The 70,793-nt window shown below is 45.5% G+C and overlaps 4 protein-coding genes and 1 pseudogene across 9 annotated transcripts in view; 3 read left to right on the top strand and 2 right to left on the bottom strand.

The window, feature by feature from the left end:
* Positions 1-5,273, top strand: part of boc (BOC cell adhesion associated, oncogene regulated) — a 38,373-nt gene extending 33,100 nt beyond the window's left edge. Inside the window, exons 12-18 of one of the 2 annotated variants that reach the window (XM_084474987.1) lie at positions 1,470-1,645; positions 2,002-2,224; positions 2,433-2,618; positions 2,911-3,146; positions 3,372-3,457; positions 3,909-4,057; positions 4,227-5,273. In XM_084474987.1, coding sequence (XP_084331113.1) covers positions 1,470-1,645; positions 2,002-2,224; positions 2,433-2,618; positions 2,911-3,146; positions 3,372-3,457; positions 3,909-4,057; positions 4,227-4,429 — 1,259 coding nt within the window. In that variant the 3' untranslated portion in view covers positions 4,430-5,273. Of the gene's footprint in view, positions 1-1,469; positions 1,646-2,001; positions 2,225-2,432; positions 2,619-2,910; positions 3,147-3,368; positions 3,458-3,908; positions 4,058-4,226 lie in introns of both variants that reach the window. The other variant, XM_084474986.1, reaches the window with a different exon arrangement.
* Positions 5,274-26,309: 21,036 nt separating this feature from the next.
* Positions 26,310-35,045, bottom strand: usf3 (upstream transcription factor family member 3). Of its 3 annotated transcripts, none has more exons than XM_084475454.1 (6): positions 34,221-35,045; positions 34,074-34,105; positions 33,884-33,966; positions 33,673-33,769; positions 28,619-33,546; positions 26,310-28,337 (listed from the first exon to the last, which is right to left on the bottom strand). In XM_084475454.1, the coding sequence occupies exons 1-6, from the start codon at positions 34,265-34,267 to the stop codon at positions 26,397-26,399; spliced, it is 7,128 nt and encodes a 2,375-aa protein (XP_084331580.1). In that variant the 5' UTR covers positions 34,268-35,045; the 3' UTR covers positions 26,310-26,396. The 3 variants fall into 3 exon arrangements, with proteins under 3 accessions (XP_084331580.1, XP_084331579.1, XP_084331578.1); XM_084475453.1 differs by having other exon boundaries at positions 28,619-33,769; positions 34,221-34,336; positions 34,883-35,045; XM_084475452.1 differs by having other exon boundaries at positions 28,619-33,769.
* A 141-nt stretch (positions 35,046-35,186) lies between these two features.
* naa50 (N-alpha-acetyltransferase 50, NatE catalytic subunit) lies at positions 35,187-38,744 on the bottom strand. Of its 2 annotated transcripts, none has more exons than XM_084475455.1 (5): positions 38,579-38,744; positions 37,338-37,474; positions 36,885-37,004; positions 36,730-36,796; positions 35,187-36,638 (listed from the first exon to the last, which is right to left on the bottom strand). In XM_084475455.1, exons 1-5 carry the CDS (start codon positions 38,584-38,586, stop codon positions 36,461-36,463), a joined length of 510 nt encoding a protein of 169 aa, XP_084331581.1. In that variant the 5' UTR covers positions 38,587-38,744; the 3' UTR covers positions 35,187-36,460. The 2 variants fall into 2 exon arrangements, with proteins under 2 accessions (XP_084331581.1, XP_084331582.1); XM_084475456.1 differs by having other exon boundaries at positions 37,338-37,471.
* Positions 38,745-39,336: 592 nt separating this feature from the next.
* atp6v1ab (ATPase H+ transporting V1 subunit Ab) lies at positions 39,337-63,385 on the top strand. The gene is made up of 15 exons (XM_084475593.1): positions 39,337-39,466; positions 41,500-41,605; positions 41,851-41,979; positions 42,426-42,640; positions 44,298-44,435; positions 45,777-45,928; positions 46,179-46,341; positions 46,426-46,534; positions 53,426-53,548; positions 53,959-54,073; positions 54,165-54,228; positions 54,345-54,548; positions 56,652-56,746; positions 59,178-59,349; positions 62,637-63,385. The coding sequence occupies exons 2-15, from the start codon at positions 41,524-41,526 to the stop codon at positions 62,727-62,729; spliced, it is 1,854 nt and encodes a 617-aa protein (XP_084331719.1). The 5' UTR covers positions 39,337-39,466; positions 41,500-41,523; the 3' UTR covers positions 62,730-63,385.
* LOC311355296 (E3 SUMO-protein ligase ZBED1-like) lies at positions 49,979-50,809 on the top strand (annotated as a pseudogene). The gene has a single exon. The product of its transcript is annotated as an E3 SUMO-protein ligase ZBED1-like (transcript).
* Positions 63,386-70,793: the final 7,408 nt, after the last annotated feature.

Raw genomic sequence — 70,793 nt, 5'->3', positions numbered from 1 at the left:
AAAGTCGGAAAAGCATTTTTTTTTAACAAATACAAAAAAGTAGTCCCTCCTGGCTGCCTGCAAAGTGTACGGCGGTTGCTATGCAACACACTGTAGTGTCCTTCAGAGAGAAGGCTAGGCTGGAGACGGTGGCTTGGTTCACCGGCAATTTAGCCTACTATCGAGTTCACTCACCGTGTGCCTATTGCTTTACAACATTTCCACCCTCTCCAGCAATCAACATGTTTTTTAGGCTTCAGTGAACTACGCTATCGCTTTTATATATACATAAACAACAGTTAGAGTTAGGCGCGGAGTGATACTGAACTCTGTAAACTGAACGGGCGTCATAGCTGTGTGTATACGCTCAATATACAACAGTTGGGAACCAATCAGATCGCTTGATTTAAGCCACCCGTTTTATAATGGGCATATACATGACTGCTATGACGTCCAATCAGTTTGGAGAGTTCCGTATCACGCCGTGCCTAACTTTAACTGTTTATTTATTTATAAAAGCAATAGCATAGTTCACTGAAGCCTAAAAATATGTTGATTGATGGAGAGGGTGGAAATGTTGTAAAGCAATAGGCACACGGTGAGTGAACTCGATAGTAACCTTTAGAAATCCCTGTTGTGCATGTTCATTCCAAGTTCACATCCGTATACCAATTGAGGCCAAATTAAACAGCATGTTTTAATTAAGGATATTGTCTCGGCTGTTCTTTATTTTGGGCCGTGGGTACAGCAGGCAAGGTCAGCTCGACTCGCTTCCAATAATTTCAAAAACCTGCAACTTCAAAAAATTATTTTATTTATTTTACAATTCAAAAATTAACAAAACAGTCTTCTAAATTAAGGAAATGATACTGGGAAATGAATAAACCATTATAAGCAACGAGTGAACTTAATAAGCGATCAAAATACTTTTTGCAACCACCGCCTCTTTCCGTTGACATTTAGTTTTCACCTTAAATATGCGACAGATGTAATTAAGGCAACCTGGTCTCACAGGAATCCGTGAAATGAGTCGGTCTACGTCCCGTTTACAAAAAATAATGCCCATAAAAGGTTTGAATATTAAGGGCTGCCTAATATTCTTTTGAATATTATAATTTTTTATATAATTTTTATATTTTTTTATATTCAAATAACGATATACGATATACGGTATACGTTGATATATATATATATACACATATATATTTTTTTGTTATTAAAAGGAAAGCGTTTCTGCCTAATTGCATTCCCATGCCCCCCCTCCCCGCTCTGATTGGTCAATCACAGTTGTTTTGGTTGTTTCCCTAACGACCACAGTTCATCATTATCGCAATCACAACATGTGGACTTTTACCGTGAGGCAGAAAGAAAACATGTGCGGTTCTCTATCATTAGTCATAAAGAACCTCATTCTGTTTGGTCGGGGGTCTGCCCCTATAAGCAGTACGCAGAGCACTTAACCCCCCCCCCCCCCCCCCCCCCTCCTGCAGGTACGTCCTATAAGTTCCGCGTGGTGGCGGTGAACGTGATTGGCTGCAGCCCCCCCAGCGCTCCGTCCAAGGCCTACACGGTGGTGGGGGGGCGGACCAATGAGAGGCCCGTGGACGGACCCTACATCACCTACAACGAGGCCATCAACGAGACCGCCATCATCCTCAAGTGGACGGTAAGAGAGACGATAAACACGAGAGAGAGCGAGAGAGACAGAGAGAGGGAGACCCCAAAAACTAGAAAGAAAAGGAGAGGAGAGAGACCCCAAAAAATAGATGGAGGGAGAGAGAGAGAGTGAGAGAGAGAGAGAGACAGACAGACAGACAGACAGAGACAGACAGGATCAGCCTTTGGGTGTAAGAGTTGAGTATCACTAACTCTCTTCTTCCACTTTTACACATGTATTCTACTAAGTAAAGTGACCATGACAAACAGACCAAACAGACCCACTTATGATCCTAATCCTGCTGCTGGTGTACCTGAAGCAGCCACCTTCCCATTATAACCTCTGTTCCCCGTCCCACGGTGCAGTACGCCCCGGTGAACAACACGCCCATCTACGGCTTCTACATCTTCTACCGGCCCACGGACAGCGACAACGACAGTGACTACAAGAAGGATGTGGTGGAGGGGGACCGCTACTGGCACTCCATCACCGACCTGCAGCCCGAGACTGCCTACGACATCAAAATGCAGTGCTTCAACGAGGGCGGGGAGAGCGAGTTTGGCAACGTGGTCATCCTGGAGACCAAAGGTATGGGCCTCGAGGAGCCTTCCTCAGCCTCACACTGATGGGCTGTCTGCTTGTGTTGCTGAAATTAATCTCAGGTTTATGCCAAATTTATATTATACCAACGGACTGCCACCAATAGACTGCTATGTCACATGGTCCATCAATTAATGTTTCTCTCTCTCTCTCTCTCTCTCTCTGTCTCTCTCTCTCTCTCTCTCTCTCCCCCCAGCTCGCCCTCACCACCAGCGCCCCCTCCCATCAGAGACTCCTCACCACGGGCCGGAGCATTCAGGTGGGGCAGTGCCGCGCCCAAGCGACCTGCCCTACCTCATAGTGGGCGTGGTCCTGGGCGCCTTTGTCTTCATCATCGTGGCCTTCATCCCCTTCTGCCTGTGGAGAACCTGGGCCAAGCAGAGTGAGGAGACACCAGCACATGAACCTATAGATAGATAGACTTATTAAATACATACGCTACCTCTAGCTCTGCTCTATGTAACGCTGGGCGTCTCTCAGCCTCCGGCCCTCTAGCTCTGCTCTATGTAACGCTGGGCGTCTCTCAGCCTCCGGCCCTCTAGCTCTGCTCTATGTAACGCTGGGCGTCTCTCAGCCTCCGGCCCTCTAGCTCTGCTCTATGTAACGCTGGGCGTCTCTCAGCCTCCGGCCCTCTAGCTCTGCTCTATGTAACGCTGGGCGTCTCTCGTTCTCAGAGCAAACGTCGGACCTGGGCTTCCTGGCGGTAGCGCCAGCGGTGTCCTCCTGCCAGTACACCATGGTCCCGCTGCAGGGGAGGCCCCTGGGCCTGGGGCACTGCCCCCTGGACCCCCACAGTGGGCCCCCCCACCATCACAGCCCCTCCAATGAAGAGTACACCCCCAACAGAGTGTACAACCCCAACGGCAAACCCCACCTCCCCCCTCCACACTGTATCCCGGGGTTCCACCAGGTGAGGAAACAACAAGCTGTCTTCAATTATCTGCTTCATTGGCAGGAGAAATATTTATAACATCACACACATAACACAAGAGGGAACATTTCCTTTGAACTAACACACTGGCAACAATAGTTCATGTCGAAAATAAATATGGTTATTCATACACGACCATGAGATGATATGATTGCTGTGAGAAGGACATGGTGGCTCATCCTGCGTGTGTTGTGGTCTCAGGAGGAGAGGGACAGGGATATGGAGTGTAACACGCTGCTGCCACACCACATGTCCAACGGACACCTGCCGACATACCACTGCTCCACCAGGTACACACACCACCACACTGCCGCTCCACCAGGTACAGACACCACCACACTGCTGCTCCACCAGGTACACACACTGCTGTGTGCTGCGGACCACCGCCTCGCTCTGGGGGTCAGGGGGAGGGGGCTTAGTGGGGAGAATCAAGACAAATGAGGAAGAGGGAGGAAGAAATGACCACTGCAGAAGAAGAAGTGGTTCACCAACTGATTTATACTGGAGCGACTCTTTCACCAAAAGCATATCTTGGTTCTCTGGTTGTTTGAGATTCAAATACAAATCAATAGCATTACCTTCATCGATGACAAACCCATATCTACCAGCTGGGATTAATTAAGGACATCTTATCTTAAACCAGGACTCTGATGAAATATGCATATTTATATATAAGAAATTACCAAATATATAAATGACTAAAATGAAGTTACTAAATATTGTTTCCTTTTCCTGCCTTAGTGCCCCTGAGCACCACAGACAGGATTTCTGCCCCTCCGACGACTCCACCCTTCAGCTTCTCCACCCTTCCCATCAGCCAATTAGCGTACAGGATATAGAGGATGACGCCCACTTTTATGGGGATAACGAACCAGAGGGTTTCACTAAAGGTATTGTTTCAACCCCACATATTGTATATACATACAATGAGCATCAGTTGCTTATTTAATAAATGCTATTTCGTTAGGATACATTACCATTTATACATTACCATGTAAAATAACATTTTGCAATGTCCTCAGGGTTAACATCTAAAATTGCTGATTTATTATCTTCTAGACACGTCCTTCCCTCACTTGGCCCTCGAAGACGAAGGAAACTTCACCGCCTCCTCCTCAGCGGCCACCACGCCGCAGTCCCAGAATGTTTCGCTGGAGGAGGTAGACATGGTCCCCAGCAAGGGGGGGGCCTTCGGCGAGGGAGGGGCCCTTAGCGAGGGGGCCCTGGACGACGAAGGGACGAGCGACTCAGCAGATTCATAAGAAGAGAGAGAACGACCAGATATTTATTTTTGTATCACAGATATTTATATATTTATGCATTTTGTACATAAATATGTTAATATTACCTGTACATATGTTTTATTTTCATATTGAAAAGGATTCTTTATACAAGCTTCCTCAAATGATTGAGATATTATTCTCTTTTCCTCTTGGTTCAGTGGGCCGTAGGTATATATATATATATATATATATATATATATATATGGTGTAGGTAATCTATATATATATGGCGTAGGTATATATATGTATGGTCCTCAGTATTAAGCACTCACAGGATTCTGGCTCCACATCATTCCTAAACATTTCACTGCAGACAGTATGAGTCAGAGGACGTGAACACTGAGCTCTCCTCATGCTGTAGTCCTGCAGATTCAGAGGACGTGAACACTGAGTTCTCCTCACGTCTTCCTACCCCGGCTCCAGAGGTTTGTCTCTCTGTGTAGAAATAACACAAATGTATTGAGTGTCGTGCGGCATTAACAAAACTTGTAACATGTGTATGCAAAATGAACAAGCGTCATGTTCCAGTAGTCTAGTGTTCAAAGAGATTCTATATATTGTATAGTTATTTATTCTTTGCATCATGAGTATTTTTTTTGTTTTTAGCATCACTTAATGGGAGAGATTCTGGAAATTGACATTTTTACAGTCGTTCATAAGCTGAAGTGGGGGCTGTCCTGAAGCATTGTTACCTGCTGGTCACCAAACGCCTGCCGAATGGGGAGGTCTGGCACCAAGCCTCCCTGGAAATGGCGGGAAAAATAAGTATTAGCCTCTGCCTGAGGTCAGCAGCCCGCCCAATGAAGGAGACACCGAGTCTACATCTCTCACGAGTCTAGCCATTGCCATGGTTCGCATGCTGGAGCACTATTGCATGTAAATAAAGCTTATCAAAATGTACAGACTACTTTTTTATTTTATTTCCATTGTGTCACAGTTGATTCATTCGTTTTTGTTTGTCCAGAGTTGCTTTTCGTTCATTATGTCAACTCACTTTGGGACGAGAGACAATTTACTATCCTGAAGCATGGGTCATATATAAAAGTATTAAGACGTAGGCCTATAGGGTTAGGGGTCGACAACATGTTACCAATGTGTTCAATGTATCGCAAGACGGTTTGGATGACAGCACAAAAATGGTATATGATTATATATGATAATGTCAATTCAACAAACTTATTTTTGGGATGTCCTAAATGACATAATGTGAAAAGGGTCATTTAAATTCTAGATACATTTTCCTTTCACCATTGACAAGTACTATAATGCTCTGGATATTCTCAAAACGTTTCACATTTAGCCTGCATTGAGTGGCTGTAGAACCTTGCATTTTAAGGATGCTTCTATCGCCACCTAGGTTGGTCAAAAATCACCGAAACAAACACGTACACAACCACCTCATTGATACATGGAAAAGGATGCTTATAAACTTTATTAATCAACTTTGTATTTACAAATACATACATATATACTCTTGTATGAAACATTGGTATTTACAAAATAGCTCTTGGGAAAATGGATTCTAAACCCTGATATAAGTTAGTAAATTACATTTCTGGGTATTATTTAACAAAACTGATTAACCTCAGTTGAAGTTTGAAATCTTATAAACCTCAATGTGGATATTTACTACAAGATAGTTGAACCAAAGTATTACACAAGTTCCTTATTTGTGTCTCCACCTGAAGATGTAAAAAAACGAAAAAAAAAATATGGACCATAAGACAGCGTATTTAAACCTCAAAGAACATAATCTTTGATTGGGACTTCCCCCCCCCCTGTCTTCAACTGGTATCCTGACTACTAGGAACCCCTGCTCGCCATGGCGACCAGCAGGCCAATCAGACGGCGCCTCTTTTCCTCGGCTCAGTACTTGTAGGAGTTGTGTCCGGGGCCATGGAGAACATCAGAACCGTTGAGGAGGGAGGGGCGGTGGCTCGGAGCATGCCTGGGAGAGCGTGGTCTGGGAGCCCTGAATCCTAACTGGTGCCATGCTGTCCAAGACAAGGGGGGGTGCAGACTGGAGCTGAGACAGTAGACACCGTAGTGACACTGGAGGAGATGCTACGACTGTCTGTGGCACACACGCCAGAGACTGCACATCTGCTGGAACTGCTAGAGCAGTGTTTCTCAACCTTTTTTGAGCAAACGCCCCCCTTACCTTACCCTGATCCTCTGGCGCCCCCCCCCCCCCATTATTATTGTTAATTTTGTTTAAATTGCGATACCCGTGGGTAGGCTATATCCATTACCAACTCCACTCCAACTCGTGCTACATTGCTTGAATAAAAAACTTCTGTGCCGTTTTGGTTTCTTCTGGACAAGAAGATGTGTATTCAGAGTTTTATTAAAAGGTTTTATTATTGAGCTATTGAAGTTTAATACGTAACAGTGCTTGTGTACATTTTTATTGGTTATTGAACTGTTAACCCGCGAACTTGGGTTCAATTTGTGCACGAAAGACTCCCTTTGTTTACGTGACGTTGCCTAGCAACGCTGCGCATGTGCAGCCTTTATCCGCTTCGTTCGCGGCCAAATAGTAATTAAAGTAGTTTGTTACTATACAAGTTAAGCGCCTGTAACATCAGTGTTAAATGCGTATGTGCCGGTTGGTGTGCGTACCTTATGAAAGTAAGTGTTTATCGGTTCGCAGACGTAATGAGCGACGTTGCAGTGGTCTACATGTAATGCGCACGTTCTATTGTTTACAATTAGCATGCTAAGCGGAGTTAGCTTTATTCACGTCTTGTGTTGCCTTACTATGTAATATGGATGAGATTCATGTTGCTTAGCGTAATGCCCCATCCACCGCTTGCTTTGCATGTCCTGCAAACCAACCAGTGGAAGTCAGGGGAGGGCGAAACAGTTTTGGAAAGCACCACGCTACTAAGATGAGGTGGATTTGTTTATCGGCGTTACTATGGCGATCATGACGGCACTGAGCATAAAGTAAAAAGTAGATGTGACGATAGAGGGGTTAGAAACCCATATGAAGATAGGCTTTTTATTTCAGTTATCCTATTTTTGCACCGAAAATATTTGAAAACCATGAAAGGTCCCCCGTGTTCGTTCCCAGCGCCCCCCTAGGTTCTACGAACGCCCCCCAGGGGGCGCTGCCGCCCCCGTTGAGAAACCCTGTGCTAGAGCTTCCATTGGAGCTGAGCGGCCTCGAAAGCTTCCCGATAGGTTCAGTAGTGGTGACCTGTGAATTGGTCCGGGGCCCTGGGACTTTAGAGGCAGCGGTGCTACTGCTGACCACTGACACTGGATTGCTCTTAATGGCCATGGCTGCTGGCACCGCTGTTGACTTTGACTTTGTGACTTTGACTGAGTGGATGTTAATGCACCACTAGCTGCACCAGTGATAGTAATCCGGGCCTGTCTGCTTTCTCTCCTCTTGGGGGGCTTGGTTATTTTGTTTTCCCCTTTTTGGCAACAACTTTGCTCCTTTTTTTTATCTAACCCTAAGTGGCATCAGCCAGGGGAACAGGCGGGAGGGGATGTGTAGCCGAAGCCTCTAAGTGTCTGGAGGGGGCAGTGAGTGCTACTTCTTTGATGGCAGGGGTGACAGAAGTGAGCTGTTGCTGCTGCTGTTTGACAACCGAGGGAGGAACCACAGGTTTCTGAAGGTTAGTCTGACTGGAGATCATCAGCGGCAGGCCTTGGGAGATGTTCTTGTTGAGACTGCTTAGAGCCCCTAGACTATTGAGGGCAACATTGGTGGTAGGTTCCTCTGCGGGTGTGGGCTGAACCAGCTGCAGGGTGCTCTTGCCGCCCTGCATGCCTGCTTTATCGGCTGTATTCATGGGCTGCAAAGCAAACACCTGGCCATTCACAGTGATGGTCTGTGGGGCGGCAGACTGAGCAGTCTTGGCAGGTGAAGCCTGGATTCCCTGCTGGGAGGGCTTCATTTTGGGTGGAACAGGGCGTGGTAAAATGTGCACCAGCTGTTTCCCGCCAACCGTGTGTAAGTTAGCCGTAGTTGTTGTGCAGTTAGTTGTTGTGATTTGAGTGGGGAGAGCAGACACTGCAGTGGGAAGAGCAGCAGGAACGATGCCAACCTGAGGATTCTGTTGGGCAGGGGCCGTCTGATTGGGGGTTTGGATGATGACGATATGCTGGCATGACATCTGATTGGGCAGTTCCTCTCTAACTGTGGCCTGAGACGAACAGGCATTTCCCTGCTGTAGGATGACCACACTCTGGTTATTGGTGTTCTGTGGAGCGGACACCCCAGACACGGTGGCCCCTGATTGGTTGACCTGCAGCACCTGCATGGCCTGGAGAAGGGGAAGTACTGTCGCCTGAGGCTGGGGTACAAGGGCTGGCTGAGGGAGGGGCTGGGGCTTGGGTTGAGGGATCAGGGCTGTCTGGGGAACCACAGACGCTGTTTGCAGCACAGAGGGCTGGGGTTGTGACATGACAGCGGAATGTGCCAACACAGCCGGCTGGGGAGGAACAGCACATTGGTGCTGGGGATTGGTCTGTGTGAGTGGCTGAATGCAGCTGTGGAAGTCTATGAACAGGCTGTGCTTGGTTGTGTGTTGCAATGCTCGCCTGCTGTAAGGGTACCTGAGGTCGTATTTGGAATTTAATGGGCTGGGCAGTGGATTTCTCCGCCATTGGTCAGCTGCTGAAGCCTCTGACTGGTGGTAGCACCCTCCAACGTAGCCACACTCTGACAGACAGGCTGCATGGTGTTCGGTGCATTTGACAACAGTGTTGTCAAATGGAGCGTTGTCCATGTTGTCTGTGTGCTGCTGGCAGCCCCAGCCCTGAGGAGAGCTGTGCTGCTGGGGATGGACGTGTAGCTGACTCTAATTCATACAATCATCAGTAATCATTCATGAAATATTGTCATACACAAAACTCTGAAGGTCCGTGGGTGTGTGTGTGTGTCACCTGAGTTAACTTCAGTGCCTATGTGGCTCAGTACACTAACTAGTGTGTACGTCTCCTGTGAAGGAAACACATATAATACTGAACAGTTGGCACGACAAGACAAAAACATGTAAACACACAGAGTACATCTCCTGCACATTTTCTTGTTTGATCTTCCAAAGATAACCTTGAGTAAGGCGGCTATTATATTATATTTAGTATTAAGATGTATATCTTGCTTCATGTTACTCAATTCACTCATTCTTATAACTTATTGGCTTATTATCTGTCTCTCTCTCACTCTCTTTTCTTTTCACCATGGTGTTGCTGTCCTCATTCCCTGCCTCTATAGTAATAAATAAATTTGAAGTTAGTAAAGGCGATACATTTTCCTCCATGCAGTCATTCAAATCAACATATGCACTTTGCCTATGTCTGTCCTAGATAGTCACTTCATGTGCAGATAATACTGAAAGACGAGGTCAAACTAGATAAGATATTCGATAATCTGAACAGTGAAAAAGCTACAGCACCTGTCGCAGTGCTGAGTCCCAGGTCTCTTGACAGGAGGACTTCTTCCTCCACCTTCTCCATCCTCCAAGTGAGGGTGAAGTGGAAGCACTTGAGGTGGAGGACCAGAACGCTGCAGGAGACGAGGCAAGAGCAAGTAGAGCGACAGGAGTTATTACAATAAGATAACAATTAGCAATCTATTCAGTGAGCAGATGCTTTCAGTCCAGAACCATAGTGAATTCACAGTGATTCACATTCACAGTGAAAACAGATTGAGGCTCTACTACACTATGCCCCCTTCCTGTTAAAACAAACGCTGGAATAAAACATTGTGTAGATCATTTTCCTTAGCTTGTAGTATCACTCACTTAGGTAGGGTCAGAAAGGAGGGCTGGATGCCAGATGTTTTGGCTCCGCACTGGCAGGTGTACTCCAGAGAGCTCTCCTATAACATAACAACACACAAGACACACCTGGGTTTTAACCTCACACAGAACACAATCGACGGCAGAGGACCAGGGGGGTGTGGGACGTAGAGAGGGTCACTGACTGTGAGGTATCTGTCCAGGGCCTGACCCACAGAGCCTCCAGGGTCCAGGTCCAGGCACTGACTGTGAAGTATCTGTCCAGGGCCTGGCCCACAGAGCCTCCAGGGTCCAGGTCCAGGGACAGGTTGGTGAAGACCTCCATGGCGTGGACTGGCCCTCACATCTAGCACAGGAGAACATACGTGATGCACTTATGAAGACTGCTGGCCAAGAGCAGGTTACACTGCTGCTGGGGCCGAGAACCAAGACCTACAGGGAGGACCAAGGCCTACAGGGAGGAACTTTAGGTAGCACCAAGACTTACAGGGAGGACCAAGACCTACAGGGAGGATCAAGACCTACAGGGAGGACCAAGACCTACAGGGAGGCAGTCTTTAATGTCTCTGCTCCTCTCCTCTGGAACAACAGCCCAGACGAGCCGCATCGCAAAGCGGTCAATATTATTGACAGAAAACCCTTTTGATGAACTTCCTTCTAATCCACTACTCTGTAGTCCTTCTGTGTTCACATCTACCCCTAAAAAAAGAGCAGGTGAGCCCCCACAGGGAAGGTGTGTTTGTATTTGTTGAAACAATTAGTTGTCACATTATAGGGCACTAATTTGGGAACAAATATCAAATGTACTTCAAAAAAGTTAGCAGATTTTTATTTATGCAAACAAAACGAAAAAAACACTTGCAGATAAGAGGATCAAGTTGTGCATCTTTAATTCAATATTATAATTAATTTCCTACACATCATGATAATTCCATCCTAATTCCTCCCATAATTCCTTGCTGTGTACAATAAACAAGTAATTTTATGCAAATCCGTGGCCAGATCCAATGCTGCCTGGAGGCAGAGTAGATCACTGTGACTTGTTTTCTTCCACCTAATTACAATGGTCACAAAGGTCATGGTGAGGTGGTGAACCCTGAGGTTAACCGACCTCTTGGTCCATCAGTGGCTTCAGACAACGCTCAGTGAGGCAGGAGGCCAAACCTGAGTTATGTCCTGAGTGTCTGCTCAGTGGTGGATTTAGCAAATTGGGGGCCCAAGGTGAAGATATGTATGGGGCCCACCTCATCCGATCTTTAAAAGAGAACAGAAAAAAAAAATGTACAGACTGAATGGTGGATAGGCAGGTAAAGCTAATCCACGTGGAAGTAAAGGTTGGCGATGAGGAAAAAAATCTTCCACTTTAAAACCTGCATGCACTTTTTTACTCCAAAATGAAGATGGAAAGCAGAGAACACACTAAGTGTAGCACTACACAAACTAATAGTCACGATGGAACCCAACAGATAAGGTAAGATAAGGTTTCAGATAACACCTGTCTTTGACAAAATGTCAGCACTGTTTATTCTTTTTTTTTAAGATCAAATCAATATCAGTATAACAGCAAGACAAGTAGTTAGGGTAAACCCCCACAAACAGTCATATAGGCCTACTTAGCAAAACATCACAAACAGCCATATATTTAGCAAATATTGCCAAGAGGAATAATTGACTTTGTATATGTGAGGTTGCAATTGGCATTGCACTTGAGATTGAACATTTCAAACAAACCTATATATATATATAAAAGAAAAAGAGAGAAAGAGAGAGAGAGAAAAGATAGATTGTTCTCCACATCACACGCTTCTGACACTTCAGTCCTACTTATTGACGTCTTCTCACAGGTCTTCACCTAGCGCCACTTCACAGCTAGCTTGCTGGCATGTTTAACGCTTTGAACATTGTTGTTCCTGTCTGAATCCCAACAATAGCTGTTTAAAAGTGTGTCATCTTTGGCAGCGTTGCCAAAAACTTGCGTCTTCGCTTTTTTCTTTTATTTGAGCCGCTTGAGTAACTTTATTTCCTAACCCTTTCCCTAACCTTTTATTTAATTTTTTTGTGTTTAGAATCGTCTTGCTTCGTCACTATGGAAGCCCATTCCTGCCGGTAAAATAAAAAAAAAAAGATGAAAAGTTGAAAAAAATCCCCATTGCAAGTCGAAATTATGAGGTAAAAAGTCATAATAAATAATGTGATAAAAAGTCAAAATTATGAGATAAAAAGTCATAAGCTGGGGGTAAAGTCAGAACGGGCTGGGGGTACCCAGTCTAACGGCAAGCATCAATTTCCTCTCTAATCAATTTAATCTTGTTTTCAAAGAAATCCATGAACTGACCAGCTAAGAGGGAGGAGCCTACATTCCGAGTCTGTTTTTGTTTTCTTCAACGTGTCGAAAATAAACTTGGATTGGAATTGTTTCTATTCAAGTTGATGATACTGGAGAAGTAGGCGTTCCTGGCGGTAGTCAGCACACCTTTATAGTTGAGCAGACTATCAAGTTTAGTCTTAAGTCTTTTACATTTTGAGTAGTTACTTACTGATAATATAATAAAAACACAATACATTATGTTGATAAAATAATATATTTATTTCCAGACTAGATTTGTTTAGCTTCAAGATGACAACCAACACCCCGTCGTTCGTTGCTAAGGTTGGTCTGAAGCACTCGTAGAACCTTCTTAGCTCTACCATAGTGATGGTTCAGCTCCTGACGCTCGTCTCCGCCACTGTACAGTAACCTTTATAAATCCCCATTGCGCATGGAACTGCCACATTGGCAGTGTTGTGTTTCACCAATATACAGTAGGCCTACATATTACGGTACAGCAGGCGAGGTCAGATCGACTCGCTTCCAATAATTTCAAAAACTCACAACTTCAAAAAATGATTGTATTTATTTTACAATAAAAAAATGAACAAAACTGTCATCTAAATTAATGAAATGATACTGGGAAACGAATAAACCATTAGTGAACGAGTGAACTTAATAAGAAATATGGTCGAAATACTTTTTTCAACCACCGCCTCTTTCCCTTGATGGTGCGCAAAGCCTGCACACAGACAGGTAGCAAAAAGCAAAACAGTCTCAGCATAAACAGTTGTGAGTTAAATATGTCCATCGGGGAACACGTCAATTCCTCTAATGTTAATGTTAAAAATAAATCAGCACCGATTTACCTTCATCTTCAACTGTAGCCTTACTGAACTCCCTGCATCCTCGCTGTCTTTATTCCTTTTTTCCAGATTCATATGGCAGTCTTATCATGGTAAACTAGCTAATTGTCAGGTGTTTAACAGTGACACTCACTCGGAGACAATAAAGAAACACAAGCTGCTACACGCGTTTGATGTGCTCTCGCCGTTCTCCTGCACAAAAATGTGTGCATGCTAAGCAGTAGGCCTAGTCGCTCTTAACGTTAAGGGGGAAAAGCAAGTTCAAGGTTCGATTTGCAGTGACCACTTGGCTGAAGGGTTTTATATGCCTATTCATTACATAATTAGCCCATTCGAAACTTGTGCGGACTATATATGGGTGGGGCTTATGCACAATTCAGTTTTTTTAATACATAAATTAAAGGCTTGCGGTTTATCCACGATGCGGCCTATATGCGGGAAATTATGGTAATAAAGCAGGGGTTCTCAAAGTTTTGACAGCTGAGGGCCAATTTAGGAACCCAAAATTTGAGTGAGGGCCGCCAAAGGAAAAAAAATAAAATAAAACAGAAAAAAATCCCATTTGTAATTTGTAATTTTAATGACAAGATTGCATCTCTACAGTTCCATGCATTGGTCTGCATCCAGTATTAACACATTTTAAATAACAAATTAGGCAAAACCTGGCACAACTTTAGAAAACCTTGAGAAACATTTTAACTAACACACAATTCCTGGGGTTCTCTGCCCTATACAGTCAAATTTGGGATATAACAGTCCTGTGTGCATTTCAGAATATATGTAAAAACTTATTTAGAACAGTCAGTCTCATTGTGCCTTGCTTGAGAACAGAAAAAAATCCCACCTGTAAGCATCTTAATGACCAGGTTGCATCCTACAGTTACATGTATTGGTCTGCATCGAGTATATATAATAAACACATTTTAAATAACAAATTAGGCAAAACCTGGCAAAACTAGAGAAAACCTTGAGAAACATTTGAACTAACACATAATCACTGGGGTTCTCTGCCCTATACAGTCGGATTTGTGATATAACAGTCCTGTGTGCATTTCAGAATAAGAATAATAACTTATTTAGAACAGAAAAAAAAAAAAATTAAAATAATATATATATTTTTTTGAACTTACGTATGTCATTGTGGGCCACCAGGAATGTTTCTGCGGGCCGCCATTGGCCCGCGAGCCGCACTTTGAGAACCAATTTAATAAAGGATATTTGGTGACAGTATCCTCGTCTCGTCTCAGCTAGAGCGGCAAGCAGTGCGAGAGCAGCAGGCTGCGACATTGTTGCTGCGTCTCACTGAACAACACAAACGTGAGCGCGCCAGCCAATTGAACGAAGCTCAGTCCTTTTTCCATTTACCTTTTCACATAAGTCTTTTCCAAGTCTTTTCTTTTGAAAACTTAAATAGAAAAATTAAGTCAGTGCCCACAAAATTCTCTTCGTCCCGAGGTCGATCCGAGAGAGAATATTGATCCTCCCGATGACAATTAATTACGTCCCCGGGACAACGTTATTTTTAATCCCTGGTGTGTGTGTGTGTGTGTGTGTGTGTGTGTCTGTTAGTAACTTGGAAAGGTATGTTATTGACCATATTCCTTCACATCTAGTTCATCTAAATAAGCTCACTCTCTTGTGTAGATAGCATGTGTTGCCAGATCGGATTGCAATTTCCAGGGCAACTATAAGAGATGTTTTCCAGACATGTCCTCCGCATTTGTACATCAGGAAATTCGACCCTGAGGGTGATTCAGACTTGAAGCCTATAAGGCGAAGCCTAGACAGTGTAGTATACAATCATAGAACTATATATTATGTTATAATAACATAACTATCGATTATCATTAAGGGTGCCACTCAATGACATGCAAATGCAGACGGAAGCTTCGTCCACACGCCCACTCACGTGGTATGAGAAATACAGACTTTCTACGCCTCATTCACACTGTGATGGATTGAGTGCTCGATATTGGATCGAGCACTCGGTGCTCAACTGTTTTTGACTGGCACTACAGCTGTGATCTGTGATCTTCTATGTAGGTCTGTTAGTTGAATTTGAACACCAGTAAAGATTAAACTCGTACTGCATCCTTGCCTCCGTGTCTTTATATTAATATAAGTAACCCACGAGTAATAAACAACATTACATAAAACTACAACATGGTGTCAGAAGACGGAGTTACGGAGTAAGTCGAGGACGGTATTAAAATGAGTTACTGTAACTGAAGATTAGCAGGCAGCCAACAAGTGCTTGCACGCGCGAACATGGTTCAGGCCACCATCACGCTGATACTCACCGGGAATATCGCTGAAAACTGGAGAAGCTGGGAGCAATGTTTTTGGCTGTATGTGATCACTTCAGGTGTGGTGGATAAAGACGAGATGGTTAAAATAGCCATTCTGCTTCACACTGTTGGCAAGGAGAACGATATTCTTCTTGAAGTTTCGCTGGATGTTCACCAATGCTTTGATATCTTGGACTTTGGTGGGGCTCCATACTGGGCAGCAATACTCAAGTTTGCTCCTTACCATTGTTTTGAATAGTGTCATCATGATAAAGGGTGATTGATCTCTGAATACAGTGAGTGCCCACGCGGCCATGGTCCTTGTACTCCTGACAGTCTGCTCAATGTGGGGCGACCACAAGCAATCATTCGACAGAATGACGTCAAGGTCCCGGACAAGTACTGTTGGCTCGATGACATGTCCTTGGGAGGTGACATACTCCTTGCAGCTTGATGTGAAGGGTAGTAGACGTAGAAGTGAGGAGTTGTTTAGGACGTAGTTGAGGACTTCAGACTTCTTCTCATGAAGCAGCATGTTGTTGGCTTGCGACCATTTTATGATAAGCCACAGATCTTCTTGAAGCAGTGATACACTCTGCATTCCGCTGATGGTTTTGACTAGCTTCGTGCCGTCTGCAAAGCTCAATCCATTGCTGTGTTTCAGCCCTTCGATGAGGTCGTTGATGTAAATGATGATGAGAATGGGCCGATAACTGTTCCTTGTGGAACAATGCGGAACGTAGACTTCTTCCCCTCTACTACAACAATCTGGATATGGGCTCTGAGGAATTCCTTTATCCAGTTGTAGACTTTTCCCTTGATGCCGTACTTCCAGGATGTTGTGGTCGACTTTATCAAATGCTTTAGCTTAGTCGAGGTAGATAGTGTCGACTTCTTCTCTGTTGTTGAGGCACTGAAAGATATGGTCAACATGGTCGATCAGTTGGGTGAGGCAGCTCCTCTGTTTCCTGAAGCCCTGCTGACTCTCGTTGAGGAGTTTGTTGTCTTCTAGGTGGGACACCATGTGGTTTCTGATAACTCTCGTAGGTCTTGATAAGATGTGAGGTGATAGAAACCAGACGATAGTTGGCAGGGTCCATCTTGTTACCCTTCTTGAAGAGAGGCGTGATGTATTGAGTCTTTAGGGACGATGGTATGGTCACACTTTCCAGTGACTTTGTCCACATCAATTTGACATCAATTTGCTAGCTGCTCCTTGCCGTTAACAAGGATCCTTGCAGGGATGTCTCCATCTGGAGTCGCGAGTAGGGGTCGAGCTCCTTGATAGCCTTTATGATGTCTTCCGTGAATTCGCCGTGAATTCCGTGAAGTCTTTCAGCTCTACGTCTTCTAGCCTGGGCCGGACGTTAGCCAAGCACTCAGTTATGTTCGCTTCATCTGGGTTGCTGAAACCTTTAATGTACTAGTGATCTGTGATGACTCCGTCTGCACTATGTAGGGGTGCTACTGTCGACTTGGTCTTCAAAAACCGCTTCGCATAACTAGAAACAGCGTGGGTTTGATTTTAGAGTCCCAACTGCTTTAGCTTCCCGAGCATCCAGGTCACCCATGATGGCCTGGCTGATGTTGTAAGCCAGGAGGTTGACTTCCTCTATAAGCTTGGCCAATCTCTGGGAATTCAGGTTCTCTTGCCTCAGGGTATACTTCTCCCTGGTTGACTTGCTGCGGTGTGTACCAGGGGATTTCACTTTTGGAGGTGCGTGGTGCAGTGTGACTTGAAGGACTGTAAGTCTGAACAGTTCGAGAAAGAGACTGCCTTCTGTGTCATCCTCACACAGCTGGTAAAGTTCCTTCCAGTCGATAGCTGCCAACTCCTCATTCATGGCGGGGAAATCCGCTTCATGGCAATTTACAGCTCGGAAAGAAAAATGATCAGTTTCTTGATGGTTGTTGGTTGGGTGTGTTTCTTCTGCCAGGAGGTTGCAGCCCAGCACGGTCTCCACTAGCTTGTGGTCTGATAGGGTGGTTGTGGTTATGTTGGTTTCGACTACATCCTGGGGTTTGTTGGTGATGACAAGGTCCAGGATGTTGGGTGACCTTGTTGGTTCTCTGACGATTTGAGTGAGAAAGTTGAGTAGAGTCTCATCAACACCTCATCAACATCAACAGGATTCATCATAGGATGTAGAACCATGCTCCCAGTCGTTTCTAGGGAAATTAAAATCGCCAGTGATGTACATATCTGGTACCCGGGTGTTGAGGCTGAGGTTGTCTATCTTCTGTTGCATTGCAGCAATCATGTCTTTGAATCTGCAGCGATCAGTGTGTGCTTTGATTCGATGTAGCACATTACAAGGTTGTTGAATTTATCCTCATAGTTGTGTGTATCAGTCACAACTAGCCTGGTGTGGATGTAGAGGAGGCATCCTCCACCAGTCCTGTTCGGTCTATCAGACCGAAGTAGTTGGTAGCGTGGTAGTTGTCAATGCAGACTTGGGCGTCTGTGATGTAGCTTTTCAACCAGGACTCGGTGATTGCTACAAAAGGAGGGTATCTTCCATTGGTTGGAGCTAGTGGCTGCCGGTAAGACATTCCATTTAGTAGGAAGAGGCTTGATACAGCTGCTGCTGGTGGGGCATCATGCGGAACATCATACTCTGGGGCATCATTTGGTGGTGGGTCCATTGTTGCGTGTTGACAGGGTGAGCTGTTTGCTGCTGGGACAGTTGGTTTGCGTATTAAGCTGGTTGCTGCTAGGACAGCTGGTTGGTGGGCTGGTTGACAGGGTGAGCTTATTGTTGCTGGTTGGTAGGAACTAGTTCTCTGACCATCTGGGGGATGCTGGTTCGTAGCTTTGCCATCTGGTCCATACGGGTATATATTCCGTCTTTCAGGCTCTATCATTCGCAATAAAAAAAGTATTTTACTGCGTTTAACTTGGTCTTTTGGGCTTGGCGGGACTCAACTGTTGGTGGATATGGGGTGTAGTTCGAAGTGATGCTGTTGAACCTTATCCTGCCCTGGGGAATATCAGGGTTTTCGTTCACAGTCACCGACTCTCTCCTGTAGCTGGACCTCCTTTCGCTTGGCAGGTGTGAGGGTTCTTCCTCATTCTCTTCTCGAGAATCTGTGTTCTCTGCGTTCTTGCTGGGCTGGAGCATGCGCATTGTCTGTCATTGTACCTTTTAGGTGGAAGAAGGTACACTCCTCCTTAGTGCAGAGGTGATTCAATACCGAGTCTCTACTGTCACGCCCAGCTTTGCCATGCTGGGTGTGCCTCTCTACCTGGCGTGTCCTTGGTACCTGTTGTTCCTTTTATCACCATTAGGGGAGCTGTCACTACGGGCCGTGCCAGGCTAATGGTGGGCTGATTGGACGGGAGATAAAAGATGTCCTTCCCGTCGGCTTGCTCTCTCTCACTGCGGCTCCGGCCTGACGCGGAAAGGCTGGCTGCAGCTGCGCTCCTCATTTTCACCTCACTTTGCTTTATACTGCATCTACTGATCTGCACTACACTTTTGGTTTGGCTTTGCATTACTGATAACGTTTTGTATTTAGTTACTTTAATAAATATTTGTTTCACCTTTTCAATCAGCGTGGTCTCCCGGTTTATGTCAGCTCTACTCAAGCCAAGTGGTCCTGACGGGGATGCCAGTTCCAGCATTGCTGGCCTCTGTTGCAGCACTATCTAGAGTTGGGTCCGAAATTGCAAAATCTGCGGCATCGAGGAGGGTTGTTTTTCTTGCATCTTTCACCGTTTATCAGTGACTCTCCAGTATGGCCGTGGGGACATTGCCGTCTCTTGTAGTCCTCACAGATGTTGTTCTTCTCTGTATTGAGTTGCTTGTCTTAGCTTTGACAGCATGTGGGTTTAAGTGGCTGTTTTCCCAACCTTCTCGTCCACACCTAGGACTGACTCGTTCTTCCTCGTCCTCTTCTTCCTGAGCTTCTTCTTCCTTATCTCCTTCTTCCTCTTTCCCTACTTTCTCTTGACCTCCTGTCTCCACTTCTTCAAGCTTTCCCTAGCCCTGGTCGTTAGTGGGCCTGAGTTCGTCTAGGTGGTTCTTCTTGAGGCACTCGTGGCAGAGCCATACTATTGCAGTCGGGGTGGCTCCTGCATCGACAACTGGCTTGTAGATCTCCAACTTCTTCTGGCTGGCCTCGCAGTTGTGGGAGCCTTATAGGCACTGCCTACAGTGGAGAGGGTGGAAACAAGCATGAGCCCCGTCAATGCCCAGCTTATGATGCAGTGTGTCACAAATGTTCTCTTCTCTGTAGGCACAGAAGCAGCAACTATAAAACAAAGTCTGTAAATCATATTTGACTCTCTATACATTGGCATGATTGGAAATAACAAGAAAGCAGCGCAACAAGCAAGAGGCACCGTGTGGCACGAAAAAGGGGCGTTGCAATTAATTTCAAGCTTGACACAGGCACCAATGCAAATGTGCTGCCCATGCAGATGTACCGGCAGCTGCGGCCCACAGAGACTGTGCTGATTGCCTTTGGTGGAGCACGCCTACCAGCAGATGGTGTTGTATCTCTAGAATGCAGGACGACCAAACGCAAAGCTGCGCTGAACTTCCATGTGACTAGCCAGGCAGACAAGCCAATTCTAGGTGGAGAGGCATGTGAGGAGCTGCAGCTGGTGAAAAGGGTGGAGGCACTCACACCAGCATCTCAGCAACAAGGAAAACCTCCAGCCACCAAAGAGGAGCTGCTACAGAGGTATGCAGAGGTCTTCACAGGATTGGGCGAGTTTCCCGGAGTTCATCACATACACATTGACCCCAGCATCACGCCTGTAATGGAATGGGTGAACAGTCTTGTTGACACAAAGAAAAGGAACGGTGTGCTAAGGGTGTGTTTGGATCCTTGTGTAACCCATATGGAATATAGGGCTACTAAACCCTTTATTATTTAAAGATGCAATTGCATGAGTTCTCCAGTAGGGAGCGCTCAACATAATTCCAGTAACAGGAAATTACACGTGAGCACCCCGTTTCCAGGGGGTCACCTTGAACGTAACACTGGACAGACGGCAGGTATTAAGCACAACAGAGAATCTCCCGGTATAAAACGCCATAAATTAATATTACCACCTTGATTCATTCAGTCATAAATATTTCCATGGTATTAATAAGGTGTTGTTTTATTAGGACCTGAATATTGAAAATACAAGATAACTACCGTGAATTATATTGTTCACTTGAATCTCTGGTTGGTTTTTTTGTTTGATCCAAGGAAGATTGAATCTACGATGGCGAGCTTTGCCCAATAGAACTGTGGATGGTTCGGATATGGCGTGGCCAGCCGTGAACACCGCCATAGACGATTGTGAAGATCCATTCATTGCAGATGAGACAACAAATAGATACACACTAACCTACCCGGGTAGTAGTAAGAGAAACTGAAACACACATATCCTGTGGCATCCCGCCCCTTACACCTCGGCCCAGGCGGGTCCGAGGTGTAGTAGTGGACGGCGTATACCGCCGCCACCCACTAGCCAGCAGCAGAGAGCAGAGCTTCTCTTTCCCCAATCAGCGTGATTGGGAACACCTGGCGAGAGAGAGAGAGAGACCTGGGAGCCATTTTAAAAGGAGCCCAGGAACAGACATGAGGGGGAAGGCCAGAGGGACTAGAGGCTCACAGAGACCCTAGTAATGGTGATTTATTGTGTTCCTGACAATTGCAATAAATGCAGAGTGCGGCCTAAACCTTGACAAACTGTGTGATTCTTACCTGTACCCCGACCCATTGGAAGCGGGGCACCACAATCCAGATATCCCCCCCCTGAACTAGACATTCCTTGACCGAAGAACTCCTTTCCCAAGGAGTACTGTAGCTGGGGAATCCAGCTACAAAGTACTTATTCTTTTGATTTTGTTTGTTATTTTCTAAAGCTTTATTTTGTATCAAATGTCAATGTTTTATGATGAAAGGCATTAAAATTGCTAATCTATTCAACCAACACCAACTCCCTTCGTGAGTCATTAGTGTTTAACTTCTTAAGAACCTGGACTGATGCTAGCATCCTATCTGCCCCTTCCAGCTAAGACCACGGGTGCTACACTTGCAACCTGAATGGGGCAGTAAAGTGCCAGCACTACTCCATTCCTACTGCCAAAGATGTGCGCAGCAGACTATCTGGGAAATCCATCTTATCCATCCTAGACAAGAAGGATGGATACTGGCAGATCAAGCTAGATGAGCCATCGTCTAAGCTATGAAATTTCAACATGCCATGGGGCAGGTTCCGCTTCCTCAAATTCCCATTCGGGATCAGGTCTGCCAGTGAAATGTTCCAACGGAAGAACTGTGAGACATTCCAGGGACCTCATTTATCAACCATACTTATGCACAGATGTGTGTAAGGAGTGCATACAAACAAAGTATGGAATTTACCAAAATGTACTAATACGTAGGAATGTGTGTAAATATAATACACAGCTCTGGCCATGCATATGAACAAAATCTAGTGGTAGAATAGTGATATTACAAGCAAAAAACAAAGCATTTAAGAGGGTCAACGTATGCTTTAAGCAATCAATATCCACTTATGTCCCGTGTTTCCTTTAATTAGAAAACATTCAATTACTTTGTCTAATTTTTAACAGACAAATTGGTGTCAAATCCTATAAAAGACAGCTGTGAGAAATGTTTGAAGTGTAGTGCAATGGCTTATCTTGCATTATTGGAAGACTTGGCAAACCATGCTCTCCGCAGGGAGCACGTTTTGTGACTCTTGGCGTTAAGTTTAACCATTTTTTGGCACTCAACTAAATTAACTGTATCAGTCACTTTTTCCCATGCAGGAAGCTTTCTTTTATTTGTAATGCCTTCTGCACTAAGTGAGGCAAAAAATAACTATTGGTTTAATTGAACCTCGTTTACAAGTGTTTAAATGTTAGTGTTCTCTTTGCCATTATAGAGGTGAGGGGAAAAACACATTCAGATGGTTTATAAAGGGATGCGTTGTGACCTCATCCTCATCTTCAAACCGCTTATCTGGGGTCGGGTCGCTGGGGCAGCAGCTCCAGCAGGGGGCCCCAGACTGTGACCATATATGGTTAATTGGAGGTGTTTCTGAATGCAAATTTGGTTAATTTGAGGCGTTTCTGAATGCAAATGGTCTGAGTGTGCATGAGCATGGTACTTAAGAAGAGTTGGGATTTATCAAGATTGATTACTTACAGATACGTTTGATAAATTGTTTTTTTTGTACTTAAGCACATCCTAAATTTAATTTGTAAGAATTAAGAATGATTTCTACACACTGTTGATAAATGAGGCCCCAGGTGTGTACACCATTAGCAGACAATATGATTATAGCAGCGTCATCAGAGCGGGAGCATGATGAAATCCTACAGAAAGTAATGGAGAGAGCAAAGACTGCAAATGTGAAGTTTTAAAAGACAAGATCCAGTTGAAACAGTAAAGTACATGGGACCAGTGGCGGTTCTAGGGGGGGGGCCGGGGGGGCCAGTGCCCCCGTAACTCTGAGTCCGGACCCCCCTGTGGCCCCCCCGAACGAGGAGTCTGCGTCAATGATAAAATGTGTGTATGTGGCCGCAATAGCGCTCGTCCGCGATCCAACCCCAGAAGACAAACCAAATTTCCAACGTCTGCTGCGAATGCCAAAATTCCTGGCGCAGTACATACCAAATGAAGCCTCACTCACGGCACCCCTCAGACAGTTGCTCAAGAAGGATGTACTTGATTAAGGACTAAACCCCACACCTCAGGACTGATTGTTCTATCTATCTATCTATCTATCTATCTATCTATCAAGGCAGTGGTGCCCACAACACAGTGCAGTACTACAGAAGTCTACCCTCACACAAGCCAGTGCAGTACTATGGCGGTACTATGATCACAAGCAGTCGTTGACTCTACAAGCTGATTCCTCAAAAGATGGACTGGGATCCTGTCTGCTACAGGATGGCCGCCCAGTGTGCAATGCCTCACGAGCACTCACTGACACAGAAAAGAGGTTCGCACAAATAGAGAAATATTTGCTTGCCATAGTGTTAGCTGCCAAGAGATTCCATCAGTATATCTACAGCAGACCAGTAACTGTGCAGTCCAATCATAAGCCTTTGGAGGTCATCACGCACAAGCCGCTCAGCAAAGCTCCTGCGAGGCTGCAAGGAATGCTTCTACAATTGCAGAGGTATGATCTAATCGTAACATACACACCAGGCAAGCACATGTACATTGCTGACACACTCTCACGCGCCACGGCGAGCAGAGACGGTGACAATATCAACGAGAACCCCTGTGACAAGAGAGCTGTGTATGCCTTGGAGGCTACAGATGCCATGAGTGAAGAAACACTCAGCCTCAAAAAAGCAAAAAAGCAACGTCAGCTGATAGTGTGTTACAAGCAGTGTGTGATAAAACACATAAAGGTAAAAAAAGTTTAAAAAAACGCAAAAGAAAAGTCTGGACAGGAAACTACACGGCTACTGGCCAGTGAAGGTTAACATCTGCATAGAGAATGACATTGTCATGGTCGAAAACAAAATCATCAAACCGAGAGCTTCAGGAACGTGATTTTGGAGAGACTGCATCTTGCTCATCAAGGAGTGCAGCGCACAAAAGCCAAAGCAAGAAAAGTCCTACACTGGCCAGGCATGGCACGAGACATAGATACAATGGTGGAGAAGTGCGTGCAGTGACAGCAGCTACAGCCCAAACCCCAGGCTGAGCTACTCATCTCACATCAGGTTCCAGAACTGCCATGGATGAAAATCGGAGCAGACTTCTTTGAGCTACTCCGTGAGTCGTACCTGTTGTTAGTTGATTACCTAACCAAATATTCTGAAGTGCTCAACCTGTCTGATAAAACAGCTCACACAGTGATTCAGAAGATTAAGTCTGTTTTTATATTTTTACATTTTTGCAATATATTTTTTTCAATATTGCATTTTCAAGAGCACAAAATAAAACATACCTGAAACATGGGACAAACACACAACCAGTGTGCACATATAAATAGCCGTAGTCTGTTCCCGCTCAAACTATAAAAGAGGAGCCCCATATAAGTGCGCACAGGTCACGTACACCTCGTGCGTAAGGACTCCAAGCATTACGTTTAACAAGCATGTAACAAATTAAATGCTGATCGATTTTAAACATCTTATTATGCGTGGTTTGCATTTATAACTGAATTTATATCCAAGCGGACAGAACGGCAATGTACCACAGTGTAAGATCGATGCTTCTGAGCAATTTACATATTGCCCAGCATTAACTTAAACACAAACTTCCGCTGTGGACTTTCAAAATAAAATATAAAAGTTGGTTGGAGTCCCAAGTTTGACAGGAATTTAACAAATAAAACAAAGTCATTATTTACACTGTTACAGGGGCGGAGCCAGAGGGGGGGCCGGGGTGGCACTGGCCACCCCTGGAACCTGATTGGCCACCCTAGTTGATTGACAGTTCACTGCATGTTTCGTTGAAAGCGCGATTTATGCTCTCGCACTCGCAGGCTCTCGTCTCCCTCACGAAGCAATCATGCCCCCCGTCAACAACTCCGCCCCCCCCCCCCCCCAACAATACCGGGCCACCCCTTGTATAAAAGTCTAGCTCCGCCACTGCACTGTTACACCTGCAGTAGTCATCAGACAGCGAGTTGAACCACGCTCCTACACTGTGCAGACACCGGCAGGGAGGATGCAAAGGAACAGTCGACATCTGAGGAAGATACACCTGAGCTTGTTCAGAGACACTCACCTTGATGATGAACATTTGGACTCAAAGGTACAACCTTCGCAGACACCTGTCAGTGGACTCAACGACAAGCCCCGCCCCACGTAGAGAATAATGAAAGAAAGAACTAGAAAAAGTGTTTCCTGCAGAAAATGCGGTGAGTGGTGTAGTGCAAAGTGAGGTTAATAAAATGTTTTATTAAACGCAGATGTAAATACATGTGTAATGGACTATTTTGACCCTGCATCTCATCATGATGTAGTGTACTTATATGGAATTGGCTAATTCGGATTTAGTTGATTGTAATTTAAATTGTAGATTGATTTTCCTTTCACCATCGACAAGTACTATAATGCTCCGGATATTCTCAAAACGTTTCACATTTAGCCTGCATTGACTTTGCTGTAGAAGCCTGCATTTTAAGGCCTCCATGTGGAATCATAGCCAATATGATTAAACAGAATGCTTCTATCGCCACCTAGAAGGCGTTGGTCAAATATCACCTACACAAACCCATACAAACCCACCTCGTTGATACATGGAAAAGGATGCTTATAAACTTTATTAATCAACTTTGTATTTACAAATACATACAAACATACTCTTGTATGAAACATTGGTATTTACAAAATAGCTCTTGGGAAAATGGATTCTGTACAGTAAACCCTGATATAAGTTAGTAAATTACATTTCTGGGTATTATTTAACAAAACTGATTAACCTCAGTTTAAATTTGAAATCTTCTTATAAACCTATTTAACCTAACCTGTGGATAATTACTACAAGATAGTTGAACCAAAGTATTATATAAGTTACTTATTTGTGTCTCCAACTAAAGATGTAAAAAAACAAAAACAAAAATATGGAGTCTATGGAGATGGCGTATTTAAACCTCAAAGAACACCATCTTTGATTGGGACTTCCTGTCAACTCTTATCCATATCACTTGAGCCCCCCCCCCCCCCCCCCCCGTCTTCAACTGAAATGGAACGCTGACTACTAGGGATCCCTGCTCGCCATGACGACCAGCGACCAGCAGGCCAATCAGACGGCGGAGCTGCCGTCGTGGCCCAGGATGTGGCTGATGTTGTGGGCGGGCCGGTTGGTCTGCTTGCCCGAGTCGCCGGCCGAGGCATTGGACAGCGACAACAGTGGGGACATGGGCATGGAGGAGCCGTCGCTGGGCATCGCCGTGGCGATCTCCGGGAACAGCGAGGTCAGGCTGAAGTTAGAGAGGTGCGGCGTGATGCCCGAGGCGTTGGTGATGGGCATGGGGGGCATCTCCGGGAGCAGGGGGAAGCTGGCCTGACCGAAGCCCACCGGGCGGGGTGGGGACAGGATGGAGCCGAAGCGGTTGTTGAGAGGCGCAGCGCCACCCTTGTCCCCCCCGGGGCTGGTGAACATCTGGTTGGAGAAGTATTGCAGTGGCAGGTCGCTGGGCAGGCTGGGGTGGGCCGCCGGGGAGTAGGACGAGTAGAAGGAGGGCAGGGTGTTCTGCGGCTCCACGGGCAGGAGGGCGGGGGTCCGCGAGGAGCCCGCCTGACTCACGGGCGGGATGAAGGTGGAGTTGGTGTTGATGGGCGGAGGAGGCGGTGGGGGGTTCATCCCCCCCTCCCCGATGAAGGGGAAGCTGAAGTTCTGCGTGAGGTGCTGGTCGGGGAGCAGGTTGCTGTCCCCGTCGTTGAAGCGGACGATGCTGCGCCGTGCGTCCCCCCCGGACTGAGGCCTGCTCAGCAGCCCCCCGGCCCCAGGGGCCAGCGGCAGGTGGCCCCCAGGGGCCAGCGGCAGGTGGCCCTCCGGCTCGAAGGGGTTGGTGGGTCTCAGGGGGCCGGAGCGCGGCCGCTCCCCGGGCCTCAGCTTGGCGGGCAGGTTGTCCTGGCCCTGGTGGCGGGAGCGCTGGCCGGCGGCGGTGGAGGGAGCTCGGGTGGCGGGGGGGCGGCTGCCGGGCTCTGGGCCACTGTGCGGGATGGGGGGGTGGGGGAGAACGGCAGCTCTCACCACGGGGCTTCCTCCTCCGTGCATGTTCCCGCTCCCCTGCTGGAGGTGGCCCTTGCTGCCGTCCCCAAGCCTCATGGTCTGGGTCTTCTGGCTCTGGGCTCCAGGGGGACTGGAGCCTTTGGCCTGCATGTCGGCCGCGGAGCCGCTGGTCACACAGCCGTACTCCATGATGCTGACCGGGGGGCAGCACTGCACCGAGCGCTGGTGGACAGTCTGCTCGTGCAGGTGTGGCGACAACAGGTTCTGCATGAAGCTCTGGTGGCAGCTGTCCTGCTCCCGCGGCAGCCCACTCGCCCCTATCCCCGCGCCCTGAGACCCAGGGCGGGCTCCGCTGTAGCCCCCACGAGACCTGCCGTCCCCTGGAAGACCCACGCCCATCCTGAAGCCCCCCTGCTGCTGCTGCCCCTGAGGAACCCTCTGGGTGGGGGGCACAGCTTTTGCGGTCATGTCCCCTCCACGGGACCCCTGTACCTCAAAACCACCCAGTTGATGTCCTCCTCCCCCACTGACCATGGCCTTGAAAGGAGGGCATTCTGAGACGCGCTGTACGTCTGAGGAGCCTGGGTGTTCGTGGCGGTTCTGGCTGTTGTGCCCTATGCTGGCCTTCCCACGCGACGTGTCCAGGTAACCCCGCAGGTCAGACTGCTCCGGCGCAGAGCCACGACCGGTCTGATGATGCAGCCCCATCCGCTGTTGCTGCTGCTGCTGTTGTTGCTGTTGTTGCTGCTGTTGTTGCTGTTGCTGCTGTTGTTGTTGTTGTTGTTGCTGTTGCTGCTGTTGTTGCTGTTGGTGGTGGTCAGCGTTGGACGAGCTCTTGCTGATGAGGGCCTCCGCAGAGTAGCTGGAGACGCGTTGGCGCTCCTGGCGGGAAGGGGTGCAGGCCATGTCGGGGGCCCGGGAGGCAGGGTTGCTGGGCTGCGTGATGAGCTGCTGCTCCAGGCTCCTGGAGCTCAGCAGCCTCTGCATGCTGTTGTGGTCCTGGCCAGACTGAGGGCACAACAACCAGGGAACAAAAGGAATTGTATTGTATATAAAGGGCTTGAAGAAACATAAGAATTGTCTTATAAACCAATTGCAATCCACAGAAGATATTTAACCTTTGAATACCCCGGATTTATCAAGATTTTGCTTAGCAAAAGCTGCATTGTTTATAATCAAATTTAAATGGGCTTATTGTGCATTTATGGAGAGAACCGTGATGAAAGTGGGTTAAAGAGAGAGGGAATGACACACTGCCCATATGCTACATTCTAGGACAACAGACCCACCTTGAGATGCTCCTGCTGGGCCAGATGCCCAGCATGGTGGCCCCTGGGTCCTCCTGCCTGGCTCTCGCAGCTCTTCTCTGGGTGTCGCGCTCCAAAGTGCTGCTGCTGCTGCTGGATCTGCTGCTGGAGGTGCTGTTGATGTCTGGAATGAGAGCTCTGCTGCTGCTGTTGTTGATGTTGTTGTTGGTGTGTTTGCTGCAGATGCTGTGGTTGTTGTTGGTGAGTCTGCGAGTGAGACTGCTGATGGCTCTGCTGTTGGTGTTGGTGGGCCTGCTGCTGGGCGTGTTGTTGATGCTGTTGTTGCTGTGGGTGCTGCTGCAGCTGCTGCTGTTGGACCCCTGGCTTCTCCATGTGATGCGGTTTCTGATGCAGGCCAGCAGGTGAGCTGCTCTGATTGCCTCTCACCAGCCCCCTCTTCTTCTGGACATGCTGATGCTCCTGCTGCTGCTGCAGCACTCTCTGGTGGAGCGAGTGGAGCTGCGATGGGTCAGGCTGGGTGAGGTGGTGTTGGAGCTGGTACAGCTGGTGCCTTTGCTGTTCCTGTTGCTGCTGCTGTTGTTGCTGCTGCTGTTGTTGCTGCTGCTGCTGCTGCTGCTGCTGTTGTTGTTGTTGCTGCTGCTGTTGCTGTTGTTGTTGTTGTTGCTGTTGCTTCATGTAAGGGTTTCCGCCGAGGTGTTGACCCGACTGGGATGAGGTGTGCTGGGGGTGTCCTTGTGCAAGATGAGGCAGGACAGACTGGTTTGGTTCAGGCAGTCCTTGGGGTGGACAGTGGCCGTCGACGGGACGCAGAACGGTGTTCATGAAAGAGTTTGAGGTGAAAAGGGAGCCGGCGCCATCAGGGTTGATCCTGCTCATGATGGCTGAGGGACCGGGGGAAATCTGCCCCAGCATCATCTGGGTGTGGTCGGGGGCTTTGACCTCCATGCGGCCCAGGATGGGGGTCGACTGGGGGCACAGCTTGGGCCGCTTCCCAGAGGTCAGCATGGCCTCTTCCTGGACCTGTCGTTTAGAAACGTGTTTGACCTGGCGCTCCCCCACACCAGCCTGATTCCTCATGAGGGCACCCTTCAGAGGGGTGTAGTCGTTGAGCTGAACCGAGGCAGAGCAGGGGGGCAGGGAACTGTTGGATGACTGAGACAAGTGTGGGGAAGATCCCACAGGGGAGGGGATGGAGCCCTGCTGGCCCGAGAGACTGGGAGAGCCAGGGTAAGGCTGCTGGCTCGAGTTAGGCCTGATCAGATTGTTGACACTCAAACTGGTCCCGCACTGTGACGGAACCAGTGGATGGGACTGTACCTGGGAGTAAGAAATACCCGTTGGATGTCTGGCTCCCGTCAGTCCAATAATGGACCCCTCCCCACTCTGAGCCCTGACAGACCCCTGGCCGGGAGGCTTTGCCACTGCAGCCTCCATGGGCTTGGTCGCCTTCACCTGCGGTGCAGCCAAGCCCCTCTCTTGGCTGGCAGAAGACGGTGAAGTCTTGGGGGGCTCCCATGCTGTGGTGGTGGAGATTGCTGGAGTGCTGTGGTCCGCAGTGCACCCAGCAGCTCTCCTCCCAGGGATCTCCTGCTCCAGCATGGCCAAGGCTACAATGTCGGCCTGTTCCGACGTAAACGTAAACGTGCCGAAGGAACCAGATGAGGCGTTGATGCCGTGGCCCTGAGGCAGCATGGAAGCTACAGAGAAGCCCCTCCCACTCCCACCACCAGCAGACATTGGGGAGTCCGTCTGCCGGCTGGCTGTCATATGATGCTCCATGGTCTCATGATGATCTAGGTTGGTGTACACCAGCGGGGACAGCAGATAGTCCTTCCGAGAAGGAGCGTCGAGGTTGGTGGACTCGGCCATGCACTGTTTCTCCAATGCTGCAGAGATGTGCCTCTGCTTCTGGGCCTCCCTCTCTCGGACGAGACCCCGGGTCTGTTTGACGTCGGCCATGCAGGACGGGGAGGGTGTGGACGTGAGCAGTTCTGGCTGCTGGATCAGAGCTCTACCGACGGCGCCTGCTTTTTTCAGCTCAGTGCTTGTAGGAGTTGGGTCCGGGGCCATGGAGAACGTCAGAACCATTGAGGAGGGAGGGGCGGTGGAGCTCACAGAGGGGGACAGGGAGCTTTGTGCTTCTGGCTTGGAGCATGCCTGGGAGAGTGTGGTCTGGGAGCCCTGAATCCTAACTGGTGCCATGCTGTCCGTGACAATAGGGGTGCAGACTGGAGCTGAGACGGTAGACACCGTAGTGACACTGGAGGAGATGCTACGACCGTCTTTGGCACACACGCCAGAGACAGCACATCTGCTGGAACTGCTTCCATTGGAGCTGAGCGGCCTCGAAAGCTTCCCGATAGGTTCAGTAGTGGTGACCTGTGAATTGGTCCGGGGCCCTGGGACTTTAGAGGCAGCGGTGCTACTGCCAACCACTGACACTGGTTTGCTCTTAATGGCCATGGCTGCTGGCACCGCTGTTGTGACTTTGACCGCAGGAGTGGATGTTAATACACCACTTGGTCGACTCACAATGCCTTCAATTTGTGTAACATTAATACTGGTTGTAGATGTGCTCTGAGATACGCTCAGTGGGCTTCTGACAGATGTGGTGCCTTCTTGTTGCAGGGGCTTAATGCATATTGCAGCCTGACTGGAGGAATTTGATGCAGTGATGGTTTTAGATCGGTTCTTTGAGAAATTTTCTGGTGTTTTGCCATCAGCAGTGACTTTACTACAAGTGGCGGGTGTACCAACTGTGGTGACTGCAGGGACACTATCTTTTACACTCCCAGCAGTTGGGTATTCACCTACAGCAACCACTGGCTTAGCTGTACCAGCGATAGTAATCCGGGCCTGTCTGCTCTCTCTCCTTTTGGGGGGCTTGTTTCTTTTGTTTGCCCCCTTTTTGGCAACAACTTTGCTGTTTTTTTTCCGTGTGGCCTTAGTGCCATCAGCCAGGGGAACAGACGGGAGGGGATGTGTAGCTGAAGCCTGGGAGTGTCTGGAGGGGGCAGTGAGTGCTACTTCTTGGACAGCAGGGGCGACAGAAGAGGTGAGCTCTTGCTGCTGCTGTTGGACACCCGAAGGAGGAACCACAGGTTTCTGAAGGTTAGTCTGACTGGTGATTGTCAGCGGCAGGCCTTGGGAGATGCTCTTGTTGAGACTGCTTAGAGCCCCTAGACTATTGAGGGCAACATTGGTGGTAGGTTCCTCTGCGGTGGTGGGCTGGACCAGCTGCAGGGTGCTCTTGCTGCCCTGCATGCCTGCTTTATCGGTTGTATTCATGGGCTGCAAAGCAAACACCTGGCCATTCACAGTGATGGTCTGTGGGGCGGCAGACTGAGCAGTCTTGGCAGGTGAAGCCTGGATTCCCTGCTGGGAGGGCTTCATTTTGGGTGGAACAGGGCGTGGTAAAATGTGCACCAGCTGTTTCCCGCCAACCGTGTGTAAGTTAGCCGTAGTTGTTGTGCAGTTAGTTGTTGTGATTTGAGTGGGGAGAGCAGACACTGCAGTGGGAAGAGCAGCAGGAACGATGCCAACCTGAGGATTCTGTTGGGCAGGGGCCGTCTGATTGGGGGTTTGGATGATGACGATATGCTGGCATGACATCTGATTGGGCAGTTCCTCTCTAACTGTGGCCTGAGACGAACAGGCATTTCCCTGCTGTAGGATGACCACACTCTGGTTATTGGTGTTCTGTGGAGCGGACACCCCAGACACGGTGGCCCCTGATTGGTTGACCTGCAGCACCTGCATGGCCTGGAGAAGGGGAAGTACTGTCGCCTGAGGCTGGGGTACAAGGGCTGGCTGAGGGAGGGGCTGGGGCTTGGGTTGAGGGATCAGGGCGGTCTGGGGAACCACAGACGCTGGTTGCAGCACAGAGGGCTGGGGTTGTGACATGACAGCGGAATGTGCCAACACAGCCGGCTGGGGAGGAACAGCACATTGGGGCTGGGGATTGGTCTGTGTGAGAAGGGCTGAATGCAGCTGTGGAAGTCTATGAACAGGCTGTGCTTGGATGTGTGTTGCAATGCTCGCCTGCTGTAAGGGTACCTGAGGTCGTATTTGGAATTGAATGGGCTGGGCAGTGGATTTGTTACCCATTGGACACACGGTAAGCTGCTGAAGCCTCTGATTGGTGGTAGCACCCTCCAACGTAGGCACACTCTGACAGACAGGCTGCACGGTATTCCCTGTCAAATGGAGCGTTGTCCATGTAGTCTGTGTGTTGCCAGCAGCCCCAGCCCCGAGGAGAGCTGTGCTGCTGGGGATGGACGTGTAGCTGACACTCCTCATGGCGGTGTCTCCCGAGACTAAAGAGCCCACCATGTCCGCCACCACTGTAGTGGAGGAGTGGGTTCCAGCCTGGGCCACAGTGGCCAGGCTCACGACAGGCTGAGAAGAGAGCTGGGACACCGGAGTGGCAGCTATGGTAATGTTATGGGATGGAACGGCAGACTGGGAATGCTGAGGCAAGGGGGTGCTGACGGCGGGGATCTGGAGTGTGATGTAGGACACGGAGGGGGGCAGAGCGGGGGTCCTTTCCACCAGCCTCAGAGCTGCGGTGGTCTCCAAAGGAGCAACGTTTGCCCCAGGAATCAGCGAGGGGGCAGAGGATACGTTGACGTGGAGGACACCGTTGACCCTGACCCCGGTGTTGGCGTCAGGCCCTGGCTGCACCAGGACTGCCTCTGGGGTTTGCTTTTCGAGGGCAGGCTCCTTCGCCACCGGACAAATCACATTCCCGTTGGAGTAGACGATGATTCCCTTTGGTAGTTGGTGAGTGGGTGTCACCTTGGCAACTTTGGCACAGCGCTGCTTGCCCTTCCAGTGGACGGTTGGGTCCTCCAGGAAGTTGATGTCGTGGGCCTTGAGGAGGTTGATGTAGTGGCCGCTCTCCTTCCTCATCTCCTCCATCTGTCGGCGCAGTCTGCGGATCTCCTCCGCTGCGTAGACAAGTAGTGACGTCATTAGTTGGATGAATGCATCAAAAATCACTTCAGAACAACAAAGCATGATTGAGACAACATGGACAGCAACATTTGAATCTGTGTCAAGTTGTTTTGCTTCACCTTGCACTTTATCACCTCCTTCAAGAAGCATTGCGTCATTCTGTTTCTTCAGGTCAGTGATGTAGCGAACGGCTTGGTCCAGTATCATGTTCTTACTCTGCAGAAATGCGGTGAGCAGTTGATGGGAATGTCAAGAAACGGCTGTCTCAGCTAGTTTTAAAAATGTGATGGGAAGAATTCAGCCAACAAGAGGTTGAGAGTTTGGTTTTACCTGTTTGAGTGCCTGGGAACATGGCAAAAGGTTACCAATGCGGTTAATTCCAGCATTGATCTTTTCTTTTCTATGTCTCTCAACTAAGGAACAGAGCAGACACAAATGTTATAAGTGTTAAAATCATGTCATGATATTATTATATACTTTAAATGCAAGCAATAGGTCAAAGCCATGGTGTTTTCATCACCTGCATTATGAGATTCTTTGTTCTTCTTCTTTCTGCAAGAAAAAAAATCGATCATCACATATACAAAATGACTGGGGGTTATGTTGTGTAGACAATTAGGTATTGGCTCCAACGTTACAACATAGTAATAATATATTGCCTACTTACTTGGGCTTACGACCAGAGGTCTGTGTTTCTGTCATCTCTGGCATCATATCCTAACAGTTGCCAGGTACCAGTGGACACATCTACAAGCTGGACATGAAATTAGTGCCCTGGCCGGCCTATATTCAAGAGGCAAGATGGTTTGGGACAGAACATAAACAACCATGGCCAGCAGAAATATATCAACGCAGTCAGTTCCATTCACACATCTGGTGCATTGTGTTTAAATATCATATTTATTGAGTTTGACAGTTATATATCTGAATAACTTATAATGTAGTTATACAGTTATAACATCCACACATCCTTAAACGATTACGTTGAGCTGTAAACTCTTAGCGAAATGTTAATCAGCTAGTTTAGTCAGTAACATAGCTAACCAGCTAAACTATTAGTGCATACTTTACCATCATCTTTTACAATTTTGTGAGTCCCAACCATGTCCCTAACCCTTTTAGTTGTCTCTAAATGAGCAGGCATGTAGAATATGTAACATCTTGAAACCAGCAGCCCAGTGATAGGCACTTCCAGGCGAGCTAATAGCGTCAGGGTAGCCTGGACTGGAGTAGCAGGCTAGCTTAGTCTGTCCTGGTATCGACATGGTTTTCTAAAAAGCCATGGCTAGTGCGCTGCTTTTAAACGAATTAAAATTTGATTTCACTGACCTGTTGCCTCGGCATCTTCGTGGAGTGTCGCTGGCAAAACCTTTGGTTTAGGGGCTAGCAGAAAAAGCAATAAACTCATTTCAAAACAATCTGCACGCAACCTAACACAAAGCAGAAAGGGGGAGGTCGTTCCTGATCAGGAGCCAATGGCCCCGAGGAAGACCGAGTAACGAGCCAATCAACATGCGAGGTAAAATTCACTGTAGACTTCAACCTCACTTTTTTTTCTTTAACAAAAAAAAATAGCTATATTCAAAGCCACAATCATTTGCATAATAGCAATGATTGAGGAAAAACTGTATGATCGATTGCAAATAGTAATTCCTTTATTTAGAGGTTAAAAAGTCTTACAATATAGAGCTCCAGAAAAGATAAAATTCTTCAAAGAAAAAAAACATGCTTATACTACATTGGAGAACTCCTCAGGCATGCACGGGTCAGAGCTCCCCCTGGGCAGTATCTTGCTCGTAAGGCCATGGGTCAACACGCTCCCAACCATCAGTTTAGCTTTAAAGTCTCAGAAATGTAATAGGCATTAACAGAAACTGAGGCACTGTCACTCTGTAAATAATTTCAGTAATAATGTATTTTTAATAGATGACCAAATAAAATGCAAAATAAAAGGATATCCATTCTTTAAAGAAAAACAACCTCTCCAGAATGTCTAACCTGATGCTAAAAATCAAATCACCATTGAAAATGATGCCCATTAAGATACAAACTATCTGTACATTTGTATGTTAATCAATGGACAAAAATAGTGTATGTTATCTCAAAAATCGTGCATTTTTATTTAAAATCACCTGTCCACATTTCAATTTATACTATTGGACTTAGTTGCAAACCCAGGAGAATCTCCGAGCCATTAATCACCTCAATGTAAAAAAAAACCCTATACTTAGCGTAAACCAAAACCCCCATTTTTTTTTCCTCTGAATGTAAATGCAGTGAACAAATCTTCCCACCAACTTGAAACCTTTCCGTTCCCACATTCCCCGTACGGGGTTATTCTGACTTTCAGTCCAGAAGGACCAGACACACAGACTGGTCGAACTAAAGGATCCCAGTGTACTCCCGATGGCTTGGACTCTGAATGTTCCTCTGTTGTATCAACAATATGGAAGTAGGTCTCCATGGTAACTGCCCAGGAGTTTGTCTGTCAGTGATGGTCTTTCAAAAGACTCCCAACATTTAAATCAAGTCATGTTTCTCTTTGTCCAAACTGTTTGATAGATCTTCCTCTAAACCGCATAAAAAAAACCTCAAAAACATTATGTTTAACCAACCTCTTGTCCCTTCAGATTCTAAAACGGTTTGATATTGGCCACTTTCTGTAAAGACCAATTTGGATGAGTATTGTGTCAGCTTCACATCTCTAATAAAAAGGGGGAGGAAGGGAAGAAGGGGGCGCTAGAACGCTAAATTAAGGGGGGCCCATTGCGAAATAAAAGCAGCCATTTTCTGTACTTTGTTGATGTTTCCTCTTTTAAACATCCTTTTAAAGAAAGTGTTGATTACGTCGACCTGGGGCATCCGTCACAGTTTTTTTTCCTGTGGAGGTGGGCACCGTGCTGCGCATCACTCAGCCTTCTGGAGCTCTCCGCTGGGGGCGGCGCTGGGGCTGCGCAGGCTCTTCTGCAGCACGTGGGCATCGGCCGGCTCTATCCTTTTGTAGTAATTCTTTTTCGTTTCGATGATCTCAAAGCCGAACTTCTGGTAAAAGTCAATGGCCGACTCGTTGCTGATCTGCACATGACTATTGGACAGGGAGAAATAAAATATTATAAACTGTATATTATATAGCATTTGTATAATAAAAGGGTTAGGGTCCAGGTTGAGATACTCACAGGTATATGTTGTCAAAGGTACCGTCCTTCTCACAGATGTTAAGCACATGGTTCAGCATCTTTGTACCTATGGAGATTCACAGAGGTCAAACTTGTGAAACAAACAGTAACCCCTGTACAATGCATGCGTATGAGTGGAACTGTAGACTCTGTACCGATTCCTAGTCTACGGTAAGGTGCTAGACAGCCGAGTGTCATGATGTACAGTCTCTTCTGGTTCTGCGAATGGTCCACTCGGCAGCATACAGCCCCTACTGCAATGTCATTGAAGTACGCTGCAAGATAAAACCAAGAGGTTCCACTTTATCACAAACAGGATGGAACGGTATTAATGACAACTACTAAATCAGGGGGAGGATAGACGTGTAAGATGGAGAAGTGATTACATGTAATAAATAATATGAGGTAACATCCTCCATGAGTCTGGAGGGAGAAGTGATTTGAGCATGAGATGCAGGCAGTGAATACAAGCATACGACACACATCTACTGGAATATATTAAGAGGACTTGTAGTCAGATAGGGTTATTTTGTATGTAGTCGGTGGTGCTGAAAATTAAGTATTGTCAGAATTTAAGAATTAGATTATTTTTGGCAAGGGGTTCTGACCTAGTTTGGCAAGCTCTCCCACTTCCAAAACATCTTTGTAAAACTTGTCGTTGTAGCTGACAGGGAAGATGACCTGGTTGAGACGTTTCAGCTGCTTGATGTTGTGGGGCGTCACGTCCCCGAGCTCAATTCGGCTACTGGAACAAGAGCAAAACAGTTAGACAACTGGCAATATACATTTTGTAAAACAGTCAAAAATACAAAGACCTAATACCTGAAAGCTGTAGTCTTTGGTTTTAGTTGTAATCCACACTATTCAATCATCAATCACAGATGCAGGAAGGTTTTCTAAACATTAACTACGAGAGTTGAATATCTGATACCTTCCTGATAAATTGGGGTATAAAAAGGCATTTACAGGAGGAATTGGGTTTTCGACATTTTGCCGTAAAGTATTATTTGACGACATAATATTATTGATTAGAGTCATAGATGCGTTGCTGGCCTGAAAAGGTCACTAAGCAATACGTGTACATAGACAGTCCTTTCACCCTATGTATTAACTAAAACTTCCAACAGCATTACTGCAGTACTGAAACCATCAGTACTGCAGTACTGAAACTATCATTACATTCCAATCGCATGGGTCAGTTTTGGTGCAATACTTCAATCGAAAGTTAAAAAAAGAAAGAAAAAAAAAGCACGCCGTGACTACAGAACCATGTGCACACCGGTGTGTCATTTCTGCAAATAGCAGTGGTCGCTGTAAAGCAGCCCACCTTGATAGAGTTCCGATTTCAATAAGCGACCCATGACACTCAAGCTATAGTCAACGTTAGCTAGAAAACCGAGGATAAACGTGCTGCTCAACAACCGAGCTGTACAATAACGGCCACTTCATGACAGGATCAACCCTCGGCTGGCGAGTCTTAACAGGGACATGAACTTAATGAGTTAAACTGGTTTCAATTGACGGGAGAAAGAGCGTGTTAGCTCCTGCCCCGTGTAGCGTTAGCTGATAGGTGGCCAGATGGGCTGACTCGGCTATACAGGAGCTAACCCTTTCACCAGTTCACAGACAACATCCACACGCTGGTAAACCACAGTGCTAGAGCCGACCACAGGTCGCCGAACCCCGCTGAAGCCCCAGTGCTGAGGTCCGCCGACTGGACCAGCGTTAACACCAGATAGCCTAGCTACACGGCTATCGTTGCCCCTCCCCGCCCGCTCATCTTAAAAAAGACATAAAAAAAAACTTTACTTCAGCGCTCATCCTATCTCTAACCATGTTGTGTACTCACCCCTTCATTGTGAACCAACGTGAACCCTTAATTTGGATGGGATCGGAGTTTAGAGTTTTATTTTTTGGCCCAAAATAGTTTTTTTTTTAAAGAGTTAGGGTCAGGGATAACTCCCGTTTCACCCTCCACATGTAGCTAGTTGCGGTTCTTCAGTTAGCTTAGCCGGTAGCCACCGCACTCCTGTCAACCCTGACCCCACGTGCGCATGCGTAGCCATAATATTAGATAAATTATATTTATTTAAATGCTTTAAGTACATTTTATAGGTGTGAAGACGTAGGTTAGTATAAAAAGTTATCAGAAAAATAGATCTGAATCCTGAGACTCAATAAATGGATAACGATTACACTTTTCTTACATGCACATTTACCGGTAGAACCAAGTTTTCAACGTCAGTGTTAATTTTCTTCAATATAAGAAAAAATGTGCGTAAAAAAACGTGTCTAGTCTGGGGGCGACTGGGGTCCTTCTGGATCCTCCAGAGCTGTCAGGGGCTGTGCATTTCACCTCCCACCAGAACCACAAAGATGTTCATCATATAACACATGGAGTTTTTTTTGTACGTTTAAAGTACAAATATGTCCACAGATCTCATCTGATCTCTAAAAAGTACTCGAGTGGAGACAGGTAAAGTATATAGATGGTTGTGTCGATATTCGTTTACTCGTTGTTGTTTTTTTGACAGAGCGGAGCCCATTACGGAATTACATACTATGACGTAAAACGGTGCGTAACCCCGTAGATCCAAGATGGCGGCGGCCGCAGCGTCACGCCAGTAAAACAGATCCAGCAACGGGGGTGCAGTCAGCTGACCACCGCCTGCTGTCACGCATCGCAACCCGCTCAGTTCTGTCGAGGCAAGAACGGATCCCCGAGTCATTTTATAAGGTGAGGTGTATTGTGTTGTATTTGAATGGTATACAATCCCGAGGTGATATTTAATTATATTAACATGTAGAGTTGTTCATGGCTTAGACATCTTAATGCACCAAAACGGCAGAGCAAGCGATTTACTGCAAGGCCAAGACCTATGTTGTCAGTGTAATTGTCTGCTGGACATTTTTAAGGCAAATCTACTGTGAATCTGAATCTAACCGTGATAAATATAAAGCCAGAATTGCACGGTATGAACTCCGGGCTCGACGTCCATATCTGCGGCAGTTTAACGCGTAGTTATTTGAGGAGGTTATACATTTATGCAGCTCGTTCACCATCAGTAGGCTAGGTAACGTTAACCGGTCAATCATTGCACGCAACAGTGTTGCATTATATTTTAGTTGTGTGTGTGTGTGTGTGTGTGTGTGTGTGGGGGGGGGGCATAGCACTTGCATGCAACAATGTTTAAAATGTTGAAGACATGCAGGCTCATACTGTGGGTTTATCTAGGCCCAACCGCACAGACCCCAATGCCCACTGGCCCAGCTACTAGTAAGGGGAAAATGAAAAGCACACAGACATTCATTCAGGATTTGTTTCACTAAAGGCCTACAATATTTGAATAGATATGTAGAATATAAAACTCCACTGCAGGATAGTTGTTTCTAACTGGCTTACTGTTCTTAACCCACTTATTCTGTATCTTATATTTAGTTGAATTCCATTGTTATATTTTGGACTTCCCGGTTTTAAGGCACACTCCTTTTCCACTTCCTCAAACAGCCCATAGAATGACCCCCATCCAGCAGTCATGTGCCAAGATCATGTGATCCAGCTGTCACCTCTTAGCCATATACATGTGAATATATACTATAGATACTAATACTATTCAGATAAATTTTTATACAACATCTCCCAATACAGAGTGCAGTCATCGGTTACATAAATGTAGGTTCTATTTTTTTCTTGCTGAAGAAATCGTTCTATCATATATCCATATTCTACTGTCTTGAGTAGGGGCCATTGAACTAATGCTTAAACGATTTTGAGGGTGCAGAGCTGGCAATTCTATGATCTAGTGGTAGAAATCAGACATTTGTTAGGACTAATGTCGGCTGGTGATGGTTAGACACTGTGTGTTTTATATAAATCCTATACACACTAAACCATCCAACAAATATTCTTCTTGAATACGTTTAGTTCTGAGAATCCAAGACACTTTGAGTAACTGAGAGGCTGAAGGACACCTACAGGACCGTCTGGGCATGATTAGGAATACTCCAGGAATACTTCCAAATACATGGCAAGCTGCTTTCAGGTTGCAAGTTTCTGTAGAAGCCGCTAGATGGCGCTCGTTTATTCCTGAATAGAGAGAGAGAGAGAGAGAGAGAGAGAGAGAGAGAGAGAGAGAGAGAGAGAGAGAGAGAGAGAGAGAGAGAGAGAGAGAGAGAGAGAGAGAGAGAGAGAGAGAGAGAGAGAGAGAGAGAGAGAGAGAGAGAGAGAGAGAGAGAGAGAGAGAGAGAGAGAGAGAGAGAGAGAGAGAGAATAATGATACATCAGTGAACTACTGGACAGGACCAAATAAAGTGTGAGGTGAGGAAATATTGCTGGTCAATAATTATTGATGTAGCTCACTGCCTGCAGCGAGTAATTCTGTTAAGCTGAGTGACAGGTCGCGTTTGGGTTACTGGTCGACGTACTGTCTAGTGTAAGCAGGCTCTGTAGACTGTTGACTCCTCAATTATGTGATGGATGTGTGTATGTGTAAAAGAGGGAGGGTATATCAGTAGGTAGGTAGGTACACACTGGTGATGCTGGTCTGGGGTCCCCCTCTGATGTCTGGGTGATGCTGCGTCATCATGCTGAGGATGTGACGTCGTGATGTGGCTGCTGCTCCACTTCATCTCTGATTGGTTACAATCCCGAGATCGAGATCATAGACGGATTAATCATTAAACAGTCAAATAAGGATATATTTATTTGTGCTGCAGAGATCGATTTTTAGTCTTTTACATGCAATATTAATGAATCTGTCTGTTTTTCAGTTCAGTCTGTCCTAGCCTGCAAAGATGGACATGTCCAAGCTGGCGAAGATTCGGGACGAGGAGAGGGAGAGCGAGTTTGGATACGTCCATGGAGTCTCCGGGCCTGGTATGAACACACACTCGCACACACACCCATTATTGCACTGGTTCTCAAACTTTATTTTCAGGCCCTCTTGGGTCATAATAAGTTACCTCAAAGATTTCTGTGGACCAAATCAGAAATTCCTGCTGCATTCCACATGTTACACATTTACTTTTGAATGACGGTGTTATGAATCCAGATCCGGTTCCCGCTGCCTTACCCTGGTCTGTTCCTCTGAATGAACTTATGTCCTGGTTCTCCTCCCCCAGTGGTGACGGCCACGGCCATGGCGGGGGCAGCCATGTACGAGCTGGTGCGTGTGGGCCACAGCGAGCTGGTGGGAGAGATCATCAGGCTTGAGGGGGACATGGCCACCATCCAGGTCTACGAGGAGACCTGTATCCTCTCACACCACGCCCGTCTGCTGCCTCTCAGCTTCTCCTTGTTTCTTTATTCGCTATCTTTGATGGACTACTCAGTCTTTCAGCAGATGTGACTTGCAGTGATTTCTTCTGTACATGTTGTTAATGAGCAGGTAGTGGTAGGGTATCTTGTTTGCCTGCAGACTTTGGGGTTTGAACCCTGAATCTTTTGGCTGGGAGTTAGGGTTAGGTTTATTGTTTTCAATAGCAGAAGGTTCAAGTGTAGTGTTAAAAAATAGTCTGAGTAAAAAGGTACTGGGTTCAATCCAATACTCCCAGGGGCCAACAAAAAGTAGTTAGATTAAATCTTAAAAATAACAATTTGACACAAGTAGCTTGGATATCGTTAGCATTTGATCTCTCACATTACAAAGACATTGCTCTGGGTCGTCATTTTGTTTGTTTCCTTAACCGGCTGTCAGCCGGTGTGTCGGTGGGGGACCCCGTCCTGCGCACAGGGAAGCCCCTCTCTGTGGAACTGGGCCCCGGGATTATGGGCTCCATCTTTGACGGCATCCAGCGGCCCCTGAAGGACATCAATGACATCACCAAGAGCATCTACATCCCCCGCGGAGTCAACATTGGAGCCCTGAACCGTGACTCCAAGTGGGAGTTCACGCCCAGCAAGAGCCTGCGGGTAACTGACTGACTATTGCAAATATGATTGTGACCCCTGTTTATGACTAGAGGCTAGGTGCTTGCTACATATCCGGGTATACTTCTGGTAGAAGCTACATGCTGACATCAATGCTTATATATTAAATATTTTTGGAAACTTTCCATGGGAATTAACGGGAATTTATGTGAATAAACTGGGAATTTACAAAATTGAAGCTTAACAGGGGACTTAAATAAAGTTGGGGAAAATATATTTTAGCATAATCTTGACTAACACAACCAGATTTCATGCAAGTAAACTTGAATATCTATGTTACTCCTCAATCACGCTAGCACACTGCTTACTGCAGGGCTATTGAGACCACGCCCCCTACATGCACTGTGCATTCCTCCATCACGTGTGCACTGATGACTTCTAGAACCCTGGACCACACTTTTGAGCCCAGAGCATATTTAACTCAAAATTCATGTTTTTGTTCAATAAAAGAATAAAATAATTAGAACTTGATAAAGTTCTACTTACAATTAAATCTGTTAAAATCACGTTTATTAAATTTTTGTAGTCATGTTTTTTAATAGTGTTATTTTGCATGGATGTCTACTTATAACAAAAAAAAAAATATATATTTATGCTTGGATATTGGCCTGGGCAATAAAACAATAGATTATCGTATCGTGATAGACTTTTGATCAATATCAATGGAAAACATGTTCAATATATATCGATAAGAGACTGGACCACCGAATCTAGCAGCTGGTTTTGTTACACAAACACGGTTCCATACTTATTTACAATATTTGAGTTTTTCATTGTTGTATCGACATTGGAGTATTTATCAGTGATGAACAGTGGAAGGTCATTAAGTGTTAAACAGAAGTGTTTAAATCCAGCATGGTAATTCCTAGTCTTTTTAGGTAATTCAAATTATCAATAATTATCGATATCGATCAATATGAACAAGTTATATTGTGATATGTCTTTCAGCCATATCGCCCAGGCCTACTTGGATATGATACAGTTAGATTAAATTACCCTTAATTCTCAGTTAATTCCCATAATTTTCAGATTTTTAATATTTCCGAAATCCCAGAGGTTAACTTCCCATGGAAATTTACTGGAAATTTTCCACCCCTTTGCAACCCTAATCTACACAAACGATATGCCATATGAAAGCTGCGACTCAAAGGAGTCGAATAGTATAAGTCTCATCATTTTGTGATCTTATTTTGATGATGATTTGTGATCTTATTTTGATGAACTAGATGTGAAGAAATAGGGTCAATAACATACTTTTCCAAGTTACTACCGCACACGGCTCATCTCAGCTCAGCTAGATTTTATCTAAAATTTATTCACCTTGATCACATTAGCTATTTGTATAACGCTTCGCTTTTTTACATTTTTAAAATGGTGTCCATGTTTACATTGTTTACTCCATTTAGACTCTGTTGAAATCCCTTTAATTTAAGCCATTCAACATTTCTTTACGTCTTAAACTGTGGCTTTACTAAAATATATTTTCAACCTCACTTTGCACTGCAGCACTTAGCACTTATTAGGAAATACATTTTCTAGTTATTGTTTGACCTTCTTCTCCTCTAGTTTCCCATGGGTTATTGAGCCTTTGGTTTGTGGGTGGCTCTACAGTTACAGTCATCTCCTTGTATCCTCTCAGGTGGGCAGTCACATAACCGGTGGGGACATCTATGGGGTGGTATATGAGAACTCCCTCATCAAGCACAAGATCATGCTGCCCCCCAGGAACAGAGGCACCGTCACCTACGTGGCCCCCCCCGGGAACTATGACGTCTCTGTAAGTTCAATCATTCATCAGTAATTTCTGTCTCTTAATCATTATGCTGTTAGTTGTATTTATTTAATTATCAGTTTTATATTATTGTTGGTAATTCCCTTCTGTTATCTTTCACGCTGTATTGTGTGTATCTTTTATATTCACCTCATGTCCCCGTCCAGAGGCCTCCATGGTTCCCCTGTGTTTAGCTGTGACTCATGGCCTCCACCAGGGCCTCCTGAAGGAGTCCTGGGGCTCTGAGCTCTCGTGTTTGAGGATTATGATGATCACAGTAGCAGGACCACCTCTTCCATCCCATGTATCTTGTGTGTAGGCCTGTCGCGATAAGCAATAAATAAATTAATAGCATGATAAATTTAAATGAGCTCGATAATTTTGCCGGCCGCGATAATTACCATTTTTACCATTAACATACTTTTTTTTTTTTATTATTATTTTTATTTTCTCTCGTGTCTCTCTCTATCAAAGAGACTGGATGACAAGAGTTTTCACTCCGGAGCATCGGTCTCGATAGACCCCTCTTGCTTCCTTAGCGTAATGACGAGTTAACCCTCGAGTCGTGTCACTTGTCAGCCGCATGGTCTCTGTGTGGGGAGGCGGACCAATGGCGTTACAGAGTCAGAGCCCATCTACGCCCGTCTTCCTAATAGACATTCTCTGACAGAGTGCAGCATGAGAGCCCTGTGAGGAGTAGCAAGCCAGCGAAAACGCTAGTTGAGATTTGGAGGAATAAAAAACAAAGATGGAATTGGTTTCAAAGCCAAACATGACAGCTGCCGTGTGGGAGCACTTCGGGTTCAAACCGAATGACCGTGGTGAACCACTTAACCTGTGCGAGCCGGTATGTCGCATTTGTTGTAAAACCATAGCAACTAAACGTGCCAATACAACAAACATGCATCTGAACCTAAAGCATAATCATCTGATGCAGTTTTCCCAGCTGCGAAAAAAAAAATACAACAGATCATGGGACGTCTCCGATTTTCCGACAGTCCACAATCACTGGGGCGTTTAGTTGACAAAGAAAGTACAAACAGGACAGTGCAAATGGTGTGCACTCAGACTGTAGTTCGCTTCATGTAGTTTTTATTTCAATTTTATTTATTGTTTTTGGTTGTTTTGTTTATTTATTTTGGATATTTAAAATGTCTTCCAGTGTTAAATATTCTTTAGAAATAACAGTTTATTGATCTTTGAAAGGTTGTACTTGCATTATTATGCCATTGTCATTATGTTAGTTGAAAATAATCTCAAAAATACAATCTTATCGCAATAATTTCTATCTAATAATTTATCGCCCAGCAAAATTTGTCATTGTGACACGCCTACTTGTGTGTCCAGGACGTGGTGATGGAGCTGGAGTTCGAGGGTGTGAAGGAGAAGTTCACCATGGTGCAGGTGTGGCCTGTGAGACAGGTCCGGCCCGTCACCGAGAAGCTGCCCGCCAACCACCCCCTGCTTACGGGCCAGAGGGTCCTGGACGCCCTCTTCCCGTACGTCTTCTACTGTGGGACGTCACCATGACAATGAATGGATACAAAGTGGATGTGCATAATTAATGTTTGGCTTGTAGCATGAAAAACAAAATAGTATACAATATTTAATAACAATTCAATATTGTATATACTTGTGGCATACTTGTGATTGTGGTAGCACTATCGTTGCTAATAATGTTTTTCATTTTCCCATCCTTTCTGCCACTCTCTATCTCTCTCTCTCCCTCACTCTCTCTGCGCTGTGAAGATGCGTGCAGGGTGGAACAACCGCCATCCCCGGAGCCTTTGGCTGTGGTAAAACCGTCATCTCCCAGTCCCTGTCCAAATACTCCAACAGTGACGTCATCATCTACGTGGGCTGCGGGGAGCGCGGGAACGAGATGTCAGAAGTCCTGCGAGACTTCCCAGAGGTGTGTGTCCTAACGTTCCTATTCCATCTGTCACTTTTCCTTAAATGCATTTTGTGGATGATCAACCGTTTTTCTGGCCAATAGCTTACCATGGAGGTGGACGGGAAGACAGAAAGCATCATGAAGAGAACGGCGTTGGTGGCCAACACCTCCAACATGCCTGTGGCGGCCAGAGAAGCCTCCATCTACACAGGTAGCCAATGACAGCCCTGTCACATGGCTCATAGGCCACCCACTGAAGTCACTGGCATATGTACGAGGAGAACTGGATATGGTTTATGCCACGATTGCTGCCTACTCATCTTACTACTATATAATAGCAGGCCTGTCGGACAAGTTACTCCTCCACACTTGGTCAAGTGCGCATGTTTCAAGCACCCCACAGCTCGCACACGCATGCACACGCACCACACCACACCGCACGCACGCACACATACGATTGATATCCCCCATCCCCCCTTCCCAAACCCTCCCAGGTAAGACGTTTTGTCTGTAGACTGTAGAAATTGCGATAAAAGAAGTGAAGAGATTTCTCATGTTGACAACGCAACGGCAGGTCGTTCATTTTATCATATAAAAACCGTTAGATTCAAACATCGCGCCGACCGGCATATCAACACACAAATCCCATGATCTTAAAGAGACAGCGTCCCTATAACACAGAACAAAAACATATCAATAACACAGTGTGGTGCATTATGTCTATAGAGTCCACCACAAGACTACACTTTATTGCTAAAATGTAATATTAGTCTCCTCCTTGAGCCTCCCGAAATGTCTTTACACTATGTTGCTCAAACTTAATATTACTCTTCTCCTTGAGCCTCCAGAAATGTCTTGCGATATTGATATCCCCCCTCCCCCATGCCGACTGTTTTGGTTGTTTTATTTTTCTAATGTTTTGTTTGTAGGCTGTGTCTGACTGTAGGCTACTGCTGCCTGTCTTGGCCAGGTCACTTGAAGAGATGTTTAATCTCAATGACTTAATCTTCTGGTAAAAAAAACAAAAAGATGACATCTTAAACTCTCACATCAGGTAGCCAATGTACAATCCGCAATCATGCCCTCACACTCCCCCTCCCCCTCCCCCACACAAGCCCGTGCTTTATTTCACTATAGCTAGGTAGGTTGCTGCCTTAGCTGTTGTTACACTTAGTTTATTTCACTAAGGTGCTTCTGTAAATTAACATTTTCAGCTGTTTATTATTTTCAACTAACCAATAGTAGTTGCCATGCATTTTTAAAATGTCAATGCACTTTGAGCCCAGAATAACAGTAAAAGCTATTGAATAATTGATTTGCATGCATAGTATACTACACTTTCCATTGAACAATTACCCCTGTAACTCATAAATTGACTAATTTTACAATGTAGTCAAATGCTCACACACTAGTTGCTTTCAGACACACGTGTAAGTCTTGATATTCTCCTGCTATTCTCCTGATGGACCATATGTGTGAACAATATATCCTGACATTTGTACTCTCCTGAATCTCCTGAATAATACTACCCCTGAGGTAGTATTTTCCCCATAGGAAATGTAAATTATGAATTGTGAATGAGGAGTAGAAAATCTGTATTTCTCACACCATTTTAGTGGGCATGTTGATGACACTTCTGCATGTCATTCAAAGTTGAGCTGCTTTCACATATGACCTCCGTCTTTTCTCCACATTTGTGGAGCACGAGGTTCAACCATGAGGGTCATTCACACTTATTCACACTTGACGCCCGAAATGCGGACATCTGTGTCGCTCAGACATCAGTAGAATCTCCGGATGGTTTAGGGGGGCGGGCTTGCAAGGGGCGGGTATGACATAGGGTCTAAATTCTCAAGAGGCGGGACATGATGTAGTATAACTGCGACAGCTGTCACGTTGGTTTGTTGTTTGACCGCAGACAGCATGGAAGCAGAAAGAGCAGATCTTCTTAACTGTTGTTGCAGCGATACATCAGATATTTCGTTGCATCCACAACATCCGAGGCATCGATGAACGGTCTACGTCCCGTATAGTAGCCTATATTTTAATTTAACGTATTTAATGGTAATAGACCTCACGGGGATGGACAATGGATAATGAGCGTTGTTTAATTAAATTACAATGCCACGAGAACAGCTGTCTCTGAACTTATTTCTTATCACCGGGTTCGGCGTGAGAGTGTCCGGGACAGAAGATGTCTCTGAGCTGGACGGTGATGGCATGACGGTCTCCATGCTCTCCGACGGGGAAACTGAGAGGGCTGCCACTTGCATGCTGCCAGTCGCTCGTAGTGGCCTTGTGGAGTGCCAGCCCCCCCAGATCGTCTCACATAAATCCTGGTACTGGCAGGTTTTGCGGTCGTTCCCACTTTTTTTGTTGTGGTCTACCACGGTGGTGAACTGCACAATTCCCTTCACAATTCCCATTTCAGCAAGCTTCTTCACCATACGGTCGTACATTACTGTGTCTTTCGCAGTGCCCTCCATATGTCGGCCCTCAAAGTAAGCAGCTGAAAAACCTCTTCGTCTTTCCAGGCCATTCTCGTTTTGAGTCGTATGTCTCCTTGCCTCTCCTATATATGCAGCCTGCTCCTGGCGTGTTTTTTGTTCCCGCTATAGCGTCATCAACACGCCCACTAACGTGAAGTGCAAAATGCCGACATTCTACTGCTCATTCACATATAAGGTCATTAAAATACTACCTCTGGGGTAGTATTTTTTCAGGAGGTCCAACGTGCAACGTGCAGACTATACACACTTAATTTGGTGTACCACATGAGTACATCAGCAATGCACAAACATTTGAAGAGAAAACACCCTGGAGTTCTGTGTCAGGATGGCAGCAAAACACCGTAAGTTCTGTTGATTTTTTCCCCCTTTAGCAGTAGTAAACCAAAGATCCTACTCTCTGAGTAAACGTTACGTTAGACTGTTGAGTTGTCTAGTTATTGACTCCGTTCAATAGAGATGTCTTTTAACTACCACTAGAACAGGTCCCGTGTTTGCCTAGTTTAAAGCTGTTTGTGCCACCAGTCCCGACATGTTTCTTATCGGTTTGATTACATTGGATGGTTGATTTTATACTCCGGTGAAAAGAGAACTTCTGTCATGTTATGTAATTCTAGTCTAGCCGTTTACTCTTGAAATTCTACGATCTAGCAACCAGTTCCAAGTAGACAATTTGACAATTTAAATCACAAATTATTTTTGAAGTTGAGTCTTTGAGATGGCTGTAGTATACTATTACCAAAATATATCATAACAACAATGACGTGGACTATGCTATATTTCTGATTTGCTATTGTGAATATTCATGTGCTTTGTTTTTTGCCTTTACAGGAGTAAGCAAAGCAGTATGGAGGATTTTTTTCATAAAAAGAACCAGACACCTTGCACACCCCAGGAGGCTAGTGTGTATACAAACAGCATCGTCTCTATGATTGTAAAGGACATGAGGCCCCTTGCTATTGTTGAAGGTGAAGGATTCCGTGAAATGGTAAACACTTTCCATTTAGGATACACCCTTCCATCCAGGCGCCACTTCACTGACTTAATAGAGAGAAAGTATGTGGCCATGGACAAAGTGAAAAGTGTACAAAAAAGAAAGTACTTCCAAACCATCACTAATTACTGATGCTTGGACAAGTGTTGCCACTGAGGCATACTTAGGTGTCACCTGTCATTTTATAAATGAACATTGCCTCTTGGGTAGTGATGGTGGCAGAGAAATTTGATTTCTCCCTTCGAGATAATGTACTGGCGATTGTACATGATAACGCGGCCAATGTTGTTGCAGCTCTTTGCATCCTAGATGAGAAACATGGGGTAGCGTCACATCGTTGTGCTGGCCATATGCTTCAGTTGGTGGTCAACCATGCCTTGGAGAAGAATCCCATGATCGACAGGTCCCTCGGGCTGCACAGTGCCTTGTGAAGCATTTCAAGAAAAGTGAGCTGGCTAGCAGCAAGCTGAAACAAACAAAAACAGTGGGGTACAGCTGAGCATACACTGATCCAGGATGTCTCTGTAAGATGGAACAGTTCGTACTACATGGTGAGTCGCCTTTTGGAACAACGGTGGTCGCAACACTTTCAGACCCAGAAGTTACACAGCATGGGAAGCAGTACCTGGATCTGAGGAATGACCAGTGGATCTTACTGGAGGAGCTGGAGCAGGTCCTCAAGCCTTTCGAACAGGCCACTGTTTTTCTCAGTGGAGAGTCCTATGTCACAATATCTTTTTTACCTCCTCTCCATAAGTCCACGAAGAAAACCACACATGGGTCTGCTGCTGTGAACTCTTTTCAAATTGCTGCAGACCAACAGATGCAGGCAAGGTGAGAGTCTGAGTCTGCTTTTTAAAGAGGATGGACAAAATGTGGCCATCATTGCTGCTGCCCTTGACCCCCGCTTTCGTAAGTTGAAGTTCCTGTCACCCGATGATGCTCTGAAGGTGCAAGTACAAATTCAGGCTCTTGCAATTGATATCAAAAGAGCCCAGCAACAACTGGCAAGGATTGAGCATGAGTACTCAGCCAGTCCCCAGCAAAAGAACACCTCCAAGTCTGTGCTGGACACTCTGCTTGGCTCGAACTCTGAGGGGGAGGGCAGCAACGAGGATATTGGCCAGGAGGACAGTGGTGAGGGTGAAGCGGTGAGAAACAAGGTTCTTTTGTATTTTGGGGAGAATTGCATTCCAAGGGATACTAGCCCACAAGGAAAATGCAGGAAGGTTCCCCAAACTGGCTGTTCTAGTCAAATCCTACTTGTCTGTGCCTGCAACCTCCACTCCATCAGAACGTCTTTTTTCAGATGCTGGAAATATGTAAAGAAAAAAAGGGCAAGCCTGACACCGGATCATGTTGACATGTTAACATTCCTCCACTCCAACCGTCAAACTATATCTTGAATTCAGCACAAGCACGCACGCACGCACAGTGGGAGGAAGGAATAGAAAAGTATTTTTATTTTTGGTATATTCCTCCTGGGTGACTTCTTATTTATTTTGTTAGATGCTACATCTGGCATCAGAATGCATTATTTTGCAGTTTGCACAATTCAATTGCCATTTTTGCACAATTTAATTGCACACAAGTGCCATGTTAAAGAAATATTTAATAAATATTGATATGTTAACAAGAAATGTTTTGATATCCATATTGTGTCAAAAAGTTACATTGATCAAATAATAGTGAGATAATCGGTAACTGCAAAATTATTGTTCGATTAATCGTAAAATGAATCGTTTAGTCGATCATTTAATCGATTAGTCGACTAATTTAAAAAATAATCGTTAGATTAATCGTTTAAAAAATAATCGTTTGGGACAGCTCTACACTCAGTACGTTAACATGCACAGCTTAATCCGATTAAAATCATAGTTCGACTATGCTCCTCAATTGGACAGCTGTAATTGTACGATTATACATGGTGGTGAGAAAATTTATCCATTGGCCGAAGCATGTATAGATGTAAACACGTCGGAAGAAAAAAACTTTTATTTTGACAGATGTGCCCGAAGTTACTACTTTACAACCTCGTTGATGACCCACATTTAGAAAAACATGTACTTTTAATTCAGCCATGGGTGAAATCGAAGCGTAGTGTCTGTGTGCTTCCACCTTTAATGCATGCCATGCGAGCTCCCGCAGCTGGGACACAATTCACAATTCGTCTCCTTCTACTTCCGGCTCACGGCCCCAGGAAAAGATCTCGAGCATGCGCAGAACGCAATTCAATGCATAATCCAATTCGACTCTGCACGCTTAACTCGACTATGAATCACATTATCTAGGGGTCTTAATTCGACTATGTAACCCAACCTAAGTAACCCAATTTGATTCAAGTATAGCTCGACTAAGGTGTATACATGCATCTTAGTAATCCAATCATAGTTGGACTAAGCCAATAAGTCGACTTTCTTGAGTGTCTTGTAAACGCACTGACTGAGTGGCACCCTAAATGATAATCAGCCTGTTGCCTTTTGTTCGCTGAATGGTTAAAAAATATTTAAATGTTGGCACTGCTTTTTCATTCATGGTGAACGCTAATGGATAGGTCTTATCATAACCCTTAAAGTACACATCATACAATAAATTACAATACATGAGTTCACAGCTGCACACGTATATAGAATTTTTTTTTTTTTTAATTATTGACAACAGTTAGCTGAACATTATAGGGTCCCGTCCTTCCACTACCTGTTTTCTCAGTTAAACACAGAAATCAACTACATTTGTCCCAGTGTTTATGAAATGAAGCAAGAAAATACGCTCTCTTTCTCCACTAACGCAGTCATTCATGACGCCTTTCTTCATCTTTGTTTCTTCTATTTGTCTCCAACTCATGCTCCAACTTTTCATCGATCGATGCTTCGGATTTTGTGGATGCAACGGAATATATGATGCAACATTTAAGATGATCGCGATGAGTTCTGCCCGTTTTGCCTCCATTTTGTCTATGGGTAAACCAAAACAAACTACAGTGACAGCGGCCGCACTTATCCCGCCTCTTGAGAACTTAGACCCTACGTCATATCCCACCCCTGGGAAGCCCATCCCCTTAAACCCCCCCCCCCCGTTGAGTGTGAATCACCCTCAGGGTCGAATCTCCTGATATACAAATGTGGCAAAAATGCGGAGGACATGTATGAAAACGGCTTATAAGTAGAAAATTATTATGCTTTCTTCATTACGTAATAGGTGAACCAAAATAAGTTGTAACATTATAGCAAAATGTTGTTAGATTATGCGCTCAGAATCGACTGGGGTTTCCACATTATAGCTCTGGGTTTAATTACAACTAGAGGTTGAGCGTGTGCAACACGCGAGTGGAAACTCTAAGTTAAGATAATACTCGCTCTTCAAGTGCAAACTCCCTGAGGTACCCAGTGCTCCTCAGTGACCAGTGAGACTAACCCAGTGCTCCTCATTGACCAGTGAGACTAACCCAGTGCTCTCTCTCAGGGTTCAGTGACTCTAACCCATTGCTCTAGGAGGGGTCAGACACCAGTGACTCTAACCCAGTGCTCTCTCTGACACCAGTGTCTCTAACCCAGTGCTCCCTCTCAGTGACCAGTGTCTCTAACCCAGTGCTCTCTCTCAGGGATCACCCTCTCCGAGTACTTCCGGGACATGGGCTACCACGTGAGCATGATGGCCGATTCCACCTCCCGCTGGGCTGAGGCGCTCAGGGAGATCTCAGGCCGACTGGCTGAGATGCCCGCTGGTACGTGAAACCTTGGTTAAAACGGGTAAATCTTCAGGGATGGGTTGATGTGTTTGTGTTGAGTGGAGGCATGGATGTTGTCCAAGAGAATTAAGAACTTCTTCCTAATGAGGCATCGTGATTTTAGTGATGTTGAACAGATTGTGTGAAATGCAGTGAAAAAATCTTTAGTAGGACAACAGTGAGGCCAGTAGGTGGTGTTGGTGTGCTTCATAACGAGACCATGTTGTAGAGATATCATAGTTCAGTCGTGTTAAACTTTTGATCCAGAGTTATTTTCTACACTACACTGTAGGAAAGAAATCCCCAGTAGAGGCTGGAGTTCCTCTGGAAGGGGGCTAGGTCTCCTCAGCCCTGACAGGCTGCCCACGGGGCTAATCAGAACTTCTCCTGGGTGTGTGTGTCCTCAGACAGCGGCTACCCTGCGTATCTTGGCGCTCGGCTTGCCTCCTTCTACGAGCGTGCCGGCAGGGTGAAGTGTCTGGGCAACCCGGAGCGAGAGGGGAGCGTCAGCATTGTCGGGGCGTAAGTACATTTCTTTGGCCACTGGAGAGCAGCGTTGGAGCAGTAACTCTGGGATCAGTTGAAAAATCAACGCTTCTCTGTCCTATCTCAGTGTGTCGCCCCCTGGTGGTGACTTCTCAGACCCCGTGACTTCAGCCACCCTGGGAATCGTACAGGTAACGAGACCTTCTGTGGCCAAGACAGATGTATTTTTAACTAAATATATTTATTTTATTTTATTGGTATTATGTTGTATGATGATATCTATATGTATACTTGTATCTGTGTCAAGGTGTTCTGGGGTCTAGACAAGAAGCTGGCCCAGAGGAAGCACTTCCCCTCTGTCAACTGGCTGATCAGCTACAGCAAGTACACGCGTGCACTGGATGAGTACTACGACAAGCACTTCCCCGAATTCGTGCCACTGCGCACCAAGGCCAAGGAGATCCTGCAGGAGGAGGAGGACCTGGCCGAGATCGTGCAGCTGGTCGGGAAGGTAAGCCTGGGGGGGAGGGAGGAGCTGGGGAAGGGAGGGGCTTGGCAGAGCAGTGAGGAGGAGGGGTCAGAGCAGGGAGAAGGAGGCCGAAGCTCCCAGGAGCTCCCGGACTGCTGCCAGAACTCCGTCAGAATGGCAGTCCGGCAGCTCCGCTCCAGGAGTCCGGTGGGGGAGCTTCAGCGGCAGTCCGGCAGCTCCGGCGGCGGAGCTTCGGCGGCAGTCTGGCAGCTCAGCTCCAGGAATACAATCCCTTTCTCCTCCACGTCGCGGTTCAATTCGAACTTCAGAGAGTCAAAGCCAAAGTTCTTTTCCCCCAATTCTTCTCAACCATGGCCGAGATACGCCACTACGAGTCTTTACTTGTTGTGGAAGTAAATATTAGATATTATATTATATAGATACCTATATATTATATAATGTATTATTATTATTAGTAGGTGCCAAGCACAAAGTGCGAGGAAACCTATTGAAATTGTTAGTGTTATTATTATTCCACTGCGTTTGACTTACACAGCCTACACCGATCGCTATACTAGCTGTCCAAACATGCAAACTTTGCACAAGCATATCTCGTAACCGGTTTGACCTACACTCATGAAACTTTGCTCACACATGCATATCCACATGCTGAACAAATATGCCTCAAGAACCTATGACTTCCGGTTCCCAGATTTTTCGCCATTTTGAATTTGGTTAAAAACAGTAAATTGCCTAAGGATCCCAGGTTTTTTGACTTTGACAAAAATCCTGTAGCCCATATCATCTATGGACCATTATCTTCAATCTGACCCAAAGATTAGTCTGTAAAATAAAGTTTAAAGCACCCATGAGCCATTGAGTTCTAAAACGGGCGTGGTTTAAACCGCGAAAATAGTTAATTGCTCATATCAACATCAAGTTGGACTCCTATGACGTTGACTCCAATACAAAAGTTGTTCGGAATCAAATTCTGAAAATGATTAAGTCGAGTCCGCAAACGGCAACAATCACTTCTCCTGCATGCTGTGGTTCACTCTGACAGCTTATTGGTCAATGGGCAGCAGCTCATTTGCATGAACGCTACAGACACCAGAAACAGCACATTCTGAAGGGACTGAAACAGAGGGTAATAGATTTTTTTTCCTAAAAGCTATTTCAAAACATGTTTTCTGGAACTCATATACTATGTTAACTTGTTGGGAAAACACCATAATATGTCCTCTTTAAATATTGCCGGATTATGGGATACCAATATCTCCTTTCCTTTCATAAAGGATGGTCAGGAGTAACCTATGCTAAAGGAGACTTAAAGGATGCATTGAGCCACCTTTCCTAAACATTTTTAGAATTTGAACCACCTTTCCTCCAAGTACTTCCAGGTCATCTCGTTAGGAAAAGAAATTTCCTATGTCAAAAAGAGGATCCGTAGAGGCCCTGTGTGTCTAATATTCATTTATGACACTCAGAGGCCCGGTCTGTTCAGATGAACACCGCTAGACACTCAGGACTCGTGCTATTGACTGCATCTTTCCTCCCCACGGTAGATCCCTTTAATTCAGAGCATCTGTTGAATATCCATGTCTTTCCAACTAATTTTTACTTTCAAACTACAGAAACTGCTATTGAAATGGCACCATCCACCACCAGCATTTAAATCCCCCCCACCACATCGCCAGGCTAACCTTTCAGTTTAGATGTCGGGGTGTTCCAGGGGGTCGTTGTTTTAAGACTTCTGGAACGCTGGGGAACTCGGCCTACCAGCACTCATCAGTGGTGAACAAACCTACTGTACCACAGTCTCGACCACATGCAATGACCAGGACTGGTGTACTGTAATACCGCCCAACACGCATCCCCTGCCCAGAGCCCACCTGCTGGTGCTGACCGCAGACTAAGATGTCCTGGGCTTATCTGGCTCTTGCTGTTTCTGAGCACTTTTTAAAAGCAGAGGGAAGTCCTGCAAGTGGAGAAAGCCTCAAAGTGTCTTCAGTAGCGGTCAGTCATGGTTCTTCTTCACCTCGTAGTGAGGAGAGAGAAACTGTTCATCCATGTGTCTGCAGCAGTGGGGCCGGGGGAGGGGGACCCTACCTGTATCTGATCAGTTTGCTTCATGTGTTTGTTCAGGCGTCCCTGGCCGAGACGGATAAGATCACCCTGGAGGTGGCCAAGTTGCTGAAAGACGACTTCCTGCAGCAGAACGGCTACACTCCATACGACAGGTAAATCCCCTACGACAGGTAGACCCCCCTCCGACAGGTAGACCCCCTACGACAGGTAGGGGTTCCGCCCCCCAGAAGTTTTACTAGAACCTATGACATTTCCTGCCAAGCGTCCAAGCGTCCTTGACACATTAAAGGATGATTATCTTATATGATAATGATCAGGGGCCGTATTCACAAAGAATCTTAGGGCTAAAAGTAGGTCATTAGTGGCGAATTTAGGAGTAACTCCTAAAAATAATGGGCGTGTCAGTCTTAAATTTAGGACTCCTAACTTTTTTCACTAAGAGCAATTCACAAAGTATTTTAGGCCTAAAAGTAGCACCTAAGTCTAGGAGAGCTTAAAAGTCCTCGAGAGGACTCCTAACTCAGTAAGACCTATTCATAAAGAATCGGAAAATGGCTGCGAGACAAAATGTTTTGGAGACAATGGAAGACTGTGAATTGATATGGCGATATAGGCAAAAACGTGAGGGTATCAAACTTGTTGTGGAATTAGTGAATAACACTCCGATATTTAGCAACAGGGAAAATGCAACTTTGCAATGACGACGATTTAGGAATATCGCAACCATCAGTGATGGTTAAAACACACAGGGCAATGTTACAAATGTACCTTTAATCATTCTTAATTATTTAATATATAAATATAAATAAATCACTTAACCCATCATTATTTGTCTCATGTATTAATAGTAATACAACACTTTAATCATCATTATTTATTTCAAATAAAAATAAATGGTTTGAAGTAAAAAAATAATAGGCCTATAACTACTCTTACTTATGATTACTATCTAATCATTTATTGTAAGATAATTTATTGTATTGAGTTCATAATCTGCTCAGTAAGGAGTCGGGAGTCGGACCAGTTGGGCTTTCGCTTGCGTTTCACGTTGTCTTCTCCTTCATTCACCATGATAGGAGGACTTGGTGGTATGGGCTGATATTTAAAGTGTTTAGTGACGTAGCCACGGGTGTGCATGGGTGTGCCTGGGACACCCAAGCGTGGTCCTGGCACACCTAAATATTTTCAGAATTAATTCATTACAAGGATTTCTTTCAATTTAAAGCAAAATGTGACAGAGCGCGGTGCGCGTTGCACTAGGACTGCGTAGTGACCGGTCTAGGTCCACGCATTCGCTACCACAGAAGTGGGGCTGTGAAGGAAACCCCCCTATTGGATTTTGCGATTATATCCATACATTTCATTCCCCCATCTACAGCATGGAGTGATTTAGTGGAGAGCCAGGGCTGCTTTCAGGATGGTTGTATCGATCGCTCCAGACCCTGGCTTCCACTGGACACTTGCAGCAGTTATTCTAACAGCGTTCCGGTAAATCACCGTGAACTTGAGGCCACCCAAACTCTCACAGGCGCACCTTAATTACAATCTCTGGCTACGCCCAAACTTTAAGTGCTGGAAATATTCTCATTGGATAATAGTTTGCAGGGTGCTTTTAATTACTTCCTTGATATAATGCAATTTGCGTATTTTTATTGTTTGCTTTGGCTCTCTTTTTAACGTGCATACAACGTCATTATCGTGGTCTGCACAAACTTGTCATCGTGTGTGTATTCTGCTAACAGCACTGTCCATAACTGTTTGATAAGACTTCATTTGTAGCCTAGGCTATTTCCTTATTTTTCGTTGATTTAGTGGGCTCGTTTGTGGGAAGTGGCGAATGAGTTTCACAGAGACCGCTGGCACTCAACAGCCAATCACCGTACTGACCGCTTCAAAACTCGTGCACGAGAATCAACGTAAGGGGGCGTTAGGGGGCGTTACTCTTAGTTCACTCTTAGTGATTTATTAGTATGAGTAGGTCTCAGCGGTTTTGTGAATAACTTTTAAGAAAAAACTCCTACGTAAAATGTTTTAGCGTGAGTTAGGAGCACTCCTAGTGGTAAGATAAAAAGCTTTGTGAATACGGCCCTCCATCTCCATATCTTGTGCTCGAGTAGTTTAAAAACAAGGCCTCGGAAATCCTGAGGCAGGCCTGTGGTTGGCAGAGAGCTTAGAAGAAACGCTGCAGTGTTTTGTTTTAGGAGAAACTCTGTTTAGCCCTTTGGTTATTTCATCAGCTGCTCTAACCTTTTCTTATGCAAATTATAATACATATATGCTAATTATGCAATAAATATGTATAAGGGGAGACGCACATTTTATTTAGTAAACAAGCCCTGTTTAATAAATAAGGTAAGGTACACTAGCATGCTTCTGGTCATATTGGCATATTAAGAGTCTGGCTTTTTAAGGGTAAAAGGGGATGAGATCTCTGAAATCATTTGAGGTTATGATTTTTTTATGCCCATATTTAGTCCACAAATAAAATCGAAGAGGAAAGAAAACGGCAAGGTCTTTAAACAAAGATCTCTGTTGGTACGTTGAGCTGGACCACTGACCATGACCTAACGTGTGTGTCCTCAGGTTCTGCCCCTTCTACAAGACGGTTGGCATCCTGTCCAACACCATCTCGTTCTACGACCTGGCCCGCCACGCCGTGGAGACCACAGCCCAGAGCGACAACAGGATCACCTGGGCCATGATCCGTGAGCACATGGGAGAGATCCTGTATCGCCTCAGCGCCATGAAGTTTAAGGTGTGTGTCAGCACTTATACATGGAGAGTCATAATCGGGGAACTAAACGAATAAGACCTCAACAGGACTTAATAAAGTAAAATGCATGTAAACACCTTTATCCGATCTACTTCGCACAAAAATCGGCACATGAATGGACAAGCTAAATCGGATAAGAACACCTAGATAAGTCGTTCATAGTCTGGTCTCTACTTGCATGTACACAGAATCGTTTCGGAGTTTGCGTTCTGCGCATGCTCAAGATCTTTTCCGGGGGCCGTGAGCCGGAAGTAGAAGGAGACGGTATACGTGTTGTTTTTGTCGTCGGAAAACGAGAAACTGCGATTTATTTAAAAAGGTGGCGCAGAAGATGGAGGAAGCCGGTGTCGTGCCAATGTAGCTACCCCCTATAAGAAGCGTATCACCTGCCGCGGGAGTGTGCATGGCATGCATTCAGTGCAGGTGGAAGCACACAGACACTACACTTCGATTTCACCCAAGGCTGAATTAAAAGTATATGTTTTCTTAAACGTTGGTCATCAACAAGGTTGTAAAGTAGTAACTTCGGGCACATCTGTCAAAATAAATGTTTTTTTCTTCCGACGTGTTTACGGTCTTTATTCATTCATTGCCCCGCGGCCGAACTGACGGGGGTATTCTCTGATATTATGAATCTTAAAGACTGCGTCGGGTCTCCGACTCTCTGGTACTTCCACAACAAGTAAAGACTCGTAGTGGGGTTATCTCGGTCATGGGGGAGAAGGAATTGGGGGAATGCCATATACGGACAGGTGGCAGAGGGGCTGCTCTGGTGGGAGAAAGATGTTTTCAGTAGACAGTTGTCAACTCACTTCGGGTCAGCGATTTATTTAAAAAGGTGGCTCAGAAGATGGAGGAAGCCGGTGTCGTGCCAATGTAGTTACCCCCTATAAGGAGTGTATCATCATCAACATGCATTCAGTACACACTACGCTTCGATTTCACCCAAGGCTGAATTAAAAGTACATGTTGTTATAAATGTTGCTCATCAACAAGGTTGTTAAGTAGTAACTACGATCTTTATTCCTTCATTGCGCCGCAGCCGAACTGACGGGGATATTCTCTGATATTATGAAACGCGACATGGAGGAGAAAGTGATGTTTTCAGTAGACAGCTGTCAGTTCACTTCGGGTCCATATTATTTCTCTGATGCTCCATTGTTTCGACCTCTCGGTCGTATGCGGACTCCTCCGCCGGCAGAGCCAGCTCCTCCGGCTGGACTTGAGTCTGCATGGAGCGTCGGAAAAATGATATGGAAAAATCTTTCTTGAATGCCGCCTGAGTTTGTTGTTGCTGGTGACGTTAAGAGGTCAGCCGGTGGCTCTATTACCACTAGTTGAAATGGTTACAGTGCCACCTATCGTACCGGGGCATGACACGCTTCGGCCAATGAACCAGTTTACTCACCGCCATGTATACTCGGACAATTGCAGAGCATAGTCGAACTATGGCTTTAATTGGATTAAGCTGTGCATGTAAACGTAGTGTGTCAGTACGTTTACATGCACAGCTTTATTTGATTAAAGCCATAGCTCAACTATGCTCCTCAATTGGACAACTGCAATTGTCCGCGTATACATGGCGGTGAGTAAATCGATCCATTGGCCGAAGCGTGTCATGCCCCGGTAAGATAGGTGGCACTGTAACCATTTCAACTAGTGGTAATAGAGCCACCGGCTGACCTCTTTACGTCACCAGCAACAACAACGAAACATTGCTTTCTCCATGTCGCGTTTCAATCTGGACTTCAGAGAGTCAAAGCCAAAGTTAATTTCCCCCAATTCCTTTTCCCAATGGGCGAGATAAAACCCGACTAGGAGTCTTTACTTGTTGTGGAAGTACCAGAGAGTCGGAGAACCCGATGCAGTCTGTAAGATTCATAATATCAGAGAATACCCCCGTCAGTTTGGCCGCGGCGCAATGAATGAATAAAGATTGTAGTTATTTTACAACCTTGTTGATGGGCAACATTTAGAAAAACATGTACTTTTAATTCAGCCTTGGGTTAAATCGAAGCGTAGTGTGTACTGAATGCATGTTGATGATGATACACTCCTTATAGGGGGTAACTACATTGGCACGACACCGGCTTCCTCCATCTTCTGCGCCAGCTTTTTAAATAAATCGCAGACCCAAAGTGAGTTGACAGCTGTCTACTGAAAACATCTTTCACCCGCCGGAGCAGCCCCTCCACCGCCCGTCCGTATACGGCATTCCCCGCCGTGGCGCAATGAATGAATAAAGATCGTAAACACGTCGGGAGAAAAAAACATTTACTTTAACAGATGTGCCCAAAGTTACTACTTTACAACCTCGTTGATGACCCACATTTAGAAAAACATGTACTTTTAATTCAGCCTTGGGTGAAATCGAAGCGTCTGTGTGCTTGCAGCTTTAATGAATGCATGCCATGCACGCTCCCGCAGCCGGGACACAATTCTTATAGGGGGTAACTACATTCACCGGCTTTCCCCTTATCCGATGGCAACAACAACAACGTGTGTGTGTGTGTGTGTGAGAAAGACTAAGTGTGTGCCTCTAACACAGTGAAAGTTTGTTCGCATGACATTGTTTGCCCCCTGTGCAAATGTTAAACTAGGTTTAGGATTATTTGAAACCTGGGTTTGTAGTTAACAATAACCAATTACCAACCCAGAGTACACAAAGTACAATAATAGTCCTAGGACAATCCCCGTCTGTGACTCAACCTATGCACCGTCTCCTGTAAAACATCACACAGACCGTGTGAGTCCAGTACAGAATGTCTGTGTGGGTTAACACACTACTTACCCTGCCCCCATACCAAAGTCCTCTGCCCATTGTGATGCTTAGGCACTAGTGTGTGTGTGTGTGTGTGTGTGTGTGTGTGTGTGTGTGTGTGTGTGTGTGTGTGTGTGTGTGTGTGTGTGTGTGTGTGTGTGTGTGTGTGTGTGTGTGTGTGTGTGTGTGTGTGTGTGTGTGTGTGTGTGTGTGTCACACCTGTAGAACGGCAGTAGCTCAGGAGTTAACCGCAAGGTTGCTAGTTCGATCACCGTCTGCTCCTAGCTGAGCGTCGAGGTGTCCCTGAGCAAGGCATCTAACCCTAACTGTCCCGACGAGCTGGCTGTCGCCTTGCATGGTTGACTCCGCCGTCGGTGGGTGAATGTGTGCATGAATGGTTGGATGTCAGGCAATACTGTAAAGTGCTTTGGATAAAAGCGCTATATAAATGCAGTCCATTTACCATTCCATTTACCTGTACCGCATCTGTCCCTGCCCCTGTCTCCAGGACCCCGTGAAGGACGGGGAGGCCAAGATCAAGGCGGAGTACGGCCAGCTGCTGGAGGACATGCAGAACTCCTTCCGCACGCTGGAGGAGTAGGCCCGACCCTTTACCTTTAGAGTACTGTACACGTACATGATCTAAGAGATGCCACTCAATCCTCCCCCCTCCTCCAGCCCCTCGCAAAGCCACCATTCCACCCCCACACTTTTGTGATTGGTTCCTGTGTGTGTGTGTGTGTGTGTGTGTGTGTGTGTGTGTGTGTGTGTGTGTGTGTGTTTGTGTGGAGGAATAAAAGAGAAGATGTACTGTATTCATTTATTTGCCGCCTCTGATGACCGACTCTGGGTTCCTGCGTGCAATCGTGGGATCCCAGTTTGTGTGTGTGGAAGAAAGAGTTGATAATCCATTTTTCAACATGATCCTGTTTCTGTTTACATTGATTTTCGTTGTGTTGTCTGTCCTCCTGTGATAAGTACTTTTTTGATGGTGTATGTGATTAATGGTCCATCTTTAAAAAAAACTTTAAAAAAAAAATGTATCAGAGATAAATTTAATCTATTTATTGCCAGCATTTCAACTTGAATGCTTTTGCTAGTTGTTTATTTGTCAGTTGTCCTGGTTATGTCGCCAGCTGTGCAGTGTTGTGTATTTGCAGTCTGGAAGTGGAGGAGTTGGCCCTGAATGGGACTCCGATACTTGGCCTCCTTGTGACGTGACCCGTAAAGAATAAACTGGGGAAACACATGACTGTGTGATTGCTAATGTGTGGCGTTATTGTGTGTCGGCCATACCTGCTCAACTGGTCTCGCTGCATAACCCTCAGTCAGTCTCTGTACGGAATCCTGTCCGTCCTGTCCGCATCCCCACCAGGAGATCAAGATGTACTTAGAGCAGATCGCTGAACCGCCGATCTTTGTTATCTTATCAGAGTTCGAAACCCAGCTCTGATACGAGGACCGATAGACCGCTCTAAACAACGGGAGACATCGGATGTGTGACGGACGTAAAGCCATAGTTTCAGGGCAATTCGGTGTTTTTTTTTACTACCCAAATAGGCCTACCGAAGAAGCGAGGAAGTGACTCCCACAGGTGTCTCTCCCGACTGGAGTAGTCGGCGTCCCGCAGGGCGCAAGTGTCGTCATGTGAACGCAGCTCTAAACATTGCACATTAAAGGAATGAGCCTTTAACGTCCAAAAGGTTTGACTGAACCGGATACTTTTGTCCTAGCTGTATAACTATAGGAGGACACACGTCGGGTTGTCTCGTCACATCCAGGTAAGCAAACACGGGGTGACGTACAGAAACACATGGGTGTGTAAACTGGAGATGTAAGGTAGGACCGAGGAGGGATGACAGTGCGGACAGGACACCGTCCGTAAGGTGAGGGCAGGCCTGCTGTTATCATCGGGGTGTTGGGGAAGCTGAATATGTCTGTGCCGACACAGTAGCCTGTCCCTGTTTGTCTTTACTGAGCACCATGGTTGAAAGGTTCCCATTAGAGGAGGGAGTGAAGCCACCAGACCTCATCATGGTCATAACTTTAATGTAGTGAGAGTTCCGGGGTTTCCTTTGTGAATAAGGGTTCGCCATGCAGATGAGTGAACGCACAACTTTTTTGTATCCCTTAATAATGCCCGGTAGTTGGTGGTCATATTTGAACCCCTTTTAATGAAAGCGTGACTAGTCGTGGTTTCCTCCGAAGTGGCCAACAGGTTTAGGTCGAGATGGAACCGTCCTCGGGCATATCCAGTGACGTCACGGAGGAGACGACCTCCTTCGGGGATGTCAGGTCGAGTTCGGAGGAAGAGGTACATTAACACTCACTGAAACCAAACTCGGATCCCTTCGACCTAAATCAAGATACATAGATTATCATCGAGGCTCGCTATCAGGCACCCTGGTTGTTGACAGCCTTTGTGAGCCCACATTTCTGCAATAGTTTCATCACAGCCAAGGGAATGCATCGCTTAATGTGGTCCACCCCTTACTGTGTGACACAAACACACCCAGACAGAGTGACACTGTAACATACCGTATCTACTGTATCATACCGTATCTACTTTAACATACTGTATGTACTATATCATGGTAAATGGACTGCATTTATATATAGCGTTATAAGTTCTTTACGATATTGCCAGACATTCACCCATTCATGCACACATTCACTCATCGACGGCGGAGTCAACCATGCTCTATCATACCGTAAGGCAACAGCCAGCTTAGGTTAGGTGCCCAGGGACACCTCAACACTCGGAGGAGCCGGGGACTAGCAACCTTGCGGTAACTAGCCGACCCGTTCTACCTCCTGAGCTACTGCTGCCTGGTGGCATACTGTGTGTACTGTATCATACCGTATCTACTGTATCAAACTATCTACTGTATCATAGTGTATGTACTGTATGATACCTTAAATACGGTATCATACAGTATGTACTGTATCATATCGTATGTACTGTATCATACCGTGTGTACTGTATCATATCATATGAAGTTTAGTTTAGTTTATTTATTTAGCACACATTAACATTAAATGGTGCAAGGAGGGAACGAAGCCCAATGGGCTTGTACAGAGCTCCACCCCTTTCAATAATCACACTTAATCGTTTAAGGCTGACAAATAAACCAAAAGAGGAGATAAGGTACAAAAATAATCAATGTCAATAAGGAAAAAGAAAAATCAGGAGACAACATACAAAAGTCATCCAAAATGGATGGAAGAAGATGTGGTAGATCTATGGATTTGAAAGATACAGTAGAAATGTTAGATAGAATAGGCTACTGATGAGAAGAATTGAAGCAGGCAGGAAGTAACTAGATGATTCATGAGAGGAGAAGATGTTTTTAAGCTGTTTTTTAAAGACAGAGTGGGAAGCTATGGCTCTTAATGGGGGAGGTAATCCATTCCATAGTATGGGGCCTCTGTATGGCATATTAAATTGGTGATGAGATGAGCGAGTGAAGGGTTACAAATAAATTATTATTGTGGCTGTGTCTAGTGCGATGAGAATGTATGTCTAATGACCGGGTAAAGAAAGATTGAAGGGAGGCCGGAAGATCTTGGGTACTATAAATGAACTTGTGAATGAACAAACAAATCAGGTAAGTATTCAGTTTGTGAATAGGTAGAATAGAGAAATTAATAAAAAAAAGTGGTGCTGACGGAGCATATCTGTTTGAATGTGAAATTAATCTTAGGAACCTTTTTTGAATAAGACATAATTTCTTGAGATGGTTTGGATATGAAGCTGCCCAGACCATGTTACAGTAGTTTAAATATGGAAACAAAAAGCTGTAGTAAAGAGTTAAATGAGCAGAGGGATGAATTAGAGGACAGACTTTTCTTAATATACCCATCATCTTTGTGGACCTTTTGCAGACAAGGTCTATATGGTTTGTCCATTTAAGTCTTTCATCTACTAGTACTCCCAAGAATTTTGTTGCTTTTACTTGCATGATTTCTGCTCCACTGATGAATATTTTAGCTAACTCTTTGGGGTATGACTTATTTGTCCTGCAAAAGTTCACAAAGTTACATTTCTTCACATTTAACGTTAACTTATTAAGTTGAAACCATTTAGAAATAACAGATAATTTGTCATTTACACTGTCAATCAGATACTTAAAGTCATTATGAGTTGCTATAAGATTAGTGTCATCAGCAAATAATACAGGAAGAAGCTGTTCACAAGACATGGCTAGGTCATTTATATAGATCAGAAATAATAACAGGCCCAGAATAGATCCCTGTGGCACCCCATGAATAATTCTGGACTTGGTAGAATTGTAACCATTAACTGATACATATTGTTCTCTGTTTTTTAAGTAATTTGAGAACCAGCTCAGGGCAATATCCTTAATCCCATATCTATTTAATTTGTCAATCAAAACACTGTGATTGACAGTGTCAAATGCTTTGCTTAAGTCCAGGAAGATCCCGATGGCAAACTTCCTATTATCCATGGCAGATGAGATAATATTTGTAAGCTGGAGTAACGCATGTTCTGTCGAGTGTTTCTTACGAAATCCATACTGGTGCTCATATAGAATGTTGTTCTCATTTAAGTGCTTGGATAGTCTTGTGTAAACTAATTTCTCTAATAACTTAGAAATGCAAGGCAGGATGGATGTAGGTCGATAATTTCCAAAGTCGTCCGCCACACCTGTCTTAAAGATGGGAACGACTTTGGCGATTTTTAAATCATGGGGAATAGTGAAAGAGTGAGAATATGGGTTATGGGCTGAACTAAATAATCAGCAGTTTCTTTAATCAAAGAGCTCTTAATACCTTAATTCCATCATGCCCCGGCGCAGAATTCTTTAGTCCCATGATGGTATCAATAACTTCCTGTGCCGTGTGTACTGTCCTCCCCGTTGTGCAGGACTCTGATTACCAGGGCCAGTGCCTGGCGGCCCCCCAGGCCCCCCCCCCCACCTACAAGCAGAGGAGTGAGGAGTTCAGGAGGCTGTTCAAGGAGCCTGCCGAGACAGAGAGACTCATCGTGGGTGAGGAACACACTCCCTTCCTGCTGGGAGCTCAGGGTGTTGCAATGGTTGCCATGGTGATAATGGCGGAGTAGTAGTAGTATATCGGGTACATACACACACACACACACACACACACACACACAGCTCCAATGGCAATTGTTACTAAGCAAAAAAAAAACATCCAGACAACCTTTTAGAGCTCACCTGTCGATTGCCCTCTCACCCCTTCAACCTCTCACCCCTTCACTCTCTCACCCCTTCACCCTCCCACCCCTCTATCCCCAGACTACACCTGTGCCCTGCAGTGGGACATCCTGCTCATGGGCCGCCTCTATCTCACGGAGCACCGCCTCTGTTTCCATAGCAACGTGTTCAGGGGAACAAAGGTGAGACTAGAAGAGGGAGGTTCCAGTCTTCTCTCTCTCTGTCTCTCTCTCTCTCTCTCTCTCACTCCCTCTCTCTGTCTTTATTTCTTCTTTATGTCTCCATCTCCACACTGGTTATCACTGTCCCATGGGTCCAGGCTTCACCAGCATGGGCTAATTGTACTGTTAATAATGTGGGAAGGCCTAATGGTGCCTTTCCTTGAGCAGTGAGGTCCGGGTGGATGAAGACACCCGGACCTTGTTTTGTTCTTCTACACTTTGGGTATGCATGAGAGACCACATGTTTGACCTGACACATGACTAACTATACTAAATACTGACAATCATCCACCACACCCTCCAAAACAGGCCCTTACTGGGTCTCTACACAAGCAGGTTACCCCTGAAGGGCTGAACCTTACCTGGGGCTTGAATAGTAAATACATATGTATCCATCCCCCTGATGTCTGACCTTTGACCCTTTGGCCTCATGTGGGTGTAGATTATGTTGCTGCTTAAAGACTTCAAATCCATGACCAGAGTGAACACAGCTCGCTTCATCCCCAACGCCATCCAGGTCTGCACCGCAGCCGACAAGGTGAGCCTTAAAGGTCCCATGGCATGAAAATGTCACTTTATGAGGTTTTATAACAATAATATGAGTAAAACTAGCCTGCCTATGGTCCCCCAGTGGCTAGAAATTGCATTAGGTGTAAAACAAGCACTAGGGTTAGGGGCCGATTACTAGGGGATGGGCCGATTTGGAATTTGGCCCCATATGTCGTCATAAGGGGCCAGGTTAACCTCCCCTTTCTCTGCTTTGCCCGCCCAGAGAATTTTGCCCGCCAATGAGACAATGAGCTACGACCGAGCGCCACATGTGTGTGTAAATACACACACTGTAATGCAAGTGTTGTATACTTCTTTGTTATTTGGATAATTGTTCTGCTGTTGGTATTATGGCACATAACACGCAACACAATAACGCAAGCTTGCGTAAAGCTCCCATTTGGTGAAAAGACTAGACTGCGTCGGGTTCTCTCTGACGTCTCTGGTACTTCCACTACGAGACTCGTGGGGGTTATCTCAGCCATGGTTGAGAAGGAATTGGGGGAAAGGAACTTTGGCTTTGACTCCCTGAAGTCCAGATTGAACCCCGACATGGAGGAGAAAGGTATTGTTGTTGTTTTTTATGATAAATTTTTTTATTTATCTTTTCAATCAATGTTTACACATTGCAGGGGAAGCATTTTTGTAGCCCAAAATAAACAAATGAAAAGCAAATTGATTTGAGCAGCCTTGAATCCATAAGTATAACAGGGGCACAGTGAAATATTGCTTGCCCTGAAGCCTGCTCCCCCTCCCCTCCCATCCCATCCCTCATTCCCTCCAGCCCACCCCATCTGTCCCCACCATTTAACCCTTAACATGATAAGATCAACGTATTGAACAATTAAAATAAAATGAAGAAGAAGAAAAATAATAATAATAATAAAATAAATAAAAACACACACACACACACACACACACACACACACACACACACACACACACACACACATACCCGGGAATCTCATGTCCATTGTGTACATACCCATTGTGTACATATAATAAATGTCATTCAGACATAGAAGTATCAAATAAATGCTATGATCATATGATGATATGCACAGAAGTCGCATAGAGTATACATAAAATATATGCATAACTTTCGAATAGGTGCTAGTTTCCTCCATCATATGATGATATCCACAGAAGTCACATAGGATATATATAGGCTAATTTCCTCCATCATATGATGATATCCACATAAATAGCAAGTGCATAGTGTGAAATAACCAAATGATATACATAGTATACCATATACATGTGCCTTATGGAGTCTACATAATATTGCTGAAAGGTATTGTATTATTTAGATATAGAGCTACAGGACTCCCGCCGGAGCACCCGGAGTGTTCAGTGTTCCACTGTAAACACTAGCGCATGGTACCGTGGCCGCAAGCTGCTCAGGGCCACAGCCCCACCCTCCACCTTGACCCGCCTCTAAAAACAGCTCATTGTGGGACTGGCTCGTAGTGGCTGTAATTCTGCACCAAGGCTGAATTTCTTGAACGTCTTCAAATACTGTATTAGGGGCCCACTAACACCTATATATAAGCATTCATAAAGTAGCATGCCATGGGATCTTTAACTTAATTTAACTATCAACTATCATCTAACCCTCACTGGGTCACTTAACTATAATCAAACGCTAATCAAATGATAATCATCATTATCATTATTATCATTATTATAACTATCATCTAACTATAATCAAATTAATTTGTATATAATAATATAATCAAACACTTATCTAACTATAATACTATTTAATGTAAAAATAATTTCATCAAACTATATTGTAGCTATTATCTAAATCTAATCATCTTAATATAGTGTTGTGTATCTGTAATGTAAATATATCAAATGAAGTCTATAACAATCTAATCTATTTTATGTTATTGAATATAATATATTCACAGCCGGCACATGCGTTCCTTCATGGGCTGGAGACCAGCATGTGATTAACAACAGAACTATGGACAGTGCATCCCTAGTCCATCCCTCGCTGATCAGAGAAACAGTGAACCTATAAATAAAGTGTGATGACCTCTGACCCCACAGCTCATCTTCACCTCCTTCTCCGCCAGAGAGAAAAGCTTTCAGAGCATCTTCCGCATGTGGCAGAACACACTGCTCAAGCAGGTAAGGGACCCTCTGTCTGTCTGTCTGTCTCTCTCTGTTATTGCCTGTCTGTCTGTCTGTCTGTCTGTCTGTCTGTCTGTCTGTCTGTCTGTCTGTCTGTCTGTCTGTCTGACACACTCCAGCATATAGCAGGGTGTTTGTTTGTTCTGAGTCAGGGTGTTTACATGCTGTATTTAACTTGTGTATATGAATGACAGATCAAGGCCCTAGGTCTACTTCACACCAAGTGTGACATATCATCACTTATGATCTGCTTAAAGTACCATGTACTTAAACAGATCCAGATAAAATAGTAGAATATTGAAATGTACAAACATGTGTCCCTGAGGTCAGAGAGTCAGAAAGCCACCAGGGCTGTGACTCTGTCCCCTTTTATCTAATCGGTCCAGAGTACACATTATAAGCCTATTGCCCCAGTGTAAACCGAGTGTTTATCGCATTGCTTTGCGCGGACTTGGTAAGGACACACAATTAAATGTAGCGAACAAGATTACAAGCTCCCCAAGGTCTTCGTAAAATAAACAGTGCGAAAAAATACTCTGTAATACTCTGTAATAC

Source organism: Micromesistius poutassou, assembly GCF_964030765.1.
Source record: "Micromesistius poutassou genome assembly, chromosome: 11".
NCBI classification, from domain to species: domain Eukaryota; kingdom Metazoa; phylum Chordata; class Actinopteri; order Gadiformes; family Gadidae; genus Micromesistius; species Micromesistius poutassou.
The sequence above is the reverse complement of the archived record's forward strand: the minus strand, read 5'-3'. Positions and strand labels throughout refer to the sequence as shown.

Excerpts from the sequence above, each read along its gene's own strand:
- atp6v1ab (XM_084475593.1), top strand. The coding sequence starts at position 41,524 with ATGGACATGTCCAAGCTGGCGAAGATTCGGGACGAGGAGAGGGAGAGC. Across the intron at positions 41,980-42,425 it reads CCAGGTCTACGAGGAGACCT|CCGGTGTGTCGGTGGGGGAC; the intron begins GTATCCTCTCAC and ends ACCGGCTGTCAG. Across the intron at positions 42,641-44,297 it reads CGCCCAGCAAGAGCCTGCGG|GTGGGCAGTCACATAACCGG; the intron begins GTAACTGACTGA and ends GTATCCTCTCAG.
- usf3 (XM_084475452.1), bottom strand. The coding sequence starts at position 34,267 with ATGATGCCAGAGATGACAGAAACACAGACCTCTGGTCGTAAGCCCAA. Across the intron at positions 34,106-34,220 it reads ACCTCTGGTCGTAAGCCCAA|AAAGAAGAAGAACAAAGAAT; the intron begins GTAAGTAGGCAA and ends TTTTTCTTGCAG. Across the intron at positions 33,770-33,883 it reads GTTCCCAGGCACTCAAACAG|AGTAAGAACATGATACTGGA; the intron begins GTAAAACCAAAC and ends GCATTTCTGCAG.
- naa50 (XM_084475455.1), bottom strand. Across the intron at positions 37,005-37,337 it reads GGGAGAGCTTGCCAAACTAG|CGTACTTCAATGACATTGCA; the intron begins GTCAGAACCCCT and ends TTTATCTTGCAG. Across the intron at positions 36,639-36,729 it reads ACCTTTGACAACATATACCT|TCATGTGCAGATCAGCAACG; the intron begins GTGAGTATCTCA and ends CCTGTCCAATAG.